We start from the raw sequence: 72089 nt of genomic DNA, 5'->3' as shown, positions 1-72089 counted from the left end.
AGCAAAGAGGGGCATCTGTGAACACCCCAAATTTTTCAAAATGTTGTAAATATCTCCTTTTGCCCTTTTCCCCCATTTTCTGGGTAATTGAGTCAGTTTCTAATCTAAATTCCATTTTTATTTCTCAAATTTTTCTGAAATTAAAATTCATTTTACATATCTGACTCAATTTCGGATCCGAATCTATATCAAAATCCAAATCTGAGCTTCATTATCCAATCAAATTCTCAAAATTATCAAAAATAACTTTTTGAAAAGCTGAGACACTTCGTCCAGAATCCGTTTGGATCCATCACGTTATATTTCTCGATTCAAGTATCAAAACTCGAATATTTTCTCAAAACCTGGGTCCAAACCCATTCTTCTGAAGAAATTTCCCTGAAATGGTATGAAATTCTCAGAAAAATACTTTTGTAAATATTTCTCAAAAAAATACAAAAAAATAGTGTTTAATCTTTGTTTTCGTGTAAAAAACTTAGATTTTGTTCCAAATATCCAAAAAAATGGAAAAATCATGCAAAAAACCAAAGAAATTAGGAAAGACTACGTGGTTTTTGAAGATTTTGCCGAAAAACTCACCTTTAACTATCTTTTTAGAAAAACTTGAAAAGGAGGCCTTTTTTTGGAAAAACTAATTTTCAAGGTTTAAGGGTCGAGTTAGGGTTTTTTTTTTTTTTTTGAAAACCCTAACTCGCCTTCCTCCCTCAGCCGCCTCTCTCCCTCTCTCGGTCTCCTTCTTCCTCTCACCGAAACCCTCCATGGCCGACCATCCCCATGTGCGTTTCCCCTCCATGAACCCTCCGATCATCTCACTTCCTCCGCCTTCGTCCATCTCCAACAAACTCGCACGCCCCTCTCCTTCACGAAGCTTCCCTGTCAGCCCCATGTGCGACCTCCATCACAGCCTCCATCTCTGCCCTCCGATCTTCTCCTTCTTCCATGGTTGAGCAACCACTCACCCTTCGATCATCCAGGTCCGTTCTCCACCTTCTCCTTCCCTCTCGCGCACTCTTCCTCTGGAAGATTCCTGATCGCACGCCCCCATCTGCCATCTTCCATCAACATCCACCCTCGATCGCCAACGGACCCTTCACTGCCATCCATCTTCAACTTCCTCCACTTCCAGACCCCTCCGCCCTTCTCTATAAGACGAATGCAAGAGGAAGGAGCAGGGGGGAGGAAAGAAAAGAAAAGAAAGGGAAAACGAGAACAATCTTTCGCGTTGATCTTCATTGGAGCTTTCAGAACTGTCCATTTTTCCCCTTTAACTTCAACCCTTGCCGGGCATCTTCACCACTAGCAGCCGGCTCTTGCCTCGCGATAGTCCCTCCTTTTGGGTTCTGAAGAAAACGCTACTGCCAAGCACCATTCCCCTCCTTCAGAGTTTTCGCAAACCCCAGCAGCAGGGGAAGCTCCCTCCTCCAAAATCCAAAGTTCTTGCAAACCCACGAGCTTCACCATCTCTACACAGTATAGGAAACATCTTTCTTCCTTCGACTGGAGCATACCAAAAAAAAAAAATCAGGCAAGAACCTCTACCCTTTCCTCTTGGTTATTTTCAAGTTTTTTTGGATTTTCGGTTTGCCCCACCAATGCATCCATAGTAGTAGCGGATTGTTCGTAACAATATCGCTTCACTTATATGCAACATCAATGGAATTGCCCATATTCCAACATTTTTTTTTCGGATTTATTGTTACCATCCATGCTTTTTTTTTTATTTATTTCTGAGTTAGTTCATTCTCGTTTTTCATCCTCAACATCTTAGTCTTCTGTTTCAGTAATTTTGTTTCAATGGTATGCCATTACTGGGCCACTCCTTGTTCGATGCCAGCATCTAGTGTTAATCTCCTTTTACATTAATGTCATCTCTTGCATTTTGTACTTTTTTTTTACCTCACGAAGACTCCCTTGTGAATAGCTCAGTTCATCCTGCATTTCTGTTTATATTATTTCTATACCTTTGTTCGTAGATTACTTCTGTTTTCCTCATATGCTTTTAATCCTTTTCATCTAGCATCATCGCATCATCCATGATTGTCAGCCACATCAATACGATTCATCATTCGACATCTCTGAGTTTGTTTGTTGCATCCCATGACATTTTAGCATTCAATCTCATTCATACAATATTCAACTAAGTCGATTCATCTTTTATGTTCATGTTCTGCACGTCTCCTCCTCTGTATTTAGTAAATCCAGCAGGGATCACAACCACAACCTATCGTTAACGTTCATTGGCTGATTGGCTATGGTGATCACCAAATTTTCAGTGAAGAATGAGACCTCACTTTGAACTGGAACTCCGAGCGTCGTGGGTTCCATGGCATTAGGATGTGGTTTGATTGGGAAGGCATCAATGCTTTCATGCCTCCCATCATGATCCATTAAACACCATAACTTTTAAAGGCCCTTCCATGATTCCCTTGGTTATGATTTTTAAGAGTTGAAGATCCCACTTGTTATTCCCAGCAGATCTCTGCAGACTGACCCGTCATTCTTTTTTTATTTATTGGGTCATATTACAAGATGCTTCCACTGTTCTGTTTCCCCTATGCTTATTATCGTCCGTGTTACTTCTCAAAGATATAGTTTGATCTCATGTTGCTGAGATGCATGCACGTAATCTGAGAAGAGGGCTAATCAGGTAAGTTTTTTTTTTCTTTTCTGAGTTATGTATTGACTAAATCCCCTACAGATAGTTGAGCATTGGGAAAGTATGCTACGAGTGTGTAAAGGGGGTAACAAAAGTGATATCTGTCAAATTTTTGATTCATATTAGTATAAATTCATGAATTTATATGTCAAAGTATAGCAAACCATGTTGTGCGTGTTATCATTCTCATTTTTTTTTTACCTGCATTTCTTTATGATACCTCTGCCTCTAACATACCTGTAAATAGCATCCATTCACTCCTTATAATAACAACCCTCCCCATTTCACAATCTTCACCCATTTTCATTTTTTTATCACTTAACTCCCGAATCTGCTACACAGATGCACATGGCACCATCATGCTCACAACTATAGTAGCTTCTTCCTACTGCTGTCACCAGCCAACTTCTGCAGCTTCCCCAGATTTATCCCAATTATTTCACCTTTTGTTACATCCACATTGCTTCACATGCCCTGTTGCACTCCACTCACAGTTACTACATAATATGTTGTAATTACAACAACAGTTATACGCATTGTCTTCCACCTGTACACTGACACAGTTCATCAGCAATGATACCCAGACCAACCAGTCACGAGCTGATCATCTAAAGGGCTGTTGCTACTAGTCCATTACAGTCGCGTCCGGCTACGACCCATGACTGATAATGATATAACCTGACTTGGAACTAATTCTTCTTCATTTTCTTTTCCTCGCAGGTACAATTTCATCGACATCCTCATCGCCTGTATATTGTCCAGCTGTCTGGGTGAATCTGATCAGCGACATTACCACTCCTTAACAAGGTATGTTCGGTAACCATATTTTCTATATCTCTGTTCAGGATCGTGATAGTCGATCATCCTATTTCTTGCTTAGAATCTACATGATCTAAATATCTCTTTAGCCATCATGGTAATTATATGCTCATCAGATCTGGTTCCGTGTTTTGATCTCTGTTCACTAACTGATATCTCCTTGTTAAATCTAATTACCTAGATCATGTCCGTTTCTCGGGTATCTGTTACAGTGTTGTAGCATCATCAGCATCGTCATAATGACCCACAATGTTGCACCCTTTTATTGCCTCATCGAGACCATACCAGCGTCACTGTCCATAGGCATCAGTTCAGTAAAAATGTCAGCCTTAGCATTTACCTGTGAATGGTAAGAGATAGAGTATGTGAATCAAGTGAACTTCCGAGATTAACTGCCCCACCTGTCAAAGAGGGAGATTCCGTGATGAATAAAATCGTCTTGGGAGTCCATGCATAGCATCATGAACAGACCTTGGTCAATAATAAAAGGGAGAAATTGATAGGGACATGACAGTTGCATCAAGAACGTGTGGTCAAGACTGATTGTATAAGCCTGGAGGCCGATGCCATAGGGATTGTGTATGTTCCCAGTAAACAGATTCTTATCCTCCGCTTTTGGGTAAGTGATGGACTGGCACTATGTTCCATACTAGCACTAACAAAACACATGTCAGGCTTTCCTGTCTATAGGATTCAAGAAAATTCTTTTATGATGTTTCATGATAATAAGCAGTCATTTTCATGTATGCTGTAAGTTCTGGTTTTTTTTTTTTTTTTTTACACAGAGCATCAGTCATACTCATTATCATCATTTATTCTTTTTGCCACCTCTGATATATATACACCTCTGTACGTTCACATCCCTCTAAAACATGCCATTACTTGTTTATCACAGTCATACATTCTGCTGTAGCCATCTTGTTAATATGTCTCTTAATGTTTGCTGAAGGTGTCTGTAAGTAGGTGTCATATAGTATATGCTCCATCATTGTATAAGAGATATGTTTCATTAACATTTCATTGTATCTGTTATGAACCACCCCCCCTTTTTTTTTTTACACAACATTCTCTGTCAAATTGTGGTGGGATCACTCAGGATTAAATTTTTTTTCTCTCTTCCCACAGTGGTTCCCAAGGAACCACTGCCTTTTTTTTATTTTTTATAATAGTTCATTTAGAAATTGTCATAATCATCATTCCTTTTCTTCTTTTCAGTGGTCCCTAGGAGACCACTGTACTTCTTTTTTTTTTTTCTTCTCTCTAGTCAGTTACGACAGTTTATCCAAAACTATCCTAACTACTTTTTTCACAGTAATCCCCAAGGAATCACTGTGACTTTTCCTTGGTTATGACAGTTCATCTAGAACCATCATAACCATCTTTCCTTCACAGTGGAACCCAAGGAACCATGGTGGCTTTCTCTTAGTCATGATAGTTATCTAGAACTATCGTAACTGCCTTTCTTTTATAGCGGTTCCCAAAAGAGCCACTGTAGTTTTTTCTTAGTTATGTTAGTTCATCTAGGATTATCATAATTGTTATTCTTTTACAGTGTTTTTCGAGGAGCCACAGAGGCTTCTCTTTGTTACAATAGTTCATCTCGAATCATCATCACTGTCATTTTTTTTCTTCCTTATAAGGGTTCGCAAGGAACCATTATGATCAGTTTTTGCTATAGTAGCTCATCAAGAACAACTATAGTCACATTCTTTTTCCTCATAGTGGTTCTTCACAATCTACTATGGCCATTATATTCCACGATGGTTCACCCTAAACCATCCTGGCCCTTGCCCTCATTCATTGCATATAGATCTTCATGTCATTGCCTATATATATATATATACATACATACATATATATATATATATATATAAATATAGGTGCACGTTTTCTAACCAAGGTAGGGTATGCTATCCTGTGTAAGAATTGGAATGGTCAGTTACATGCATATATTTTAAATTTTCCCCTTTATGCTAATTCTATTTTTGGCAGGGAACATGTGAAAACGACATTACTTGGGAATTGTATTTTCAATTTTGATTATTGTAATAAGTTAGATCTTAAATGAAAATTTACATTTCCAGTTTTAGATAGAATGAATGAGCATTATAAATATCATGAATTACTTGTTTTTCATGTATTTTTTTTTCCTTTATTTCTCAAATTTACACAATGGTGAAGCACGAATGGCACGTGCACCATTTCGTAAGAGGTAAATTAATCCTAAGTTGATGATCCACATCAATGGCCATAGTCAGGGTGTGGACAAAACTTAGGATTTTTATCTTTTACGAAATAACACTGGATCCACATTGGATCCGTTTTCAAAATTCATCATATTTACTCAAATACCTTCTTCTTTTATCAGAATTTAACTTAAAATTAATTCAAAATATATACCAATGGCCATAGTCAGGGTATATTGAGAATTAATTTCATTTTAAATTCTATAAAAGCACCAAATGTGTTTCATTCTTCACCTGAATTTAAATATAGATTATTATATAATACATTCAATGACCATAGTCAAGAATGTATTATATCTTCAATCTTATTTTGATTCATTTAAAGAAGGAAATAGCTTTTCAAAATCCAATTTCAAAAATTATTCAAATTCATTCATCATTTAGGATAGAACAACATCATATTTTCCAAAATTCCTTTTTCAAAACTCCAAGTAATGTAAATATCTTCCTCAATCTATCTTCAATAAAATCCAATTCATCCTGTCATTTTTCAAAATTCTATTTCATTTTCAATCTCAAAGTTCAATTTAACTTTGAAATTTTAAATTCATTTTTTAAAAAATTCAAATCAGATTTCAAAGTTCAATTTGACTTTGAAATTCCAAATTCATTTTATATTCAAAACTCCAATCAAACTCAAAGTTTAATTTAAACTTTGAGATTCTTGATTCATTCTTCTAAATTCTCAAAATTCAAACTTCAAGGTCTAAATTGACTTTGAAATTCATTTGTACATTCAAGATTCAATTTCTAAATTCTGGTTCTAATTTCAAAATTCAAAGTCCAAAATTGACTTTGAAATTCATTTGTATAACCAAAATTCAAATTCTAAATGAAATTTCAAAATTCAAATTAACTTTGGAATTTCTGATTCATCTTCAAATTTCAAAACCAAGTTCGTCTTCAGTCAAAGTTTGAGATTGATCTTGAAACACAAAAATTTGGCCTTTTCTAAATCTGGGTTTTCAAAACCCAGGTCCATACTTAAAAGTCTCATTATGGACTTTCACTCCAAAATTAGATCAACTTGGATCCCGTTTCCTAAATACAATTCTATCTTTGGATCTTAAAGATTCTGGATCCAAAGTCCATTTTAGGATCCAGAACCCAAGTTTACACTTGGATCTTAGACTTCAGATCCAAATCCATCTTAGGATTTAGAGTCCAATTCTACATTGGATCTCAGACTTCTGATCCAAATCCATGTTAGGATCCAGAATCCAGCTCTACATTGAATCTCAGACTTCAGATCCGAATCCATCTTAGGATCCAGAACCCAATTTTACATCGGATCTCAAATCCCAGATCTTAAATCCATTTTAAGATCCAATTCCATTCCCAAATTCTAGATTTCAAATCCAAGTCTATTTCCAGATCTCATTTGAACTCCCTAAATCCATTTCTATTCTTAAATATCATTTGATTATCTCAGATTCATTCCAAACCTAAAAATCCAAATTCAATTCCATCTCAAGTATTCATTTCCTTTCCTAAATTCAAAATTCAAATTCAAAGTCCATTTTTGACTTTGAAACTTTATTTCATTTCATTTCAAGGCTTCAAATCATTCTTTCTCATTTATTCTTCCAATCTTGATTTACTTCAAAAAACTTAGGACTCCTCTGATCTATCTCAAGTTCTAAGTTAGATTAAATCATTTCTTCACTCCTTTACCAAGTTCATCTCAGAATACTTGGAAATTTCTAAATCAAATTTTTAAAAGAGCATACATCCTTACATTGCACAAGCATGAATTCTTTGTGCATTTAGAGTTAAGATAAATTCTTAGATTATATTTAGGCAAAGCAAAAGGCATAGATTCGATCCTTGGTTCGATTACCCCTGGTAAAGGCGCCAGGAATGGTCGAACCTCGTTCCGACGAGCGAATCCCGTCTCTCCATTTTCCCGCATATTTTCAAAACGGAGGCGAGTTATTTGCTAAATATTTTCAAATTAAGGTCAAGTGAGACCGCGCAAAAGAGTTCCTCTTCTCTCTCTCTCTCTTTCTTTCTTTTCTCTTCTTTCTTTCTTTTCTTTCTTTTCTTTCTTTTATTTTTCTCCCTTCAAAAAGGAGGAAAATAGAGGTCAGAAAAGGAAAAGAGAAGGAAGAGAGAGAAACCAAAAGAGAGAATAGGAAAATTTTTGTGATGATCACTCTTTCTTGCCGAACCAAAATACGCTCTTGGTTGGCGATACTTTGACAAACACGTGATTTCCAACCTCAAAAAAAACCTCTCACCTCTTTGGATCTGCATAACTCTTCTGACGGCTCTGCGCTGTCAAAAGTCTCTTACGAATCAACTGTACTTGATCCGTATAATGCTGCAAAACTATAGGCGATTCAACAGTTTGATCACCTACCTCGCTCCAACAAACAGGGGACCTACAAGGTTGCCCGTACAATGCCTCATATGGAGCCATGCCGATACTCGAATGATAACTGTTATTGTAGGCAAACTCAGCTAACTTTAGGTGCTTACTCCAGTCACCTTTCCACTCCAATGCACACGCTCGCAACATATCCTCGAGTGTCTGAATAGTCCTCTCTGACTGACCATCCGTCTGGGGGTGAAAAGTTGTGCTAAACTTAAGCTTTGTCCCCAAAGCTTTCTGAAGTTGTCCCCAAAACTTTAACGTGAATCTAGGATCCCTGTTTGAGATAATCAAAACAGGTATCCCATGTAATCTGACAATCTCGTCGACATATAAATTTGCCAAACTCTCCAAGGTTTGACTCGCCCTGGTCGATAAGAAGTGTGCTGACTTTGTAAGGCGATTCGCAATCACCCAAATGGTGTCATACTGTTGGCGTGTCTTGGGTAGACCTACCACAAAGTCCATGGTAATGTCTTCCCACTTCCACTGCGGAATCTCAATCGACTGCATCATACCGCCTGGTCTTTGGTGCTCTATCTTGACCTGCTAGCAGATTAAGCATCTCGACACGTACTCAGCGACGTCTCTCTTCATGCCAGGCCACCAGTAATTCCTTTGAAGATCCTTATACATCTTGGTGCTCCCGGGATGTATAGTGAATCTGGTACGATGCGCCTCATACAATAACTCTTTCCTCAACTGGGGCTCTGCGGGCACCCAGAGCCTCTGGCCATACCAGATGCTTCCATCCTCCTCTAAGTGCAATGCTGACTGATCTTGCTTGCACGCTGCAATCATCTAATTGAATTCGGGATTATCCTTCTGTTGGGTGATGATCTGGTCCATGAGTTATGTCCTCAATGCTGTACTAGCGATCTGAATCTAACCTGATTCTGCTTCAAAAGACTTCCAATCTATCAGGTCTTCGAGTAATCTCCACTCACTGTTGATAAAACTCGCAAGGCTCCCAGCCTTTCTACTCAAAGCATCAGCCACTACATTGGCTTTGCCTAGATGATAAGAAATGGAGAAGTCGTAATCTTTTAGAAATTCTAACCATCGTCTTTGCCACATGTTCAAATCCTTCTATGAGAAGATATATTTGAGGCTCTTATGATCTGAGAAGACCTCAAATTGCTCAACGTACAAATAATGTTGACATACCTTAAGTGCAAAAACTACTGCAACAAGCTCCAAGTCGTGAGTGGGGTAGTTTCGCTCATGCACCTTCAGCTGACGTGATGCGTAGGCGATTACCTTGCCATGCTGCATCAAAACGCATCCCAAACCAGTATCTGATGCATCACTATAAATCACAAAGCCTCCTTGCCCAGAAGGCAATGTGAGTATAGGGGCTGTAGTAAGCCTCTTCTTCAACTCTTGAAAGCTTTCTTCGCATTGCTGAGTCCAGACAAACTTAATTCCTTTACGAAGTAGTTTCGTCATAGGTGAAGCGATCTTCGAAAAATCCTGAATGAAACAACGATAATAGCCTGCAAGCCCGAGAAAACTGCGTGTATCTGATACGCTCTTAGGCTGCCTCCAATCTATGACTGCTTTCACCTTGGCAGGGTCGACTGACACCCCATCTTTAGAGATCACGTGACCCAAGAACATAACTTGATTCAGCCAAAACTCGCACTTCGAGAACTTAGCATATAGCTGATGTTGTCAAAGTACCTCGAGGACAATCCTTAGATGCTCCTTGTGAATATCTCTTCTTCAAATTCCTATTTCAATCCTATCTCATTTCCAAACTTTGAAATCAAATTCAAAGTTTAAAATTCAACTTGATTCATTTTATAAATTCAAAATTCAAGTTCAAAGTCTAAATTGACTTTGAAATTCATTCTCGAAATCAATTTTGAAATTCCAAAAATCCAAAGTTAGATCCTAGTCTCAACTTGGACCTAGTTTTCCAAATATCAATCTCCACTCTTGGATTTCGGACTTCAGATCCAAATCCATTCTAGGATCCAGAACCCAATTCTACTTTGGATCTCAGAAGAGTTAATAAAAAATGGATGCACAATAAAATTGATAAAATTTTGATAAAGTGAATAAAACTGATAAAGATTTGATGAACCAAAAATTGATAAAAGTTTGAGAAAAAGAATTTTGTTTGATTCTGCCTGCATGTGAGATCTTATGAGAAAAATCATTTTTGGAAAGAGAATTAACCATGAGAGCTGATCTTTAAAAGAGGATCATTCACGAGAGATCATTATGAGGGTCAATTTTTGAAAGCAATGACTTGAAAACCTAACTTGTGGCAAATAAGATCAACATGAGGGTTGATTTTGTATATAATGGTTTGAAATCCATTTTTGGAAAACATGATCAACACGAGGGTTGATTTTTGAATGCAATGGTTCGAAATCAATTTTTGGAAAATGAGATCAACACGAGGGTTGATCTTTGAATGCCATGGTTCGAAATCAATTTTTAGAAAATATGGTCAACACGACGGTTGATCTTTGAATGTCATGGTTCGAAAACCAATTTTTAGAAAATATGATCAACACGAGGGTTGATTTTTGAATGCAATGGTTCGAAACTGATTTTTAGAAAGTATGATCAACACGAGGGTTGATCTTTGAATGCAATGGTTTGAAAACCAACTTTCAGAAAATATAATCAACCCGAGGGTTGATCTTTGAATACAATGGTTCGAAAACCAATTTTTAGAAAATATGATCAACACAAGGGTTGATCTTTGAATGCAATGGTTCGAAAACCAATTTTCAGAAAATATAATCAACCCGAGGGTTGATCTTTGAATGCAATGGTTCGAAAACCAATTTTTAGAAAATATGATCAACACAAGGGTTGATCTTTGAATGCAATGGTTCGAAAACCAATTTTCAGAAAATATAATCAACTCGAGGGTTGATCTTTGAATGCAATGGTTCGAAAACCAATTTTTAGAAAATATGATCAACACAAGGGTTGATCTTTGAATGCAATGGTTCAAAAACCAATTTTTAGAAAATATGATCAACACAAGGCAGATCTTTGAATATAATGGTTGAAAACCTATTCTTGAAAAAGATGATCAACACGAGGGTTGATCTTTGAAAAAGGTTGGACTAAAATATGAAAAATTTTCATGAATTTTGAAAGCCCCTCATAGGTAATATCATTTCTCTCATGAATGATGTTAGGATTGTCCTGCATTTTGAAAAGAAAAGGGATTTAATGCCCCAGTATGGCAAAAGAAGGAAGTATTGAATATCCAAGAGATAAAGAAAATCGACATTTCATTGATAAGCAAAAGTTGATAGCAAAACTGAATATTTACAAGTATTCTAAAAAAAGGTCACAAAGACTGGGCTGACTTGCCCTTATAAAGTGACTGACAGAAAGGGATGAAAGCGAACAACTTTTGGCATTCTCAATTCTCTAAGTGGTCTGGAAATGGTTCGGGTGGAACAGCAGGCTGCTCCTCTCCTTCTTCTGGGACCAAAATCTCTTTGTCAATGTAGTCTTGCACAATGTTTTTAAGGACGAAGCAGCGCTCTGTGTCATGCCCCCTCGCTCAATGAAACTTGCAAAAGCGATCTTTCCATTTCCCCTTGGTGACAGAGGGATCATCCTACTTTGGGAGTTTGATCATGTCTTTTGCAAGCAGGTATTGTAGAACTTCTTCGATTGACTGACCTAGAGGGGTAAGCTTGCGATTATAACCCCAACCCTCATGCTTTGCTTTCTTCGGCTTGCTTGACTTCTGTTGAGTGCTGACCCCTGTCTGGTAGCTGGACTGAGCTTGCATGGTTAGGAGATCTGGATGCTTTTCTTCTTCGTTTTTGACAAAGAGATTCTTATCAAGGCAGTCTTGAACGATATTCTTGAAGACAAAGCAATGCTCAATGTCATATCCTGTTGCTCGATGGTACCCACAAAATTGGTCTATATATTTTCCCATGATTGTGGGAGGGTTGGCGGCTTTTGGGAGCCCGAGTAATCCGCTAGACAACATGTATTCGAGGATTTTGTCGAGCGGCTCATCTAAAGGAGTAAAATCTCGACCCTTGCTCCAATCCTTGCACCTTGGTCTTTCCTGCTTCTTTCCCTTTTGTTGAGGACTGTATTGAAGAAGTCTATCATGGTTTTCACAACATTTCCTAATCTGGCCTTTATACTCTCCCAAGTTGTTGCCCTGGTTGCTGCCCCTGCTGGCTTCAGGATTTTTTGCATTGATATTGCTGCGTTCATTCATGGGGAAGGTTATAGGTGCCTTTCCTTCGGTGGGAGCTTTTCCGCAACTGGCTTCAGCTTGTTCGGATAATATCTCAACCATCATCTTTTTGAATAATCGATATATCGCGGGATCAATCACACTCTTGCTGTCCTGAACTCCCTCTCTGACAGACTTTTGAGAATCCATTCTTTACTTTCTGCTTGTAACTGAGATGTTAGAGCAGTGCAATCTTTGATCTTTGCCTGACTCAACTAATAATGCCAATGCTCTCTGTAGAGCAAAAATGGGGGTTTTTAGAAAAGATCTAGGAAGAAATTTTAATAAAGAAGGAAATCATAATCTGAAAATGAAAATATCCCATTACGGGGGATCGGGTTGTCACCAAAATTTGTGACAACCGCATTGTTTTTCTGTGAAGAAGGATAAATAATTAAAATATGAATAAAGATTAATTTTGAAAAGGACATATCCTGACAAAAGATATTTTATTGCAAAAGAAGGTAAGGAATATAGAGAAAAGGAATTTCAAAAGTAGATGGCAAAGATTTAAGATTTGAAGAATTTGCAGGCAGGATCAAATGAATTTGAAGAAATTAGAAAAAAGAAAAATACACCTGGGTTTTAGAAACAAAGAGAAAATTTTGAATAATATATACCCAGGGTTTTTGGGAAAATATAAGGAATATAAAATATCATACAATCACAGATGTACAAACAAGGATGCACAAACAACACACCCTAAAGCTGACTCTAAATGCAATATTTTTGAAATGGCTGATAGGACCTTAATCCTAACTCTAGGGTACAGATCATCTGATTTCAATCAAGATATGCCGATATACCCAAGCCGAAGCTCGAAGTACGTGGCATAGAAATATTTCTCTGATTCTAAGGTAATGGCTTCCTAACATCCTTGAGCACCTACCGATATACCTCGGACTATGGCCCTTAGGTACATGGTAGGGGGGCGCGAACCCAAATAAGTGGTCCAGTTGTGAGGCTCTCTCCCGAACTATGGTTCAGTGAGACAGCTGTGAACACCCCAAATTTTTCAAAGTTTTGTAAAAATGACCCTTTTGCCCCTGACTCCATCTTCTGAGAAAATCAAAGCGTTTTCAAAGCTAAATTTCAGTCATTCTTCAGATTTTCTGGACTAAAAACCATATTGATCCATTCAAAATTGATTTCGGGTCCGAACCCAGTGTTCTAAATCCAAATTTGGGTCCCGTTGTCCGATTTTCAAATTAAAATTATAAAAATACCAAAAATGGTTCTAAATGGCTTAGGCAATTCATCTGGCATTCTGTTGAATCCCCAACCTATATTTCTCAGTTCGAGGTTGTAAACCTCGGATATTTCCTAAAAATCCGGACATAAATCCACTTTCTGAAGAAATTTTCTCAAAAAAAAAATCGCCTTGAGTTCTCAGAAAAACTCTCTTTTGTAAATATTTTACAAAAACACAAAAAAATAGTTTTAATCCTCGTTTTCTCGTAAAACTTTAGGATTTTATTCTAAAAATACAAAAAAATAGAAAAATAACATAAAAACCAAAAAAAAAATAGGAAAAACTACAAGGAAAACGGATGATTTTCAAGCTTTTTGAAGCCATTTTTACCAAAAACCTCATTTTAAACCACTTTTCAAATTTTTTTCTAAAAGGGGACCTCCTTTTTGAAATGGAGAAGATTTGCAACGGCTGCAGGCTCGCTGCCTCCCTCCATCGCAGATCTTCAAACGGCCTCCTCCTCTCTCAGCCTTTGATTTCCCGCAGACCTTCTTCCAGAACCATCCACCATCGCTCAACTGTCATCCCCTTTCTCAATCATCCATCGACAACCAAATCTCCATCAGCCATTGGATCATACCCTTCATCTCTTCTCGAATCCTCCGTTCCCTCTTTAAAAGGAGACATCAACTCCATCCCAAGGGGACATCGATCATCTCCTAATTTTCTGAGGCATACATTTCTGGCAAGCACCGGTCCATCACCAAGCTTCCTCTGCAAAAAAACCCATCACCCATCTTTCTACCTTCAACCTTCCTACGGCAGCCATCCATCCATCTTCACACAGTTGGAGAAAGGTCAATCCGGCCCCGAATTTTCAAGAAGACAGCAACAGCCGATCGAATCAATCAAAAAGGAAATTCTATCGCGAATAAAAAAATAAGGAAGGATTTCCCTCAAGACCTCTGCTGTCGTTCGAAGGAAGGTAAGACCTTCATTCCCTTCCCTTCTCATTTCTTTGTAACTTCCCTCTGTGTCCATTTCTCATAAAAACCTAATACCATTATATTTTCGGTCCTACGTATCTTGGCATTAGAGCTGGGCTCGATCTGTGCATAGCAGATTCGACCCTCTCATTGCAACATTTAATAGGGATTCATCCCAACATCTCGTTCTTCCTTGTTTTATTTTATATATATATATGTTCTATGCTTTGTTCGTCATTTTTTTTCCTTACTTTGTCATTCATGTATACTGGAATCCTCTCTCTAATGTTAATATTAAGAGAATTAGGACATGACTATCGAGTTAATTTTATTTCCAATTGGAGTAGGCAATGAGATCTCGGTTTCAGAATTAACTTATTTTGAATTTTTGCTTCAGTCTCTATTCCTGCTTATTCTGATTATAGTATTCGTGTTGGTCTTACTCCCATTTGTTCTGTTTCAATTCATGCTCTTTTCTAGTTTTGATTCATTTCTGTTTTTGATTCTCAATGCTATGTTTGTTTTGTTTTTACTATCAAATTATTTTTCCTGTTCTGTCTTTTTTTTTTTTATATATATCTCAAGCATCGATTTATATCACTCTATGGCATGAAGTAATCATGCGATTGCTGATCAATCTGATTTCAGCGATCAAGTGGTTGATCGCTGGTTCTCTTTTTATGCATAATGCCCCTTTAACCATGATCTGTTTCATTCGAGCCTGCCTCGATGACAGGGACAACCTGGTTTACAAAAAAAAAAAAAAAAACCCAAGGAATTACACAAGTGATATAAATTAGTTTATTACTCAAGCTTTCTGAAGAACCGGATGTCAAGGCCTTATCCATTGGCCAAACTATTTCCTGAAACCCAAGGATATGATATCTACCAATAATCTGCTAATCGATGGGTTTGAGATGTTAACACTAGTGAGTGATACATTACATGGAATGAGATAACTTGAATATCTTCATGCCGTCCCACTGCTGCAAATTCATTTCCAAGTCCTGCAATATATCCATCAATCAATGGCAGACCCTTCGAGCCCTGGTTGGAAGAGACAACCTGGAACAGAGGGGGTTGATCATGTATTACACATTGATAAAAACCCACCAATAACCTTAGCTCAAGGCATGCTCTGGCACTTTACTTTCAGCACACCTGCTGAACTCATTTTTTTTATTTTTTTTATTTTCTGTTATGTTTCCAATATTGGCTAAACTCCACCAGTTATGTCTATTACTAATGATATTATTAGGGAATTACATCTGAGGATAAACTCAGGGTGATTTTCTCTTCCATTTGAATTGTTACTTATGGGTTTCTTTTTATAATAAGTCAGCAGGTTATGTATAGCAACGAGTCCCCTGTAAGATTGAAAGGTAGTTGGGCTCATCAGGTAATGTATAAAAGACCATTGCATATGTCATGAAGGCACTTGCGAGAGTGCATGCTATCGATTGAGGTTCCCCCTCTCTACAATCACTTATTTGAAATCGATAGGAATGGACAGTGTTTTCAAGTCTGAGGATTTTTTTTAGCTGAGATTAGAAAACTTATCTCTTTTGGATTCTAGGGATATCCAGCTACAACTTTGCTTACCCCAGCTATTACCCTGCCATCTTCCTGCTATAGTGCTCTTAGCAGTGGCAGATACATACCCTATTGCCACCCATGTGTTTCCACCCTGCCTTCTATATCTCAAATTTATCTATTCCCAACTGCAACATTTTTGGCAACATAGGAGTCGTCTCTTAAGAAATTTTTATGGTCTTGTTTTGTTACTGCTGAAGGTGGTTCGCCAGGTCGATCATTCATGGTAATTTCATTTGAAGCATCAAGGGGTCATGAATATTAGTTATGCAAAATTTTAATCTGTTGTGGCATCATAATTATTAGGATTCATACTAATGTTAATATTTCCCCTCTTTCCATCTGTGACAGGCTTTACCACACTTATCACCGCATGCACTCTTATCCCTATGTTCCATGCCTTCCCTGCAGCATCATTGCAGGTCATTTACAATATGTAATACAACACTTATAGCCCTTGTAAATATAACCTCTGCATTTACCTATTGTGGCCTCCCTCCCAGCACCCCTTTTAAGTCGTCATTTTTAATAGACCAGTCTAGTAGTCTTAGCTTCAACACTATCATAAATCCCACCCTGTACACTATTTTACATTTGCTGGAGCTTCACTACCTGTCTACATCCTCCACTATTACACACCGCCACACTGGCTGTTCATTTCCTGCAACATCTCTTCACCCATGACCCACCTGCCACTTCCTTATTGGCTACCCATTGGCATCTCAAATTATTATTCAATCGCTGTTGTGAATGTCAAAATTCAGAAAGTTGATCCATCACCTATAATCTGTGGGAATCGTCACTGCGATGTCTTGTTACAATGGTTAACAGAGTTAGTGGAAAACTCCAATCCGTCGGTCCATGGATCCACTAATCCAATAATTTGCACCTGATTTTTTTTTACCTAAATGTTTGGTATATTATATGCCTTCTATCATACAGGCATCCCCTTTGTTTAAACATCCATCTATTTTTCACCCTTTTCATTAGTTTGGCCTATTTTACATATACATCTCCTACCCAATCTTCCATCAAATCAGGATACTTGCCTATAGGCATCTTTCATGCAAAACGAATTTTGTTCTCGGTAAGAATTAGCATAATCATTTGCACTTTGTATTTTCAATCTAACTCTTTCCACTTGCTTTTATCTTTGCCTTGTGATAACCTTGTTCTGCAGGAAATATGGAAAAGATATCATTACTTGGGGTTGTACATTTGATTTTATCCATTGTAATAGTTAGATTGGAATAAGAATTTACCTTTCCTGCTTTAGGTAGAATGGATGAGCATTGTAAATATCATTGAATTACTTGTTGTTCATACATTTTTTTTTCCTTTATTTCTCAAATTCTCACAATGGTGAAACACGAATGGCACGTGCACCATTTCATAAAAGGTAAGTTAAATCTAAGTTGATGATTTACACCAACGGCCATAGTCGGGGTGTAAACAAGACTTATTATTCTTATCTTTTATGAAATAATACTGGATCCACACTGGATCCTCTTTCAAAAATCATCATATTCTTCAAAATATTTCCCCTTTTATCAGAATTTGACTTAAAATCAACTCAAAATATATACCAATGGCCATAGTCAGGGTATATTGAGAGTTAATTTCATTTTAAATTCTATAAAAGCACTAAAATGTATTTTATTCTTCACTTGAACTTAAATGTGATTATTATATAATATATCCAATGACCATAGTCAGGGATATATTATATCTTCAATCTCATTCTTAATTCATTTAAAGAATGAAATAGCTTTTCAAAATCCAATTTCAAAACTTATTCAACTTCATTCATCATATAGGATAGAATGGCATCATATTTTCAAAATTTTCTTTTTAAATTCCAAGTGATTCTTCTTCTTCATTCCTCAGATCAAATCTTGTTCAAATCCAATTCTATCTGATTTCAAGATTCAAAAATTCAATTTCAAAGTCCAATTTCACTTTGAAACTCCAAAATCACTTTATATTCAAACTTCAAATCTCCAACTCAATTCAAAATCCAATTTCAAAGTTCAATTTAACTTTGAAGTTTCTGATTCATCTTCTGATTCAAAATCAAGTTTTCTTCAAGTTTTAAATCAAAGTTGAGATTGACTCTGAATCTCAAAATCCAAACATTCCTAAGTTCAATCTGGGTTTTCAAAACCCAGATCCATCTTCAAAAGTCCCATTTGGGCTTTTTAAAACCCAAAATCCAAAGTTAATCTCAGCTTGGATCCAGATTTCCAAGTATGAATCCAACCCCATTTTGGATCTCCAATTACAGATCCAAATTCCATTTTAGGATCCAGATCCTCATTTTACCTTGGATCTCAGATTCAGATCCAAATTCCAACTCTTAGGATCCAGAATCCCATTCAACTTTGGATCTCAGACTTCAGATCCAAATCCATTCTAGGATCCAGAACCCAATTCACTTTGGATCTTAAACTTTAGATTCAAATCCGTTTTAGGATCCAGAATCCAATTCTTCTCTGGATCTCAGACTTCAGATCCAAATCCATTCTAGGATCCAGAACCCAATTCACTTTGGATCTTAAACTTTAGATTCAAATCCGTTTTAGGATCCAGAATCCAATTTTTCTTTGGATCTCAGACTTCAGATCCAAATCCATTCTAGGATCCAGAACCCAATTCACTTTGGATCTTAAACTTTAGATTCAAATCCGTTTTAGGATCCAGAATCCAATTTTTCTTTGGATCTCAGACTTCAGATCCACTTCCATCTTAGGATCCAGAGTCCAACCCCATCTCGGATCTAAGATTTCAGATCCAAATACCATCTTGGATTCCAAATCTTGAATCCAATTCCATTCAAAATTCCAAATCCAAATGCCACTTTAATTTCAATCTTAAAAACCAATTCCATTTCATTCCAGGTTTCAAATCAAGTTCCCATCCTAAATTCAAATTTCAACTTTGAATTCTATTTAGAATCCAGATCTTGGATTCAGATTTAATCTTGAAATTCCAACTTTTAAATCAATTCCATTTCTCAATTTTATTCAGATTTCCCGATTTCATCTTTTCTTCTGATTCAATTCTATTTTCATTTTTATTCTGATTCAAAGTCCAGTTATAACTTTGAAAATTTCCTTTTTTTCTTCTTTATCTCAAAACTTCAAAAATCATTTTTTTCAAATCAAGATTTATTTTCCCAAGCTCTTGATCATTCTAAAAACTTAGAACTTTAATCTTAAGTTCTAAGTTAGGAATCATTTTCTTCACTTTATCAATTTCACTTGGAAATTTTTTTCAAAACATTTTTAAAAGGAGCATACATCTTTGCATTTGCACAAGCATGATTCATTGTGCATTTAGATTTAGGATAAACACTTAGATAATTTCTTAGCAAAGCAAAAGGCATTAATTTGACCCTTGGTTCGATTACCCCTGGTAAAGGCGCCAGGAACGGTCGAACCTCGTACCGACGAGCGGATCCCGTCTCCCAGTTTTCCCGCAAATATTTCAAAAACGGAGGCGAGTTATTTCAAATATTTTCAAAAATTAAGGTCAAGTGAGACCCGCAAAAGAGTTCCTCTTCTCTTCTCTTCTTTCTTTTCTCTTCCCTCTTTCTTTCCGTTCTTTTATCTTTTCTCCCTTCAAAAAGGAGGAAAATAAGAGGCTTGAAAGGAAAAGAGAAGGAAGAGAGAGAACATTAAGAGAGGAAAAATTTTGCGATGATCACACCCAGCAACGTGAAGATCAGGACAATATAGGTAGGGATGTTTTCAAAAACATGTTCAACATGCAGAAAAACCAGAAAGCTCTAATGCAAGTCCTAAAGAGATGGAATTTAAATGAAAAGAAGCATACACTTGCATACATTGTTTACATTCAATCCCTAGAATTGAGGAGAGTTGTATTTCAGACCTAAATCTAATGTGAGCATGGAATAATTTCCCCAATATGGTCCTACCAAACCATACTTAAATCCTATATGCAATGATGTCAGCTTAGGATAGAGTCTAGGCTCCTAAGGTTTGCATGGAAATGAAGCTGACATTTGTAGAATAAAGACTTTAGATAATATCAAAGCAAAAGGAAAAGGCATTAAATTCGACCGGACGAAGACGGGTCCCATCACGATCGCCAAACCTGTGATCATCGCAAAAATTTTCCTCTCTTGATGTTTCTCTCTCTTCCTTCTCTTTTCCTTTCCAACCTCTATTTCCTCCTTTTTGAAGGAAAAAATAAAAGACAGAAAGAAAGAGAGAAGAGAAAAGAAAAGAAGAGAAGAGGAACTCTTTTGCGGGGTCTCACTTGACCTTAATTTTGAGAATTTTTAAGAAAATAACTCGCCTCTGTTTTGAAATATTTGCGGGAAAACTGGGAGACGGGATTCGCTCGTCGGTACGAGGTTCGACCATTCCTGGCGCCTTTACCAGAGGTAATCGAACCAAGGGTCGAATTCATGCCTTTTTGTTTTTCTAAAAGATTATCTAAGGATTTATTCTAAGTCTACATGCACAAAGAATCATGCTTGTGAAATGCAAGGATGTATGCTCTTTTTGAAAAAATGATTTGGAAATCTCCAAGTGTTTCTGAGATGAATCTGATAATAGAGTGAAAAAATGGTTTCTAATTTAGAATTTAAGATTTAAAGTTCTAAGTTTTTGGAATAATTAGGGTTTTGGAAAAATAAATATGGACTTTGAAAGGAATGATTTTGAAGTTGAGATAAAAGGAGAAGAAAGGAAATTTCAAAGTCATAAATGGACTTTGAATTAAAATTTTGAACCTGGATGAATGTTTGAAATGGAATTGAATTTTAGCTTTGAAGTTTGAAATCAGAATAAGATTTGAGAAATCTAAATAGAATTGAGAAGTGGAATTGGTTTTTGGATTTTTGGGAATCAAGATAAACTTGGATTTTTGAAACCTGGAATGGAAATGGAATGGGATTTGAAAGTTGGAATTGAGAATAGAATATGATTTGAAATCTAGAATTCAAGATGGAATTTGAATCCAAAATTTTGGATCCTAAATAGAATTGAGATCTAAGATGAAACTGAATTCTGGATTTGGAATCCTAAATGGGAATTGGATCTGAAATCTGAGATCCAATGATGGAATTTGGATCCTGGATCCTAAAATGGATTTTGGATCTGAAGTCAAGATGGAATTGGTGTGAACACCCTAATTTTTTCAAAATATTTTAAATATTCCTTTTTTGCCCTTGATTTTTTCTGATCAATTGAGTCACTTTTAAATCTAAATTCTAGTTCATTTCTCAAGTTTTACTGAAATTAAATTCATTTTATATATCTGACTTGATTTCGGATCCGGATCCATTGTCAAGATCCAAATCTGTGTCTCGTTGTCCAACTTTTAAATTAAAATTATAGAAAATACCAAAAAAAAGTTTTTAAATAGCTCAGACAGTCCATCCGACATCCATTTGGACCCATCACGTTGTATTTCTCGATTCGAGTTTCAAAACTCGAACATTTTCTCAAAACCTGGATCCAAACCCATTTTCTGAAGAAATTTCCCCAAGATAACCCTGATTTTTCAGAAAAACCCTTCTTTTGTAAATATTTTGAAATTTTGTAAAATTAGTTTAAATTCTTTAGTTTTTAAAATTTCAAGAAAAGAACAAAAAAATAAGAAAATCGAAAAAAGAAAACAATAAAAAAATCAAAATATTCAGAAAATATGACTCTTTTTGAAACTTGTTAAAAACTCTCTCTTAAAACCCCTTTTTGAAAATCAAATACCTCATTTAGAAAAACCTTTTAAAAGAAGCCATGTTTTTGAATTTTTTTGAAATATTGTGGACCTCCCCTGTAAAAGCGCCTAACGGCCTCCTGCTATAAAACAGGAGGCCCAGGTCCCCGATTGATCATCCACAATTCGCCTCCCCTCTCGAAGCATCTGTTACCATCCATTCCAGGCTTCTCCTCTTCTCCAATTCCCCACCACGAAGCCACGGTAAATAGCCATTCTACCTCTCCTTCTTTGCTTTTCTATAAATTTGCGATCCTTTGTTTTGATCCTATATTTCTTTATTTTAATCTTTACGATTCATCATGAAGCATAATTTGTAGCGTTGATCTGCATATAGCAGCATCAACTTACATGTTTCAACATCAAGGGGATAATCGTATCCCAACACTTTTTTCTTCTTTTTTTTGTTTTGTTGTTTTTGTATTTCTTTGGTTTTTCTCTCTACTTCTTTAATGAGATTTCTTGAAATTAGTAAGTCTCTGCAAGCATCGACCATCGCATTGTGAGTATGCCTAACTCAGTAGAATTGTATTTATGTTGTTTAGTTGCTTATTCTGCACGATAGCTTAAATTTCTTTGATATTTTGGGTATTGTTCGATGTTAGACATGACATCGTGACACACGATCTAGAATTGGCAGCAGTTGTGTTCGCTTTGAAATCATGGCGACATCACCTGTATGAGGAATCGTTTGAGGTCTTTTCAGACCACAAGAGCCTCAAGTATTTGTTCTCTCAGAAGGAGCTGAATATGAGGCAGCGACGATGGCTTGAGTTTATCAAAGACTACGATTTCACATTGTCTTACCACCCCGAGAAGGCAAACGTTGTGGCAGATGCACTTAGCCGCAAATCGAGTGGTGTTCTGGCTAGTCTGGTGTGGAGCCAGAAGCTTATTGAAGACTTTATAGCCTGGAAACCTTTTTCTGTTGGTGGTGGTTCGATCAGGTTGTCTGGTCTAACCATTCGATCCGAGTTTTTGCCAAGGATAGTAGAAGCTCAAAAGCTTGACGGTCAGTACGCCAAGTTCCTAGCCTTGACAGAGCAAGCAGACTCTTCTTTTAGAGTGTCTGAAGATGGCAGCATTCGTATGAGAGATCGCCTTTGGGTACCTAGCGACCCTGAGCTGAAGAGAGATATTCTTGACGAAGCGCATATGTCGAAGTACACGATTCATCCGGGAGGAACAAAGATGTTCAAGGACTTACAACGGAAGTATTGGTGGCAGGGTATGAAATGAGAGACAGCGACTTACGTTGCAAAGTGTTTGACTTGTCAGCAAGTCAAAGCGGAACATCAGCGTCCAGGTGGTACCTTGCAGAAGATTGAGATTCCTCAATAGAAATGGGAGGATGTTACGATGGATTTCGTGGTAGGTTTACCACTGTTTAGGCATAAACGCGATGCGATTTGGGTAGTTGTGGACAGACTCACCAAGTCTGCCCACTTCTTACCGATCAGAATCAGCCAGTCGCTTGAGAGCCTGGCCGATTTGTACGTTAGAGAGATCGTTCGGTTGCATGGTGTGCTGAGATCTATCATTTCTGATCGTGATCCCCGATTTACTTTGCGACTGTGGGGTCAGTTGCAATCTGCTCTAGGGACGAGATTGAAGTTTAGTACAGCCTTTCATCCTCAGACAGATGGGCAGTCCGAGCGGACGATCCAAACATTGGAAGATATGTTGCGAGCTTGTATGCTTGATTGGAGAGGTGAATGGGATTCACACCTATGTTTGGTAGAGTTTGCGTATAACAGTTACCACGCTAGTATTAGGATGGCCCCGTACGAAGCGTTGTATGGTAGACCTTGTCGATGGCCTTCTTTTTGGGACGACATCAGTGATAGAGCAAGCGAAGCGTCGATTGTTCTTCAGCACTACACGCAGCAAGTGCAGAAGATTCGTGAACGATTGAAGGCAGCGCAAGATAGGCAGAAGAGTTACGTCGATAAGAGACGTCGCAAATTGTCTTTTGATGTTGGAGACATGGTTTTTGTCAGAGTTTCACCGACAAAGAGTGTGTTTCATTTTGGAAAGAAAGGGAAGTTGAGTCTGAGGTATGTTGGACCATTTAAGATCGTGTCGAGGATTGGTGAAGTGGCATATCGTGTCGAGTTGCCCCCACAATATGCCCACATTCACAGTGTTTTTCACGTATCGATGCTCAGGAAGTATATTCCTTACCCATCACATGTCATTCGTTACGAAGATGTGGATGTGCAGGAAGATCTAACCTTGTCAGAATGGCCTATAGAGATTGTTGATCGACGAGATCAAGTCTTGCATACCAAGACTATTTCGTTAGTCAAGGTACGGTGGCAGCACCATGGCATCGAAGAATGCACATGGGAACCAGAAGTGAGCATGAGGGAGACTCATCCAGAACTTTTTGCAACCTCCTAAGGGAGATTTCACGGACAAAATCCTTTTTTTAGGAAGGGAGGATGTAAGATCCACGATTCTAATTTTGATTATTATGGTGTAATTATATGAAAATCGATGAATTTTTATGTTTTGGCAATTTTTGAGGACTTGCTTATTTTGAGAACTTGGTAAATCGCATAATATTATATAAATAAAGCAATTTCGGGAAATCTAGAACGGATCAACACCTGAATCCTTTAGGATAAGTTTGGAATAAAGTGGTGGTGATACACCCCGAAATTTAGACCCGAAGGACGAGGAAACCTCATCAGTGCATGTGAATTACGAGTATTGACTTAAGTTTGGACCTGAATCTTAGAACGCTTAATTTTAACGAACGAGTGGTGATTTCCTTAAGAGGCTTCAACCATTCTACGTTAATTAAGGTTATTGAGAGAATGAAACGACTTGTTGGGATTAAATTATTACTTTGTTTCATTAAATATGTGTTTTCTTATGACATACATTTTGGCGGGTTTTGGGTTTTGATCCAGAGCACTTAGTGGATCCAAGACCCATGGGTGACCCTTTTAGTGGACATCCATAGCCATGGTTGACCAGATGGTCAAGGGTGGACCAGCTGGGTGGCGTTTTTGCAAGAAGGTTGCATGATTTTAAAAAGACGGCCTCTATTGGCCATGTATCTTTTTAAAAACCTCATGATGGAGCCCAAAGCCCATCATGAGGGGCGTCTTTTCAAAAAAGAGAGCATGGGGCTGGCGCCCCATGGCAATTTTGAAACAAAACTAAAAGTTTTTAAATACCCAAAACCGGTTGGGCCTAAGGAGCGGCTAGCCTTGGGCAGCCCTTGAAATTTTTCAAAACATTAATGGCTTTTCAAAATGGTATTTTTGTAAGTCTTTCTAAAAAGTTTAAAAGCTTGACATGCATTGGCTATGGGGGGGCGTGGAGCACCCCAGCCCTCCATCTTGGAGGGGTAAATCCTAGCCGTCCAACCTAAAGAACATCCTATAAAAACTCTTAGAAAAAAAAATGGGCCCCTCTCTCTCTCTTGTTGGGCGATTTTTTTTCAAAGACTCTCTCTCTCTCTCTCTCTCTTTCCCTCTCACTTGTTTTCTCTCTCCAACCATGGGAACCTCTTAACGTGTAGCTGCAACATCACCTTCCTCTTCTTCCACTAGCTAAGGTGAAGATTCACCCTTCTTGTATACGATTTCGGTATGAAAAGGAAGCCGGTGGGGCTTTGCATCTTTGCATGGAAGTCCATACGGTGGATTAGCTCCAAGATTTTGTAGTTGCAATCTTGAATCACCATGGATTTACATTATCATTTTGTAGCATGCATTTACAATATTTGCTTTTGTTCTTCCTCTCGATTTCATTTCAGTTTTAATCACCTTCTATACTTGTTGTTGTCTTCCTTCTCAAAAAAAAAAAAAAGTTGTTACGTTTTTCTTTCCCGCTGTATTCATGGTGTGTTCACAGCTATAGCATTTTCTTCGGGTGTGCTGGACACCTGTGACTATGGGAAGGTTCAAGAATCAGTTCTGCAAATTCCATCGGGCGATGGGGCATGACATCAACCACTGCTTCGTTTTCAAAAACATCGTCCAAGACTGCATTGACAAAAAACTGCTGGTGGAAGATCAAGAAAAAGAGTAGCTACCCGTCCTGGCCTAGCTTCCCGAACCATGTTAATATTTTTCTGCTTTCTCTCTTTTTCAGTCACCTAATAGGGACAACTCAGTCCCAGTCTTTTGTGACCTTTGGTCAACAAACTTGTAAATATTTCAGTCGTTGTTATCAATATTTCCTATCAATGAAATGTCAATTTCCTTCATATCCGTTGATATCAAATACTTCTATTCTTTGCCACGATGGGGCATGTATTTTAGAAAAATTTGTATTTCTCCTATTCTTTTTAATTAAGGGACAATCCCAAAACATCATCATGAGAGAAATGATATTACCTATGAGGGATTTTCAAAATCATAAAAATCTTGAGAATTTCGGCAAAAACTTCTTCATGATCACCAAAAGTTCAATATTTTAATCTAATCTTCTTCAAAATAAACTATCACATTGATTTTACTTTTTTAAAATGGGTTTTTAAACCATCATCTTCAAAATTAACCCTCATGATGATCTCTTATGATGATTCCTTTTTAAAGGATCAGATCGCGCACTAATCATTCTTCTCGTGATTGATTTTCTTCTCAAAGCGATTTTCTTAATTGACTTTTAAAACATTCTCCTTTCAATTTAAAGATCCCACATGCAGGCAGAATCAAATAAATTTTCTTTCTTGTCTCAATCATTATCAATTTTTTTCATTTGTCAATCTTGTCAATTTTCATCCTTTATTAAATTTTATCGATTTTATTGATTTTCATCAGTTTTATTTTAGTCAAATTCTATTCTTTCATATTACCCTTTCAGGTTAAGGGATAAACCTGATGCCTCTTTCCCATGAGGTATTTCCTTTATTCTTGTTCCCTTTCAGGTTAAGGGATAAACCTGACACTCGTTGTCCGAGGTGTTCCCGTTCAGGATAAGGGATAATCCTGAAACCCCCCCGTAGGAGAAATAATGCTACCTATGAGGATTCTTTTGTAAAGACAATTTTTTAAATTTTCTCGATTTTATAAATATCTATCCATTTCTCTTTTAATTTCACCCAAAATTTCATTCTTTCACATTCCCCCTCAGGTTAAGGGATAAACTTGACCCTCGTTGTCCGAGGTGTTCCCATTCAGGATAAGGGAAAATCCTGAGACCCCTTGTAGGAGCAATAACGCTACCTATGAGGATTCTTTTGTAAATACAAGTTTTATCAATCTTTATTGATTTTCTAGATTTATATCAATTTCCCTTCACTAAATTTGTCTTTCCCATTCAGGATAAGTGATAATCCTAAAACCTCTCGTAGGGGCAATAATGTTACCTATGAGAATTCTTTTTGCAAATACAAGTTTCATCAAATTAATTTTCTAAATTTATATTAATTTCCTTAAATTTTATTCTTTCCCCTTTCAGGTTAAGGGATAAACCTGAACCTCGACATTCGAGGTATTCTTTCTTAGGATAAGAGATAATCCTGAAATCACTCATAGGAGCGACAATGCTACTTGTGAAAATTCTTTTTACAAAATAAATCAATTTCCTCAAAATTTTCTCCATCCTTATCAATATTTCACCAAATTCTATTTTCCTTCTATCTACCTAAATGTTATTCTTTTCCCCGCTCAGGATAAGGGGTTAATTCTGAAAATCGGACTGCATATAGCTAAATCTGTTGGTCCATCTAAATCATAAATCATAAATCTCATCATATTCCTTCTAAATTCAAGACCCAGGTTATAATTTCTTTTTCCCTTTCAGATTAAGGGATAAACCTGAATCATTGTTTTTCATATCCTAAATTTTCATCAAATGTCTATCAATTTCATTAAATGTCTATCAATTTGATCAATGTCTATCCTTTCAAACCTTCGGGTTACAACTTCATCAATATATATCAAGTTCAAGCCTTCGGGTTACAATTTCATCAATATCTATCCTTTTCAAGCCTTCGGGTTACAAATTCATCAATGTATATCAAAGTTCAAGCCTTCGGGTTATAATCTCATCAAATATCCATCATTCTCAAAACCTTCGGGTCACAACTCTATCAATGTCAATCATTCTTACCAATACAAATCCTGCTTTCGAGCTGGTCGGTCAATCAAAATCCTGCTTTCGAGCTGGTCGGGCAAACAAATCCTGCTTTCAAGCTGGTCGGTCAATCAAAATCCTGCTTTCGAGCTGGTCGGGCAAACAAATCTTGCTTTCGAGCTGGTCGGTCAGTCAAAAATCATGCTTTCGAGCTGGTCGGTCAAACAAAATCCTGCTTTCGAGCTGGTCGGTCAATCAAAATCCTGCTTTCGAGCTGGTCGGTCAATCAAATCCTGCTTTCGAGCTGGTCGGGCAAACAAATCCTGCTTTCGAGCTGGTCGAACAACAAATCTTGCTTTCGAGCTGGTCGGGCAAACAAATCCTGCTTTCGAGCTGGTCGGTCAAAAGAAAATTTTAAATATTCCTTCGCAAGTTTCAACTCAATGTTTCATCAAAATCTATATTGAGCAATTATTTCACAAAGGATGCTTGAAAACCTTGCCAATTTGCTAAAAATATTTGTTGATTCCAATATTCTTATTGCACAAAAGAATCACCTCTGTTTACCTCTAGTATTTCTTTCCAAAAGGGTGAAACTTTTTGCGAAAAGAGGTAAAATTCAAATCTTTTCCCTGTTGATCAACCAAAAGGATGAGAGAAATATCCTCGGTATGATTGGCGAAAGAAATATTCGATGACGTTGAAAAGCCGGAAGTGAATTGATCATAGCTATGGCGCATGTTTAAAGACGATTTTCTGGCAATTAGGCAGTGGAAATATCCTGAGCAATAAAAAGAATCCACTCATTCATGTCTCCTCATCCACTTAAAGCTGTAATCAAATATCTGTAAAAGGGATCTCTCAATTGTCGTCAAGATGAAGACGAATTATGCGAGCAGATCCCCGGGGCCAAAGAAGATCTGAATCATCTACCGAGATGAAGGAGTTTGTGAAGGATCCTTCCAGAAAAAGTTCAGATCACCGTCGAGATGAAGGCGAGTGTGATGAACCTACCGACAATCCCTAAATGATATTTGATTTCTGCTATCATCAATAGACCTTTTGAGCCAATATCATCAATAGAATCCCTAAGATAAACGAAGGATCGAAACATCTCCAAGATGAAGGAGTTTGTGATGTACCCTTCCCTGAAAAAGAGAGAAAAGTCAGGACATCTCCAAAATGAAGAATGATGTAAAAGCCCGAAAAGCCCAATGACTAAAAAAGAGTGCAAGAAGATCATCATTGAAAAACACCCAGATATCGAACTGCCAAAATTGCCAGAAGTTATCTTTTCTTATGCGAAATTCTTTTATCAATGTCTGTTCACTACTTGCTTTTATGAAATTGAGAATATTTCTTCTCTTCTCATATCAGAGAAATGGATAACTTCCTTGAAGAAAATCATCAACGCCAAAAACTTTGAATTTGACTCTTAAAACCAAGAAGTTAACCTCGTTGGAGGAAATACTCTAGGTAAAAGAGGGAATATCTTTGCACACATGTGCACATTTTCAAGTGTTGAAGTCAACTATAAATTTATCTTATTGAAAAAATTTTCTAGATATTCTAAGAATGAAATAAATATTCAATATCCATTCTTGTTGCAACCTAGCATTGTTTATATCTTCCAGAAGAGTTACCCCATTCAGTTGAAGTATCTCTCCTGTCCCATCACGGTTTCAAGAAATCTGTATGGTTGTTCCCACTCAGGTTGAGGGTCAAAACCTGTACTTCCTGCGAGAGGTCATTAAATTCAAAAGCTGATTTAGTCTCAACAATGAGACGTCCAAGTTCATCCCTTTTTTAAAGCTTTAGGGAACCCCATTTTCTTCCTCCTTTCGCAAACCCCTTTCGGATTTGTTCGTCCAAACTCCGAAGGTCCCATCATGGTCTCTTCACTCGAAGATTCTGTATGGTCGTCCCCTTCAGGGTAAGGGTTAAGCCTGAACCTCGCCCCTCCAGGTATCTTCCTTTTTCAGGTTTTGGTTAAACCTGAATCTCGTTCCAACGAGTTTCCCTCGTTTCGACGAGGTGTTTTCTTCCAAAGTCCCATCATGGCTCTTCCCATCAAGGAATCCATGCTTTGTATATCCATCCGGAATAAAATCCTACTTGAGCTTCATCTCGCAAGGCATTTTCGCAAAAATGTCCCATCAAGGTCCTCATATATCCCTTTCCCCATCCAAATTATCTTGAGATATCTTCGTCCCATCCAGGTTAAGGGCTAAACCTGAGTCATTCCAAAAAGTCGCTCTTATCTCACCCACCAGACTTGATCTAAATTCTTATCTTTTTATCACTTCGGGATCTTCACCCAAAGTCCCATCACGATTTCCTCATTTTTGTCATTCAGTCATATCATTTTCGAGGATTTCGTCTTCCCAAGCCATTCAGGATTAGGTTTTAAGCCTTTTCTTTCAAATAAATTCTTCCACACCGAATTCAAATCTGCTAACTGGGGCATTCTTCAAAATTTGGAGTGTTTCTTTGCCACTAAGCTCGGCTTTCAACCAGCTTAGTAGCAAAGAGGGGCATCTGTGAACACCCCAAATTTTTCAAATTCTTTTAAATATTCCCTTCTCGCCCCTAAATTCATTTTTAAGCAAAATGAGTCATTTTTAAATCTAAATTTCAGTTCATTTCTCAAGTTTTACTGAAATTAAATTCATTCTATATGTTTAAATTGATTTCGGATCTGGATCCATTGTCCAGATCCAAATCTGAGTCTCATTGTCCAAATTTTAAATTAAAATTATAGAAAATACCAAAAATATTTTTTAAATAGCTCGGACAGTCCATCCGACATCCGTTTGGATCCATCACGTTGTATTTCTCGATTCGAGTGTCAAAACTCGAACATTTTCTCAAAACCTGGGTCAAAACCCCTTCTTCTGAAGAAATTCTTCCGAAATGGTCTGAAATTCTTAGAAAAATATTTTTGTAAATATTTCTCAGAAAAATACAAAAAATTAGTGTTTAATTTTTGTTTCTCGTAAAATCTTAGATTTTTATTCAAAAAATACAAAAAATTGAAAATAACACCAAAAACCAAAAAAATTGGAAAAATTTCGAGAAAAGCAAATGAATTTAAACTTTTAAGGAAATCAATTTTTGCTAAAAGCCTAAAGAGCCCCCTTATTGCAAAATATCAGAAATTAGAGGGGCTCCTCCGCAAAATCCCTCTTTTAGGGTTTTCCTTCGTAAGGAAAAAGGAGAAAGCCGAAACCCTCAGCCTCCTCCATTCTCTCTTCACTCCTTCCCCCTTTCTCAACCATGGATCTGCAACAAACCTCCATCTCCTCCTCCGCAAGCCACCCATCGCCAACAGCTCCATCTCCAACCATTGATTCCCCAACCGAATCCTTCTCTTCTCCCTTTAAGAGAAACCCCCAAGGCACTTCTTCACTATCGCTTCCTCACCCCTGCACCTTCTTCCTTCTTCTCGAATCCATCTTCTGCCTCTCCACCTTCTTCTCCTTTACGATCCACCGCGTTTCACCCTCGCACCCCTCTTCTTCCAGCAGCAGATTCGTTCTCACCCCGCCACTTGCATTCTTCACTGCTTCTCTTTTCTCCTTTTCCTTCTAATCTCTTCTTTTTGATATTCTCTTTTTCCTCTCTGGTCCCCTTCTTCATGATCGGAAGGAAGCCGATCGATCACCCCCATGCCCTTTCTCTGAGTTTTAACACATCTGCCATATATCGGAGGCTTTTTTGCTCTTTCCTCAGATCGAAGCTCCATTAAATCGGGAATCGCTCAAGAAGACGATCTGCAGAATACCTCTTTCGTTTCAGCTGAGCCAAGTTTCTGATATTGACAACGATAGCAAGCCAGAACGCCACTCTTCTCCTTCTTCCTCCATAATCCCTGCAAACAAGGTAAGCGTCTCCTCTTAGTCCCTTCTTGTTATCGGTACTTTCTCCTTAGAGTTTCTTGCAGTATCCCATTGAAGCCATCGTGGTAAGGATGATCTGCTTATAGCAAATCATCCCACCTCAATGCAACATCAACGAGAATGGTCATATTCTTACATTCAATTTTTTTATTTTTTTATTTTTTTTTATTTTTTTTTGTTTTATCCAGCATTGCAAATAATAAAATATTAAGAATTAGGTCACCGTGAAACCAATTTTCGGCTGGATCTGATTTGAAATTCGGTGAGCAATTTTTTTTCTCTCCTTTCTAGTTTTAGATCATCAGATCTGTTTTCTTTCCGCATAACTCGGTTTGTGTTCAACGAATTTCAACATTCTCTCAGAAAATTAATCGATCACCTAGATCGACTCTCATTTTTTTTTGGGGTTCATCTTCCCGTTAATAGTAATTATTTATACATAATGCGTTTCTTTTATATATATATATATATATATATATATATATATATATATATATACTGGACTTATCGTTGTTATTTCTCTTGTTGAATCCATGTTGGCACACCATTTAAGCATTTTATTGATGTTTTTCCTTAGATTTCTGAGGCTTTGTTCCCGTCATCGGCATTACAGCATTATCTACAGAGTTATTTCCGTTTGTTTGCTTCTTTCACTGGGATGTTGATCGTTTGTGGTACTCTCCATGGTTTGGTTTACTCGATGTTATTTCCAGTTTTATGGTTATAACCTTATTTCTGTTTCCCTTCTGTTAAAAATATAATTCCATCAAGTTTATCCTATGTGCTATCATGTATCCCATTTCACCATGCATATCATCTTGCTGTGTTATCACGACAGGTTTGTCTCACTTGACAAGAGTAATAATCAGGTATTGGTAAAAAAAAAAAATGAAAGAACAAGGCAGCCAAGAAGATTGCTCTGTCTATTACTCCAGAAATAACGTTTTATGTTAGTGCAGAAAGTTTGTGTTGCAGAACAGAGGGAAAGGGTGTGGCTCTAAGGACACCGTGTGGAGCATTGTCCTAAAATGAGGAATTTATAGAGCAAGAAGCTCCAATTGAAGGGCTTCAGCTGGTGCCTCTGGTCATGATGAATATTACAAGAGATGGATGACCCAGATCTTCGTGACTGGGTGTGCCTATGATGGTGCTTTCTTTCAAACTCCTGTTATCGCCTTCTTTCGTTATTCTGTTAGCTACCTCAAGATTCATATATATTTCATTTTGCCTCTTTCTGAAGTTATAGAAACTAAGATTAATTGCCTCATTACTGTTATGTTGTATATATGTCTTCTACATTTGCTGGTTACCTACGATTCCCAGTTTGCACATAACTACTGGTGTCCCTTTGCTGGACATTATACATTTCCTGTTCAAATTAAGTTTATAGCATTTCTACAGCCACATCTTCCACATCATACCTTGGAAAAGGGTTGTAAGTAGTGCTGGAAACCCAACTCACAGAGACTTATCTACGGTAGATACTCAAGGTTGGTTTGCTGCTGAGAATGATTCACCGACTCACTGTGTAAAGATAAAACCAGGTGAAGAATTTGATATTTTGTATAAAGTCTGACCTGTTCATAAATATATTGTTAAATTTGCATGTCATGGCATTGCTCCTACGAGTTTTCTTAATATCCTGTGTTATACGCTCATTGTTTTGCTCTGCTAGCAGATAGTAGGAATGGGGAAGTCCATTTATCGTGACTACACAGCCCAATGAAATGATCAGATTACCCCTTTCTTGGGACTCCCTATCACTTCGCCCCTTTTGAGCTCTTGATCATGCTGCTGGGAAGAGTATCGGACTTGGTCCAGTGGACCAGACCCCTTGGCCAACCAGTTTTCGCCCTAGCTGGAGCTGGACGCCATGCGGGTAGTCCGCGCGCCTAGCACAAGCCCTCTATGAGCTTTTTCTTTTTCGGAGGTAAGTTTTGTTGTATTATTTTTCCTTTTGTTTCTTTGTCTTGGACTGTTGCCAGTCTGAACCATGGGTTCAGACCAGCACTACAGTCCATCTTGATCGGTTGGGTGCAAGTTTGGGCCCAGCCTGAGTTACCCTCTTGGCTGGGGTTGGGTGCGCACCGTTTGGGTGCTGTGCACCCATGGCTTTCGGTTAGCCCTTGGGGGGGGTGCAGGTCTGAACAGAGATTTCAGACCTAAACCTCTTGGCACCCTGGGTTAGCTGAGGCTCACCCGTGTTGGAGCAGTGTGCCAGCCACTAGGTGTTGGACACCCCGAGTTTCCCTTTTCGGCTGAGCCAATTTGGGCTCAGGTCTGAACTGAGAAGTTCAGACCCTGCCTTGTCTTAGCAATCGTTTGGTCCTAAGGACCAGACCTCCCCATGATCAGCCTTAGTGCCTCTTTTCACTAGAAAAGACATTGACCCTTGTCAGGGTTGGATTTAGCCCCAACCAAAACCATTGGCCGATCTGGCCCGAACTATGGATTGGACCAGACCCTGTCGGTATGCATGGCAGTTAGGCCGGAAAGGCCAGACCATTGTTCGGGACTGAAACTCTCTTTCCTTGACAGCAATGTGTAAACTTCCCGTTGGTACCCTGGCAGACCCGAAATCCAACTATTATGGCTGTCAAACACTTTTCATTCAAAACCAGCTTGTCTCCACGTCTAGTTGAACCATAGTAGACCCAATGTCGGATTTAGTTAACCTACACCTCCTTCACACCTCGGTTAAGCTTTGGCATAGTGTACATGCTTTGGGTTGCATCGAGTTCGATATATATATATATATATATATATATATGTATATAAGTGCGAATGTGTATATACTTACGTGTATATAAGTATAGGTACGTGGAGCTAAAAGCTCGAGCTGAAAAAGATGATACTTTCTTCCATCTGAAAGAAAATGGAAGAATATGGATGGAAGAAAGGATCTGGGTTCCAAATAACCCTGAGCTAAGAGGGGAAGCACTACAAGAAAATCGTGGATTAGCGATGACTTATATCCATCATTAATCCGTCGCTAAACTGTTTAGCGATGGATTAGCGACAGTTTAACGATGGATAGAGGCTATCACGAATTTTTGCTCGCTAATTAGCAGAAAAACTTATCTGTCGTTAATTTCGTCGCTAATTTGCGACAGATTAGCGACGAACATTATCCGTCGCTAATCTGTCGCTAAATTTAAAAAAATAAAATAAAAAAAATGATCCTTGTCGGGCGGTATTCCAGCAGCAATAAGACGCACTTATACCGCACCCGACAGGCATTGCACAGAATGATCGCTCTGTCTCATCACCGGACTTGTATTGTCCTCCGGCATCGCCGTCCTTCGTGAACCGATGCTCTCTGGCGCCGTCCTCCATGAACCGGCGCCGTCATCTTCCGTGAACCACGTCGCCATCATCTTCTGTGAACCAGCGTTGCCGTCCTCCGTGAACCGGCGTCGTCGTCCTCCATGAACCGGTGCTCTCAGGCGTTGCCATCCTCCATGAACCGACACCGTCATCTTTCGTGAACCGGCGTCGCCGTCATCCTCCGTGAACCAGCATCACCGTCCTCCGTGAACCGGCGTCGTCGTCCTCCGTGAACCGGCGTCGTCGTCCTCCGTGAACTGGCGCCGACGTCCTCCAGTGATCGCCGACCATCCTCCGGCGTCGCCGTCCTCTACTCTCCAACGCGCTCTCCGACGTCGCCGTCCTCCGAAGAAGTCGGTTTAAATCGAGCGCGATCGATTTAAATTTTGAACAGGGAGAGAGGGAAAATTTCGCGCTCGGTTTAAATCGAAAATTAGCGAGGGATTTAGTGAGGGATTTTTTCCGTCGCTAATTAGCGACAGAAAAATTCCCTCGCTAAAATGTTTTTCTTGTATTGAGAATTAGCGACGAAACAATTGTTGTCGTTAATCCGTCGCTAATTAGCGACAGATTAGCTAGAGAAAACTTTCATCGCTAATCCGTCGCTACTTAGCGACGGATTCATGAAGAAAGTTTTCTCTAGCTAATCCATCGCTAATTTGCGACGGAAAAAATCCGTCGCAAATTTCCGTCGCTAATTAACATTTTTCTTATAGTGAAGTACACCAGGAAGCTCATAGTAGCAAGTACACTATCCACCCTGGAGGTACCAAAATGTTCAGAGACTTGCAAAGAAAGTATTGGTGGAGGGGAATGAAGAGAGACGTGGCTACATTTTTCTCAAAATGTTTGATATGCCAGCAAGTCAAGATCGAACATCAACGACCTGGCAGAAAAATGCAACGGATTGAAATTTCAGAATGGAAATGAGAAGGCATTACGATGGATTTCATCGTAGGATTACCTCGATCCAAGAGACAACATGATTCAATATGGGTTATTGTGGATAGACTCACCAAGTCTGCTCACTTTTTGCCAATCAACACTCGATATTCAATCGAAAGGCTGGCAGAAATCTATGTTCGGGAAATCGTCAGACTCCACAGAGTGCCTGACCCGAAGTTCATCTCCCACTTCTGAGAGCAGCTGCAGAGATCCTTGGGGACAAAACTCAAGTTCAGTACGGCTTTCCACCCCCAAACGGATGGGCAATCTGAGCGAACCATACAGACTCTTGAAGATATGTTAAGAGCCTGTATGCTGAAATGGAAAGGTGATTGGGACTCCCATCTAGCGTTGGCTAAATTTGCTTATAATAATAGCCATCACGCTAGCATTGGGATGGCACCGTATGAAGCCCTGTATGGACGACTCTGCCGATCACCAATCCATTGGGGCGAAGTGGGTGAGCGAACCTTGGACTCGCCCATTGTCTTGCAACACTACACTTAGCAGGTCTACATGATCAGAAAGAAGCTACTGACTGCTCAAAGTCGACAAAAGAGTTACGCTGATCAACGGCATAGGGAACTCACTTTTGCGGTTGGAGACAAGGTCTTCGTCAAAGTCTCTCCAACCAAGAGTATTTTTCATTTTGGAAAGAAGGGAAAACTCAGCCCCAGGTTTGTTGGTCCCTTCAAAGTTTTGAGCCGGATCAGAGAGACCGCCTACAGAGTAGAATTGTCACTGTAGTATAGACAGATACACAACGTATTCCACATGTCAATGCTTAGAAAATACGTTCACGACCCTTCTCACGTCATCCAACATGAAGACATCGACATCTGGAAAGATATGACTATGGAAAAAACACCCATTGAGATCGTGAACCGTCGGGAGCAAGTGCTTAGGTCAAAGGTCATTCCACTTGTTAAAGTGAGATGGCAACATCATGGAGTTGATGACTGCACTTGGGAGCCCGAATCCAATATGCAGGATAAATATCCTGAGCTATTCACTTAGTACTCTTAACTGAATTTCGCAGACGAAATTCCTTTAAGGGGGTAATGATGTAAGACCCGCAATTTTTTAGTTCAAACTCTGAATAAATTCTTGAGGCATTTTCCAGTGAAAAACTATATTTTACCGTAAAGTGAATCGAACTGATTCCTGCGACCCAAATATAATTAGGATATTTGCATTTTCACGAATATATGCTCAAACACTCTAGAGGTCATAACTTCCTCCCTGATCAAAATCAAGAGATTTGTATGAGTCAACTTTCTTAGTTATGTCAATACAAAGAGAATGACCTACTCAGAATTTTTCAAAAAAAATGCTGAAAACTCGACTTTTTGTGGGACCCGCGAAAATATTTGTGGGACCCACAGAAATATTTCTCATAAAAATATTCTAGAATATTCTAGAATATTCCAAAGCCATCCAGCACCTTCCAGGGAATATTCCATAGAATATTCCTTCTGGATAAGATCAAACAGTCAGATGGATAAGATCAACCTGGATTTTTGAAGAAAGCCAAAGGGCATTTTGGTCAAAAAGGTTGCTTAGCCCCTAAGCAACCTTGGCTATAAATAGAGGAGGACCCACCTTTGAAAAAATCGTCCCCCCCTCTCTCTCTCCTCCTTTTCTAAACCTCCCTCACCTAGCCTAGCCCACTTGAGCCCACTTGACCTGGTCTGAGCCTGCCTGATCTGATCTTAGCCAGCCTAACCTGGTCCTAACCCACCTGACCTAGGTCTAAACCCACCTGACCTAGTCCAAACCCAGTTGACTTGACTTGAACCTAGTTAGGTTTGAAGTCAAAGTCAAAGTCCTTTTTCGTCCGAAGTCCAGATTTGATTCTTTTTAAAGTTGGACCTCTCAGAGGACGAATCGAAGCAACCGGAGTGATTCAAAGCCATCTCTTCTCAAAATTGAAGTAAGTTTGCTTCAATAATCCATCTCTCTCAAGTATTTGCTTGTTTGTATATATGTATACCTTCTGAAGTAGTATCTTGCTTTAGTTCTTAGTTGAGCCCTTTAGGACACTTCGGTGTTCACGCGTTCGCCTCGTAACTATCGTCAGATATATATGTTCAAATGCGCAGTATATGCGTTCTTCAAAATAGTATCTCGCCCTAGTTCTTGGTTGAGCTTTCTAGGAAACTTTGGTGTTCACTCGCTCGCCTCGTAACTATCATTGGACACAAATCTAGGTGTATATCTACTTATACTGTCGGCGCATCTTATATCACATAGGCTATGTAATTTACCTTTGCCATCACGTCGTATGATGCCAAGGCTTCCTGCTTTCTGCAATTTCCAATTTCGCACTTTCGATTATGCTTTTACTTACGCCATCGCATTGAAAGATGCCAAGGCTCCCTGCTTTTTGCAATTTCTGATTATGTCTGTCTGATTCCTGCATATACATATATATGTACTTGCTTCGGTAGGATATTTCGTTCGGTTTCCCCCAATGGACCTTATATGATGCACTACTTTACGCCGCCGCTTAATAAAACATAGGCTTCAGCTTATACTACATATATGGCACATAAATGAGTGTTTAAATTGAGATCAACTCAAAATCGCCAATGTGATTCCCTTACCGCTTCTCGTCCAAGATTCTGCTTGACGAATGAAGCCCCCATTGAAAAGGCTTCGCTTTTACGCAAAACCGCTTTTTCGTAATGACTAAGTCACTTATGTTTAGCCTAGCTTTGGCCTAAAGGTTCCAAACGAACCTCGATGGATGCAGAGTATGCACAACGGTGTGCAAATATCCTTGGGATAAAGCGCAGTGATTTCCTCGCCAAAGAGGGGAGATGCTGCAAAAGTTGTTAAAAGAAACACACACTTTCTCCATTAAAGAGAGGAAGTGTTGCTGAAATTTCTGGAATAAGCTACCAGAACCAGATAAGTGGCACAACGATGTTGTTTGTTGGAACAATGTCAGAATGACTCGTCTCCCTAATACCTGTAAAGGCACCGTACTTGTAAGAGCCGTTACGCCAAAGTAGTGGTAGCACCTTGACGAGGTATTGTGCTCGTTGCGTAAAAATACACCAAGTAGCCGATCCGTAGAGATCGAGTCATACGCATGCTTATTGAGAATTCGTACAGAACTAAGACTTGTAAGAGCTGCTGAGCTAGAGTGTGTTGTTTTCCACCTAGAAGAGGTGAGGTGCATGACAGGGCCGAAGTGCCGAGAGCAGAGTTAAACATGCATATGAATCAAACTTTGTTCCACGGTGAAAACCATGTGGTTACTGATTGGGGTCGAGTACACACTTCTCAAAGGCTGCCCTATAGGCATGCAATGTTCGTCAAGTAATTGTAAGACTGACAGTCCCCTTAAGAATTTCTCACTGAGGAAGACGGTGATGGCGCAACCTTGAGTGACATATATTTCACCTGAACCTAATAGAGTTTATTGATGGCCTCTGTCACTCAGAGGTATAAAGGTCATGGTTATCCTTAAATATCTAAGGATTGAACCCAACTACTGCAGTAGCAGGATGCATCCGACTATCTAGTAAGGATCTCTTCGGGTATGCTGTACCATCCTACTAGTAGGATGGGGTCAACAGGCCTCTGAGGTATCTAAAATACATAGAATAATCAACTCTTAGATCGTCGCATTGTTGCCCATATATGAGTCCCCTAAGCCCAGGGGGAGGTGCAATTATCGAAACAAAGTATTATCTTAGGTACAACGATACTTTGAATGTATGAGTGAATGAACGTTGTTATGTCAAGTCCTGCATACCCTTATGAAAAGGTTTCATGGTCGGTATACTACTAGACCAATTGAGAAAGAACCCAAATGATATTCGTACGACTAAGCGAAGCTCGCAGAGCTGTCTTTAGATTTGTAGGATACGGATGTGCCAAGCATAAAGGCTTGAGCTAGACATCCATTCGAGACACTGAAGAGGTCAACGCTAAGTCGTAGAGACTTGAGTATGTTATTTCAATCATATCCCTAATAAGGCTTTTGCGATATAGGTCAACGCTAAGTCATGGAGACTTGAGCGTTATTATTACGAATTGTGACCCTAAGTGGTCAACGCATTTACTTGAGTTGAATGGATGTGTGATTGCTTTCTTACCAAACCATCAGTGGTTCTGACCCCGTTTAATGAGGATTTCAGGTGTTGGACCTATGTGGCGATATGCGGAGCTAGGCGGCATCGAGTTCCAGGGTTTCTCTAGACAGAGTTGTACAACTTCCTTTTTATCGAACAAATCCTGCTTTTTTCAAGCAGTGATATTGTAATAAACAAGTGGTTTCGATAGATGGAACACTTTGGTGGTCAATGGGTTGCTTGGCCACATAGCTGCAACGTGCTCAGAGTTTTCTAAAACATACGACTCATTATTGTCAGATTCTGCTACTAAAACCTTTTCTAAGTTCCGCTACAAAGAAAAAAAAATTCATGAAAATTTTAACTTAGCTTTGTTTTAGAATTCCGAGGTGTTACATGTATCTATATGATTTTATGCAAATGAGTGTACGTGTGTGGAAGAGATGATATGGCCTGTTGTACAGAATATTGGAAATGAAACTATAAGAGAGTAAAATGCAAATGCATCGGAAGAGCAAAACCTGATTAATGCATGAATGAACCAAAATACAGAGATGCATAAGTGAAAGATCATATAAAACTATAAATGAGGGATCATAGAACCACATAAATAACAAGATTCCAGCACAAACATGGGGATGGGTAAGATGTTGCAAAAATATAACTATAACCAAGATACAAAAATGTAAATTAAGAAGATGAAGCATGACACTGGCTAAATGGGTTGCTGCTACATGACTGCTTTTTGCAGCACGGTTTCCGCAGTTACAAAGGGGGTGATGCATAAGGTGTTTTAGAAACAAAATGAAGAGTAAATCTACACCAAACGGAAGCCCTTCTTGCAGCTTGGGAGAGGATCCCATGAATTGTCAAATACCAAGAGATAAAATGCAATCAATATGAAAGACGAACTGAATGAAGTGAACCACAAATGTCATCAACACTGAAGATCAAATGCAAACAAGTAACCCGATTACATCTGGGAGTCAAAACCAGAATGAGAAAGGGAAATGGGGTTCAAAATCCTGAACTAGCAATCATTCAATTTGCTGAAACGTAAAGGAATTAAAGAAAGAAAAAAAAAAGGAAAATGGTTGGAGTCAGATCACTCCATTTCTATTGCAGATAGGCAGATCGTCGTTGCTATAGGTAACTCGATGCTATCAAGGATGCTTTGATGATAGGAGATGGGGAAAACCCCAAAAAAAACAAAGGAAAAGAGGGAACCACGCATAAATTAAACTGATAATTCTGCGTTAACAAGGATGGTCACAGGGTTTGCAAAGGAATATCATATCTAAACGACATTAATTGAGATCTACATTTACATAGATTAAAGAAATTTGATGAAATAATTTACACAACTGTAAACAAAATGTTGGGATCTCTCATCCCGTTGATATTGCATATCTGTAGATCGGTTTTGCTAATGAGCAAATCGATGTTGCAGGGATGCTTTAATGGAGATATAAGAGAAGGAAAAACCAGAGAAATGTACGTATCTAAAAAAAAATAGTAATCAATAGATAGAAGAGGGAAAAGACTTACCGTGGCTAGGATTCGATTGGGAGGAAAGGGTGTTGCTTGTGTATATACCGCAAGGCGATGCTCCTTCACTACTCAACAGGAAGAAGCAGAGGAAATGAGAAAAGAAGAGAAGGGAGAGGAGGCGATGGTGGAGGCCGATGGATACGTGATGGAGCTTGGTGAAAGATGGATGCCTGAGGGCTTCGGATGTGCCTATTTTATAGAAGGGGGAGAGGAGAAGAATCTGGAAGGTGGCAGTTGAGGATCAATGGTTGAGGCAAGTTGGATGTCGATCGATCGATCGAGAGAGAGAGAGAGAGAGAGAGAGAGAGAGATGCGTGAACGAGAGAAGGCAGAAGCCATTGAAATTTTTTCTAATTTTCAAAAAGAGGGTTCTTTCTAAAAGATTTTTCAAAAAGTGGTCTTCACTACGAACGATTCTCTGGGGCTTTTAAACCGAAATTTTTCCTATTTTCTTTTTTTTATTTTGATTTTTTCGCTCTTTTTCTTTATATTTTCTATATTTTTTTGTTATTTTTGGAATAAAATTCTAAACTTACGAGAGAACAAAGGATTTTGAAATATTTTTGTAAAAAATTGAAAATATTTACAAAAGAAGGGTTTTTCGAGAATTCAAGGCTATTCTTTTGAAAAATTCTTCAGAAAATGGGTTTGGATCCATAATTTGAGGTGATATTCGAGTTTTGGACCTCGAATCGAGAAATATAAGACAGTGGATCCAAACGGATACCAGATGAGCTGTTTGAGCCATTCAGAAAATATTTTTGATATTTTTATAATTTCAATTTGAAAATTGAATAACGAGGCTAAGATTTGGATTTTAATACTGGATCCGGATTCAAATTTGAGTCAGATATATAAAATGAATTTGATTCTAGTGAATCCGAGAAATAACTAAAATTTTGATCAAAGATGACTCAATTTATTCAGAAAATGGGGGCCAAAGGCAAAAAGGGAATATTCACAAAATTTTGAAAAATTTGGGGTGTTCACAGATGCCCCTCTTTGCTACTAAGCCGGTTGAAAGCCGAGCTTAGTGGCAAAGAAAAGACTCCAAATTTTGAAAAATACCCCAGTCAGCAGATCTGAACCGGGTGTGGAAGAAATGTCACTCTCAGGCTTAACACCTTATCTTGAATGGCTTTGGGGTGACGAAATCCTCGAAAATGATATGACTAAATAATAGAAATGAGGAAATCGTGATGGGACTCTTGGGTGAAGGTCACAAAATGGTCTAAATGGGAATTTCATCAGGCCTCATGATTGAGACAGGATGAGCTTTTTGGATCAATTAAGGTTTAGCCATTAACCTGGATGGGACAAAGATATATCAAGATGAATTTCGGGTTCTACCCTTACCTGAATGAGAAAGAAATACATGGAGACCTGATGGGACATTTTTGAGAAAATGCCTTGTGAGATGAAGCTCAAGTATAATCCTTTCTTAATGGATATACAAAGCATGGATTTCTTTGTGAGGAAAACCATGATGGGACTGGGAGGACTGCCTCGTCGAAACGAGGCTCAGGTTTTAACCCAAACCTAAATGGAAGATACCTCGGGGAGCGAGGTTCAAGCTTAACCCTTAACCTGAAAGGGACGACCATACAGAATCCTCGGATGAAGAAACCATGATGGAACCTTCAGAGTTTGGACGAAAAAATCCGAAAGGGGTTTGCGAGAAGAGAAAAATGGGGTTCCCTAAAGCTTGGAAAAGGGATGATCTTGGGCGCCTCATTGCTGAGACTAAATCTGCTTTTAAAAACAGACAACCTCTAGCAGAAGGTTTGGGTGATACCTTGAGGAGCGAGGTAACAGGTTTAATCCTTAGCCTAGATGGATACAAAATCCTTGGAGAGCAAGGAAACTGTGATGGGACCTCTAGACTGTTACGACAATGAAGTCGTACATGATACTTCAAGTACAAGGTTTTAATGATGAACAAGTAAATCAACTGCATTTCAGCTAAGGCAATGAAGAAATATGACAAACATTGAAGAATTTGATGAAGAATATTTGAAGACTAGTGTGCAAATGTAAAATTCATTAAAAGTCTTAGATTCTTGTAAGAGCCTTACTTAAAGTGCATATTTCGGTTGCATTTCTCCTAAAAATTCTTTAGAAAAACTTTTCTAAAAGAACCCTTCATGAAAATCTCTTTAGAAAACTCTTTATTTAGTTTTTCGTGTTTATTAGTCGACCAATAGACTCACCAGTCGACTAATCCTTTCGTGCCAAATTTTCTAAACAAAATGTCATTTTTGTCAAATTAGTCGACCGGAGGTTTTATCAGTCGACCAGACAGAATGTCTGTTTTCTGAAAATTTAGCAGCAGTGACTAATGAGTTTATCAATCGACCGGACAGAACATGTATTTTAAGAAAAAATTAGCAGCAGTCGACTGAAAGGTTTTTCAGTCTACTGATGATATTATCAGTCGACTAACTTTTTCTCTAGTCGACTAAGTTTCAAAACTTCAGATTTTCAAACGGCTTGATAACCATATTAGTCGACCGATGATAACTGTCAGTCTACTAATAGCTAATTATCAGTCGACTAACTATTGTTCCAGTCGACTAATTTTGTCGTTTTTCCTGAAACTTTTAAAAGGTGTGTCTTTTCATTTTTCAAACATTTTGATCGTTCAAAATAGACTGTTTGACACCTTTTCATACCCTCAACATATGAAATCTTTCAACTATAAATATGAGTGCATTCTACACTCAAAAGCAATCAATTTGAATCGAATTATATTGAATTACTCTTTGCTTTTCACTCATATTCATTTTCTCACTCACTTGATATTTTTCACTTCAGTTTTTTGCTCAAATTCTTTTGAGAGACAGTGAATTCGTGAGTAGAGTATTTCAACAACCTCAAAAGCCAATTGCATCTCATTTTCATTCATAAGAAGGGCTCATAGGTTGTTTTGTAAGTTGTTACTTATTTCTTTTTTATGTAAAAAGGACTCCTTGGTTTAAAGAAGTTGTTTGCTTTCAGTAGGTGTGTTACTGAAAGTTAGACCAGATTTGGTCTGTATGATCTTGTAGTTACACAAGGTTGATAGTGAAAATCTCAAGCGGGTTTTGCTTGGGGACTGGATGTAGGTCGGGAAAGACTGAACCAGGATAAATTATTGTGTTCTTTGTGTGATTGCTTTGCGAATTGCAAAATCCATCAAAATTTCGAAGATGATATTTAAAAGCACTATTCACCCCCCCTCTAGTGCTCATTGCCACGATCCTACTGCACTTTCATTTGGTATCAGAGCAGGTTTGCTATTATTTTGATCTGACCATCATCTAGCATGACAACAACATCATCTCAGCACAAAGAAGAATGCTCCTCTGTTCGTTCTTCTCTCTTCGACGGAACAAACTATGGATACTGGAAAGTGAGAATGACAATATTCTTACAATCCATGAATCTCGAAATTTAGAGAGTTGTTTCAGAAAAGTACCAAATGCCATCAACTGATTTCAGTCAATGGACAGATGAAGAAAAGAAGATTGCCTCACTTAATGCCAAGGCTATGAATGCATTATATTGTGTCGTTGACAAGGTAGAGTTCAATTGCATCTCTCAATGCTCTACAACAAATGAAATTTGACATACTCTTCTTGTGACTCACGAAGGTACAACAAAGGTAAAAGAATCTAAAATTGCTTCTTTAGTTCATAAATTTGAATTATTTAAAATGAAGCAAAATGAATCTATATTGGACATGGTAACAAGAATGATCGATATCACTAACACTCTAAAATCCCTTGGAAAAGAATATTCACAAGTGGATTTAGTCAGAAAAATCTTAAGGAAGTGAACAGGCTTCACTTTTGAATAGCTAGAAAATATTCAAAAGTGTTGTCCCTACAGTATCAAAACGCATCTGAATGCAAACAATGTATGCTTCTTCAAAGTTTTTAAAATCTATCTCTCTAGGATTTAGAGCCCTCTATTTCTTGCATGTGATCATTTTTTAAACCTCCATTACCTATCATTACCCGGTCTTCACGTTGCTGGGCTCTCTTCCAGAACCCTAGTTCGGGACAGAGCCTCACAACTAGGCCAATTATTTGGGTTAACGCCCCCCTACCACGTACCGCGGGCCACAGTCCGAAGTATATCGGTAGGCGCTCAAGGATGTTGGAAAACCTTACCTTAGAACCGGAGTTGAAATTTTATGCCACGTACCTCGGATTTCGGTTCGGGTATATCGGCATAACCGGATTGGACAAAGATGATCTGAACCTAGAGTTAGGATTAGGGTCCTACAACTGTTTTCAAAATAATGCATCTAGAGTCAGCCTTTTAGGGAGTGTTGTATGTGCATGAATGTTTGTGCAGGATGTGATTGATTGTATGTTATCTTTATTCCTCTCCCATTTTTCCCCAAAAAAATTTCTCCAAATATCCATATTTCTCATCTTTTCCTTTTATTTTCTCAAACCCTGGATGATTTTTCTTAAATATCCCATTTCTTTCAAAACTCCAGGTGATTTTCCATTCTCCCGTTCTACTGGATCTCGAACTTCCAGCCTTATTCCAATCCTGCCTGCAAATTTTTGAAATTTCAAATTTTGCTCATGTCTTCAAAAACTTTTTTGGTATATCTTCCAAATTTTATCCAAAATTTTGTTTGTCATTTCCTTCCAAGATTGCCTGATCCCATCATTTATTTTTCTCTCAAGATTGTTGCTTTCAAAATTCTTTTTTTCCATCATGCTAAACATCCCATGTGGTTCTGTAGAGGGCATTGGCGTGGTTGTATTATCTAGACAAGATCAAAGACCGCGCTACTTCAGCACATTAGTTACAGACAGTGAGTGAAAAATGGATTCCATAAAGTCTGTCAAAGAAGGAGCTCAGACCATCAAGGAGGAGATTGATCCCGCTATATATCGGTTGTTCAAAAGAATGATGATTGAGATATTATCCGAGCAAGTTGAAGCCAATTTCAGAAAAGTTCCTGTTAAAGAAGAGACATCTATTACCATCCCTATGTGTATCATTGGCGACCACAACAGTGCAACCAGTTCTAAACCCAACAACAACAAAAACAGAGGCAATCAAAGCAGCAATTTGGAAGAGCCTAAGGGTCGGAAGGGAAAGTATTCCAAAATCCAGAATAGACCTTTTCAATCTAGCCCTCAGCAAAAGGAAAAAAATAAAGAAAAACCAAAGCGTGGAAACTGGAGCGGCGATCGAGATTTCACTCCTATAGACAAACCACTTGACGAAGTCCTTGAATACATGTTGATCAAGGGATTAGTCCGACTCCCAAAAGCCACAGATCCTCCCACCATCATGGGAAGATTCTTGAACCAGTTTTGCAAATTCCATCGGGCAGTAGGGCATGACACTGATCCTTGTTTTGTCCTAAAAAACATTGTGCAAGACTATATTGATAAGAACCTCTTTGTTGAAGGCAGAGAAGAAGAACATCCAATAGCCCTAACCAAGCAAGTTCAGTCCAATTCTCAAAAAGAAGTCAAAGAAGTCAGCATTCAACAGAAATCCAGCAATCCGAAGAAGATAAAGCATGATGGTTGGAGTTATGATCGCGAGTTTACTCCTTTAGGTCATCCAATCGAAGAAATTCCTGGATATCTGCTCGCGAAGAATATGATCAAACTTCCAAGGATTGTGGATCCTCCCGTCACCATGGGGAAATGGAAAGATTGTTTCTGCAAGTTCCATCGGGCAATGGGGCACGATACTGAACTCTGCTTCATTCTCAAAAATACTGTACAGGACTACATCGATAAAAAGCTTTTGGTGCCGGAAGAAAGAGAGGGACGAGTTACAGTCCTGACCAAGCCTTTCCCAGATCACTCGGAAGAATGACAATGACAATGTCAATGCCAATGCCTTCTCATTTTGTCAGGACGATATAGTCCTAGTTGTTTTCCTTTTTCAAGTTGTCGTCTCTTTTAAGGCATCAATAAAATCATCAACTTTTCTCATTTAATTATGACATTCTTCTTTTGGTGGTTCTGTTTTTTTTTTTTAATATTATTCTCTCTCCCCCATTACACTGGGGCATCTTTTTGAAAATTTGTTTTCAAACATTCTGTATGCAGGCAGGATCAAATAAAATCCCTCACCATTCATTTGCACTTCATTTGCATTTCATGTGCATGTGCATTTCATTTGCACTAATTATGCACCCAGTTCACTTCCCCTTCAGGTTAAGGGATAAACCTGAATCATTTTCCATGATTTTCCAATTTCTATTCATATCCCCGTTCAAGATAAGGGGTTAATCCTGAAAATCAAACCACAAACATCTAAATATGATGGTCTTTTTCATTGCAAGTCAAAAAATCCAGTCCTCGAACTGGCCATTCTCCAAACTTTCAATCCAGTTCCCGCACTGACAATTTGCAAAATTTTGATCCCCTAACCGGGTTCTCCTCTGAAGATCTGAATTCCGATCCAAGCTCCTTTTCCTTCAAACTCCAACTTTCAAGTTGGTCCATATTTTTCTTTTGTTGATCCGAGTTCCGACTCGAGATCTCTTTATTTTATTCGAGCATTGATCCGAGCTCTTCATTTCCTTTGTTGATCCGAGTTCTGACTCAAGATCTCTTTATTTACTCGAGCCCTAACTCAAGCTTGTCATTTTCATTTGTTGATCCGGGTTCTGACTCGAGATATCTTTATCCATTCGAGCTCAGATTCGAGCTCTTCATTTTCATTTGTTGATCCGGGTTCCGACTCGAGATCTCTTTATCCATTCGAGCTCAGATTCGAGCTCTTCATTTTCATTTGTTGATCTGGGTTCTGACTCGAGATCTCTTTATTCATTCGAGCTTAGATTTGAGCTCTTCATTTTCATTTGTTGACCCGGGTTCCGACTCGAGATCTCTTTATCCATTCGAGCTCAGATTCGAGCTCTTCATTTTCATTTGTTGATCCGAGTTCCGACTCGAGATCTCTTTATCCATTCGAGCTCAGATTCGATCTCTTCATTTTCATTTGTTGATTCGGGTTCCGACTCGAGATCTCTTTATTCATTCGAGCTCAGATTCAAGCTCTTCATTTTGATTTGTTGATCCAGGTTCCGACTCGAGATCTCTTTATCCATTCGAGCTTAGATTCGAGCTCTTCATCTTCATTTGTTGATCCGGGTTCCGACTCGAGATCTCTTTATTCATTCGAGCTCAGATTTGAGCTCTTCATTTTCATTTGTTGATCTGGGTTCCGACTCGAGATCTCTTTATCCATTTGAGCTCAGATTTGAGCTCTTTATTTTTATTTGATGATCCGGGTTCCGGCTCGAGATGTTTTTATCCATTCGAGCTCAGATTCGAGCTCTTCATTTTCATTTGTTGATCCGGGTTCCGACTCGAGATCTCTTTATCCATTCGAGCTTAAATTCGATCTCTTCATTTTCATTTGTTGATCCGAGTTCCGACTCGAGATCTCTTTATTCATTCGAGCTCAGATTCGAGCTCTTTATTTTCATTTGTTGATTCGGGTTCCAACTCAAGATCTCTCTATTCATTCGAGTCCTGACTCGAGCTCTTCATTTTCTTTTGTTGAGCCGGGTTCTGACTCGTGATCTCTGTATTTTATTCGAGCTCTGACTCAAACTCAAACTCATTATTCTCCTTTGTTAATTCCAGCCATTTCAATCATCAGGGTCTGTCAATTGCTCAAATTTGATATTTTGCCCTCCAAATTCCAATTTAAATCTTCAAATCAAGCAATTCTCCAATTCCGACCTCTGGGTCACCCAATTTCCAATTCTCAATTTCAATTACCAATTTCCAATTTTCGACCTTCGAGTCAATCAATTTCCAATTTTCGACCTTCGGGTCATTCAATTTCCAATTTTCGACCTTCGGGTTATTCAATTTCCAATTTTCGACCTTTCGGGTCACTCAATTCTCAATTTCAACCTTCGGGTCACTCAACTCTCAATTTCGACCTTTTGGTCAAACCAATTCTCAATTTCGACCGTCAGGTCATCCAATTTCGACCGTCAGGTCATCCAATTTCGACCTCCGGGTCATTCAATTTCCAACAACCAATTTTCCAATTTTCAATTTCGACCTTTGGGTCAATCAATCTCAATATCCAATTTCAATCATTTTCTCTTGCAAGAGACCCTTTTTAGGGAGAGTTCGAGGGAGCTCGTTATTTTCGCATGCTATCCAATTCGTTCACTTAGCCCTTTTTCAGGGAGAGTTTGAAGGGACTCGCGTCTTTGTGAACCGTTTGCAAAAACAATTTCCAATTTCACACAAGGAACCCTTTTAAAGGGAGAGGCTCGATGGAGACTCGCTTTTCTTGTGACCCCCCAATTTCATACTAGGCCATTTTCGTCATGAAGGACCCTCTTTTTAGGGAGAGTGTGATGGACTCGTTCCTTTCATGACCCAATTTTCAGACCTCACTATTATCGCCCCCCTTTCCATAAGAGAAGCCTAATATTAGGGAGCTTTGACGAAAGTTTAATTTCTCTTCGAAAGTCTGTTTTGCAAACACCTCCTCTTCAGGGAAGAGAGGAGTATTTTCCATTTCCCATTCAGGTAAGGGCTAAGCCTGCGTCTCTCTTTTTGGGGAAAAAGAGAGGAGAATTTTCATCACAGATGTGTTGAGCCGGACCTCAAGTGCTCTCTTTCACCAAGGATTTCAAGAAAATTTTATCAATTAATTGTTGATTTCAGAATCTTTATTATACAAATCCCTATCTCAATTTACCTTCAGCATTACTTCCAAAAGAGTGAAGCTTTTGCGAAAAGAGATTCAAAATTCAAATTCTTTTTATTGGCCAACCAAAAGGATGAAGGATAAATCCTTGATATGGCCAGCAAAGAAGATTCAGTGTTATTGCAAGGTCGTAGGTGATTGATATTGATCACAGTCAATGGCACATCTTTAAAGAATATTCTTGTAAAGACAAGGCAGTGGAAATATCCTGAGCGCTAGAAAAAAAGAAAGCAGTTACCCAAGCCTTGTCTCCTTAAAATCACCTAAGCTGCAATTGAATATCCGCAAAAGGGATCTCTCAATTGTCGCCAAGATGAAGGCGAATTAAGCGAGTAGACCCCCGGGGCCAAAAAAGATTTGAAACATCTCCAAGATGACGGAGTTTGTAACAGATCCTTCCAGGGAAAGTCCAATGCACTGTCGAGATGAAGGCAGATGCGATGAACCTCCCGACAATCCCTAAAAGATATTTAATTTCAGCTATCATCCAAAGATTTCTAAACCCATGAGCCGACATCATCCAAGAAGGATCGAAACATCTCCAAGTTGAAGGAGTTTGTGGCGTATCCTTCCAAAAGAGAGAAAGAGAGGAAAAAGAAAGAGAGAAAAAGTCAGAACATCTCCAAAATGAAGGACAATGTAGCCAAAACACCAGAGAGCCAAAAAAGTGCAGAAAAATTATCATGAGAGAAGCTCCCAGGATATCAAACTGCCAAATTTATCCAGAATCTTCTTTAAATTTGTAAAATTCTATTATCAATACTCTTTTATCAATTGCTTTCATAATATTAAATTCTCACTTTCCTGTTCATATCAAGGAAACTGATAGCTTCCTTGAAGAAAGGCAATTGCAAGCAATTTGGATTTCAAGTCTCGATTCTACGAAGTGAATCTTGTTTAGAGGTAATGCTCTGGGTATAAAAGAAAGAATATCTTTGCAACAATGTGCAATATTTTCAAAATTTTTGAATCAACAGCAAAATTTTCAATATTTTGACAATATTTTCTAGCTATCCTGACGTGGAATGAGAGCTTGATATCTGTTTTTGATACATCCTGGCACCAATTTTAAATCCCTCTTAAGGACTTGATTCCTTCCCTTCTTTGAGAGCATGAGCTCTCAGATTCGCACACTTCCCGGTGTCCCCACTGTCCCACCATAGACAGTCCCATTTCGGTTCGAGGTCAAACCACCAATCATTTCCCGAAAAAGGCAATTTCAAAAGCTATTTAGTCTTGGCAATGAGACGCCCAAAATCAACCCCTTTTCAAGCTTTAGGGACCCCATTTTCCTTCCTTTTGCAAAACCCTTGTCGGATTTATTGAGCAAAATCCGAAGGTTCCATCATACTATTCCATTTTCCGCCCGATCAGGATAAGGGTATAAACCTGAGCCTCATTCAAAGAGGTATTCCATTTTCTGCCCGATCAGGATAAGGGCATAAACCTGAGCTTCCTTTGACGAGGTATTCCATTTTCCACCCGATCAGGATAAGGGCATAAACCTGCGCCTCCTTTGACGAGGTATTCCATTTTCCGCCTGATCAGGATAAGGGTATAAACCTGAGCCTCAATCAAAGAGGTATTCCATTTTCCGCCCGATCAGGATAAGGGTATAAACCTTAGCCACATTCAAAGAGGTATTCCATTTTCCGCCCGATCAGGATAAGGGCATAAACGTTAGCCGCCTTTGACGAGGTATTCCGTTTTCCGCCCGATCAGGATAAGGGTATAAACCTGAGCCTCCTTTGACGAGGTATTCCATTTTCCGCCCGATCAGGATAAGGGTATAAACCTGAGCCTCATTCAAAGAGGTATTCCATTTTCCGCCCAATCAGGATAAGGGTACAAACCTGAGTCTCAATCAAAGAGGTATTTCATCTTCTGCGCGATAAGGATAAGGGCATAAACCTGAGCCTCCTTTGACGAGGTATTCCATTTTCCGCCCGATCAGGTTAAGGGTACAAACCTGAGTCTCATTTCGATGAGATATTTCATTCCCCAATCAGGTCAAGGGTTAAAACCTGAGCTTCGTTCCAAGCGAGGTATTTCTGTCCCATCCAGGATAAGGGCAAAAACCTGAATTTCACTTTCATAAAGCAAATCTTTTCTCTTCATTCTCCATTTCATATCTACCATGTTCACCGTGCGAATTTCCCCTGATACTCAGTCAAATCCTTCTAACTAGGGCATTTTTTTTAGCCCAAATTTGGTGTGTTTTTCTTTGCCACTAAGCTCGGCCACAAGCCGGCTTAGTAGCAAAGAGGGGCATCTGTAAACACCCCAAATTTTCATTCACCTCTCCGTCATTTCCACCAAGCATCAACATCCAACCTCTGAAATCGCCGGAGGGCAAAATGGTCATTTTATGAGCCTGGACCTTGAAAAAGTCTAAATTTCATCTGCAACTCTCAAAATTTCTCTATTTTTAGCTCAGATGTGCAAAATTTTATTCCTGACAAAAGACAGGAATCTCCAAGTCTTGGTTCAAGATTATATTGCATAAGACATGGCATTACATATCATTGCATGAGCATCTCATATCACTGCACTGCATAGCATGTCATTTCGAGGTCCAGAACTCTTGATTTCAAAATTTTCAATCCAGATTAGAATTTCAACTCTTTTCAAAATCGATTTCAAAACCCTGGGTCTTCAAAATTATCAATTCTTCCCATTTTACCCCCAGGACTCCAAATTTCAAAATATTTCCTCAGTAAAATGATCTGGATAGTTTTCAATATGGATTTCAGCCACTTTGCCTCAAATTTTGCCCTTTTGTCAGCTATTTCAACTATCAGTTTTTTACAAAATCGCCCTACAGGGGCCAACTCTTCAAAATTTCTATTTTACCAATTAGTCCAGATTTTGTGAAAATTCCAAAAAGAGGTTTTGTTGTTTTGTCCTTATTTCAATAAAGAAGCAATGTGGGACCCACACTGAGGTGGTGTCACACAAGCTTTTCTTTTAAAAAACCTGAACTTTGAAAAAACCCAAAAATATAGGAGCCTTGTCCCCTGGATTGGCGCCACTTGTCTTTTCTATCTCCTCCCATTTATCTGCCAAGTGTCAGTGTGGGGCTACCTCAAGAGGCCGCCACATGTCATTGGATATCCTCTTCATTTCATGTCACGTGTCAGTGCCCACCATCTTCACCCTGTGCCATGTGGCATTCCAAAGTCACCATGAGATGCCAAGTGTCATATGTTGTCCTGTTCTGAAAAAGTGAAGTTTGTCTCCTCTGAGGTGGCGCCATTTGAAGTGTGTCTCCTGCAGAGGATACATGTCAATCTCTCATTTCCTCAGAAAAAGCAAATGACACATGTCATTTCCTGCTCTCCTCAGAAAAAGCTAGAATTCAAACATTCAAATCCTTCCTGAGGTGGCACAAATCCTGAACTTCACCTTTCTACTTTGTCTGAGATGGCGCCACATGTACTTGGCCCTCCTTCTCTTCCCTCTGCCACATGTCAATCTCTACTTCTTTCAGAAAAAGCAGGATGACACATGTCTCCCTCTACTTTTCTCAGAAAAGTAGGTGACACATGTCATTTCCAGCTTCCTTCAGAAAAAGTAGAGGACACATGTCACCCTTGGCCTTCTTCAGAAAAAGCAACCATTCAAAAAACTTCAGACAAGGCCTAGGTGGCGCAAATCCTGAATTATGCCTTTTCTACTTTGTCTATGAGGGCGCCACATGTTCCTTGCTCCCCCCCTTTCTGCCACATGGCACTGTAGGAGCCACCCTAAGGTGGCGCCACATGTCCATCCTCCATTCCTCCAAAGCCAACCCCATTTGAATTTCAAATCTCCCTCTGAGGTGGCTCCATTTGAGAAGACTCATCCTGCCAGCAGAAACTTGTCAAAAGTAGAATATCCTGAACTGCCACATGTCCAAACCTCCCTGCATCAGAAAAAAGTAGAAACAACCTTTCTCTGAGGTGGCACATTCTACTTCTTCCATTCCTCTCCTCTTGCACATGGCAGTGTGGAGCCACCCTGAGATGGTGCCACATGTCAGCCTCTGCTCTCTTCAGAAAAAGCATAAATTTGAACATTTAAACTCCTCAGAGGTGGCGCCACATGGCATGCTCCAACTGCTTCCAACTTCAAACCTCAAAATCTTTTTTGAGGTGGCGCCATTCCAGAACCCCACTTGGCTCCATTTTTGTATTTATTTTATGAAAATAGCCCTCTGAGGTGGTGCCATAGGAGGACCTTCAGAAAAATAGAAGTTTGAATTTTAAACTCCAAGAGAGCACCCCCTGAGGTGGCGCAATTTGAGAGCCTCCTGCAGAGAAAATCAAGCCACCATTTTGAAAATTTTCAAACTCCCTTGCTGAGGTGTCTCACCCACAAAATTCCCATTTTATTTTCTCAAAAAGTCAAAATAGCATGCCCTGGATTGGCGCCACATGGAGGGCTTAGATTGAGTCTGTTTGAAATTCAAAATTTTTAAAAGAAGGCTACAAATACAAGACCCCATGCCTAGCCTAGGGGAGCTCCTTTTGGACTTTGAAATTCAACCTAGATTTTCCTCAGAACACGATTTTGAACTTTGAAATTCACGTCCCCTTTGAGCTCAGTGGAGAAGGTGCAGTGAAGCACCAACCTTGTCCGTGCCGTGGCCAATTTGATCTAAGTGTGGGTCAACCTTCGTGAACCATCTGAAGCCCGGATCGAAGGACGAAAGAGGCTATTGGTAGTCGTCCATTTTGAGAGCTTCAAAGCTGCATAAAAATGCAAGGTGCACTTGCTTTACTCTTGATTTCATAATATCATGATTTGATTGGTGTTGTCGCTTGAAGAAAGAGCTCATCCGAGGGATGGATTGAGCTATTCTCACAAAACGACATATATCAAAAAAATATATATATAATTGTGCTTCCTTGATGATTTTTAGCATTCATGCATTTAGTTAAATTTAATTCGTATTTTATTTCGTTAATTTTGCATGTTTCATAAGTTAATTAGGTTTAATTTGGCATTTATTTCAATTCTGCTCAGTTTCAGTAACTCTCTGTTTTTGTCAGTCAGTCCACACGTCATTTTGTGCATTTATTTTTCATTAAAAATTCTAAACAAATCGTGGAATGCGCCCTTAAGTGTCCTTAGAAATGTGCCGAAAATTTGAAAGCATTTGAATTTGTTTACTACGGTAAACATTCAAAATGGTAAGTCGGGTTTTGTTACCCGGGATGCGTTTTAAAAACTCATTTCCCACTTGTAAAATCGAGATCTCTCTCGTGTGAGGTCCGATTTTCGATCCGAAAGCTGTTCTGAACTTGAGGTAATGTCTAGTTTTTAACATGATTTGCTGAGATTTTTCTGAATTTTTGTTTATGTCTGACAAAAATCCGAGAGTTCGGGACACGTGTTAGAGCCTGATTTGGGCCTCTGAGATCTTGGATCGACTTAAGGAGATGGGTTCTCTTTGGGTATTGCTTTAAATCCAAATCTGTAAAAAGTGAATGTCATGTTTGGGATGTCCTCTGTTTGCATCTGAAAGCTTCTGATTTTTAGAACCGTTTTAAGATCTGTTTCGGATTTTTCTTGTCAGTCCTCTGTTTTGTGGTATTCATATGTTCTGTCGCTTTAGGCATGAACAGTTATATTTTTATCTGTGTTTATGTTGATCAAATGCGAAAGTCATAAACATGAAAGTTGTTTCGGTAGGTGTTGTGAGTTACTCAGTTAAATATCAGAAATTTCTATGGTAATTGTCTATTTTTTTAGCATTTTATATTAGATTAGGTCGATTTTACCTCTGTCAGAACCAAATTCCCGATACAGAACTCACCGTAGTTCAAATCCCGGATCTGTAAAAACCAAAAATGTTCAATTTCAGGTACTTTAGCGGTCTGCAAAATATCAGAGGTTTTTATGGTGTAATGTTTGCATTATCATATTAAGCATTGTATTTCGTTCGGGTCCGTAGGCGAAATTCGTCTATTTTAGGCTTTTCTTTAAATTTTAGTATCTAAACCATGTCATTTCGTGAGTTTTAGCATTCTAGGCTGTTTGTCAAGATAGGTAGATGCTCCATACCGATATTGACAGCATTTAGAATTCATTTGAGGCTCGGTTTAGCCATAATATCAAAACAGGGCCCTGCGGGATTCGGATCCAAACGAAAAACAAGCGAAATTCGTTATTTTGGATAAATTGCAAAATGTCAAATTATGGTTTTACAGTCTTAATGTGTTTAGCAGCATGTCATCATGCCTCATACTGTGTTTCACCATCATTTGTTTCAATTCGAATTTCAAAATCTCAATTTTTACCAAAATTTCCTTCAAAAACCCTGATTTTAAAGGTGTAACCTTAATATTAGGGGTATTTTTGTCATTTTGACCACAATTTCGAATTTCAAACTATTTTCTACTGATTGTTTTTGCATTTACATCATTTCAAATATCAATGAAGCATGATTATAGGGTTTATATCCAATTAAGTCCAATAATTTCATAATATTATTGGAAAATCTTGGAAAAACCCACATATTTGAGCTAACCTCATTTCAAGTTTGGCAGGAACATTCAAAAGAAGGAGCTGAAGTCTGCAATTTCCATTTATTTCATTTATTTAGTGATGTAATAATGTAAATTTTGGAGTAAGAGATCTAATTTTCTGCTTAGACTAGGATGCATATCATATAGTTTAAATTCCTGCAATATCATGTTTAAGTGATTCATGCATTTTATTCCAAAAAGCACTATGGATGTACATGAATGACACGTGCACCAACTCTTAGGGAGTTGATGAACTCGGTGGAGTCCATATTTACGGCCCTAGTCGGAATATGGACGAGACCCAGATCCATCATCTTTCTACTAGTCACATTGAGCCTACACTCTTAGGCTATCTTAAAATGCACATCATATTTCAAACTTTTCAAAATATTGTGAATTAACTCAAATAAACTCTGAACATGTTCATGGTCACAGTCAGAATATGTGAAGGATTTATTTTGACTTAATGCACATTTTTCCAACAAATTTCTCAGAAAATCTATTCAAAGTGCATTCATACATTCATGTCATTTGCATCATGAAATCATTGATTTTCTCATGATTTTCTTAAGAAAATTTTATTCTCAAGAAATCGATTTCTCAAGAAACTTTGAGAATTTTTCAAAAAATCGGTTTTCCCAAGTCCAAGTTTTCCATGGAAAAGGTTATTTTCTCAAGATTTTCAAAAGAAGTCTCTCACCTTTCTCAAGATTAAAAATCGATTTCCAAGTGTTTCAAGGTTAAGATTCTTGGGATTTAAATTTCCCAAATTTCAATTTTCCTTCTCCACAAGGGTTTTCCAATGAATTTCAATCATTTTCAAAAGAAAATTTTCAAAAGTTGGGATTTTCCCTGACAAGTATTTCCCTTCAGATGTTCATCCTTTTCATAAGAATCACTTTCATTTTCTCAGGATTTTCATCTATTCATGATTTTCCCAAAACTTCATAAGTTTTCTCGAGATTTAAAACCCTTTTCTTCTGAGTTTCCTGAGAAATTGACTTTCCACCATTTTCCTGAGAAATGCTTTTCAACTCCAAGGATTTTCTAAGCATACATCATATTTTCCAACTGGCATTTTACAAAATTTCATAGCACATGCCTGAATTCTCTCTGCATTTAGGATAGAACATGATTTCGATGATGTAACTAAGTCAAGCACAATTTTGGTCCTTGGTTCGATTACCCCTGTTAAAGGCGGCAGGAACGATCGAACCTCGTACCGACAGGTCGAGCCCCATCCCATGGATTTTCCCGCAATTTTCAAAACAGAGGTGAGTATTTTAAAAACTATTTCCAAAATCCGGTCAAGTTTGAATCGCGAAAGCGTTTCCCTCTCTCTTCCGCAAGAAAGGGAAGATAAGAAAAATTTTGCGACGATAACACTTAGTCACAACCAGATTAGGTTGATGCTGCTGCGGTTTTGGGGCAGCAAGCGTTCGGGCCCCGCCCTTCTGCTTTTGCAGTCTTTTGCACGAGATAGCTAGTTGACTAGCCGCACTTCCCAATTGCACGACATAGTTGCCACTTTACCTTTTCACAAACAACTGTCCTTGTCGCCGCCATGATAGTGAAAATAAATAGCTAAATATGTATTTGTCACGCGTGCAATGACATGCTAAATGCATTGGAGTTAGCACTCTCCCCTATGTGTGGTTCGCCAATTGTAAAGCATACTAACTGTAAACACCCCAAATTTTCACTCACCTCCCCGACATTTCACCAAAGCATCAACATCCAGCCTCTGAAATCGCTGGAGGGCAAAATGGTCATTTTCTGAGCCCGGACCTTGCAAAAGTGTAAATTTCATCTGAAACTCTCAAAATTTCCTATTTTTAGCTCAGATGTTCAAAATCTTATTCCTGACAGGAGACAGACAGCTCCAAGTCTTGGCTCAAGATTATATTGCATAAGACATGACATTGCATATCATTGCATGAGCATTTCAAATCACTGCACTGCACAGCATGTCATTTCGAAGTCCAGAACTCTTGATTTCAAAATTTTCAATCCAGATTAGAATTTTAACTCTTTTCAAAATTGATTTCAAAACCCTGGGTCTTCAAAATTATCAATTCTTTCCATTTTACCCCCAGGACTCTGAATGTCAAAATATTTTCTCAGGAAAACAATCTGGATAGTTTTCAATATGGATTTCAGCCACTTTATCTCAGATTTTGCCATTTTGTCAACAATTTCAAATATCTTCTTTTTACAAAATCGCCCCACAAGGGCCAACTCTTTCCAAAATTCCTGTTTTGCCCATTAGTCCAGATTTTATGAAAATTCCAAAAAGAAGTTGTGGTTTTATCCTTGTTTCAATAAAGAAGCAATGTGGGACCCACACTGAGGTGGTGTCACACAAGCTTTTCTTTTGAAAAATTTGAATTTTGAAAAACCCAAAAATATAGGAGCCTTGTCCCCTGGATTGGTGCCACTTGTCTTTTCTCTCTCCTCCCATTTCCATGCCAAGTGTCAGTGTGGGGCTACCTTAAGAAGCCGCCACATGTCATCCCCTTTATCTTCCATGTGTCACCCTATCCATCCTACGCCATGTGTCATTCCAAGACTACCAGGAGATGCCAAGTGTCATAGGTTGTCCTGTCTAGAAAAAGTAGAGCTTGTCTCCTCTGAGGTGGCGCCACTTGAAGTGTGTCTCCTACAGGGGACACGTGTCAACCTCTTACTCCTTCTAGAAAAGTAGCCTGGCACATGTCTCTCCCTACTTTTCTCAGAAAAGTAGGAGACACGTGTCACCCCTAAATTCCTCCAGATAAAGTAAGCTTGTCTCCTCTGAGGTGGCGCCATCTGGAGTGTGTCTCCTGCAGAGGACACGTGGCAAGCTCTCATTTCCTCAGAAAAAGTAGACGCCATGTGTCATTTTCTGCTTTCTTCAGAAAAACTAGAATTCAAAAGTTCAAAACTCCTCATAGGTGGCGCAAATCCTGAACTTCTACCTTTTCCATGTTGTCTGAGATGGCGCCACATGGCCTGGCCCACCTTCTCTCCTCTCTGCCACATGTCATTCTCTGCTTCTTTCAGAAAAAGTAGAGGACACATGTCTTCTCCCTACTTCTTTCAGAAAAGTAGGAGACACATGTCACTTCTGGCCTTCTTCAGAAAAAGCAAACCATTCAAAATTCAAACAAGGCACTAGGTGGCGAAAATCCTGAGCTCCGATTTCCCAGATGGCCTATGAGAGCGCCACATGTCCTTTCCCTCCTTTTCTTCCCTCTTGCCACATGGCATTGTAGGAGCCACCCTGAGGTGGCGCCACATGTCCATCCTCCATTCCTCCAGGGCCAACCTCCATTTGAAATTCGAATTCTCCTCTAAGGTGGCGCCATCTGAAGAACCACTCCAGCAGGCTAACACTTGGAACCATCCTGGACTGCCACATGTCCAGATCTCCTTTCACAAGAAAAAGCAAAATTCAAATTCCTCTGAGGTGGCGCCTTCTGAGCCCACTGCTCTGTCCTTCTGACATGTGTCAAACACCTTTTGAGGTGGCGCCATTCCAGGACTCCAATTGGCTCCATTTTTTTTATTTTTATTTTATTTTTCATAAAGGTAGCCCACCATGAGGTGGCGCCACCTGAGGACTCCCTACAAAAGGTGAGTTTGAATTTCAAATTCCAAGAGAGCACCCTCTGAGGTGGCGCCTTCTGGGAGTTCCCTGCAGAGAGAATCAAGCAAACTTTTGAAAAATTCCAAATTCCCCCTGCTGAGGTGTCTCACCCACAAAATTTCCATTTTTTTTTTATTTTTCTCAAAAATCAAAATAGCCCCATGAGGTGGCGCCACCTGAGGGCTCCCTGTAAAAGCCAAATTCGAATTTCAAACCCCCAGATGGCACCCCCTGAGATGGCGCCACATGGAGGGCTCAGATTGAGCCTGTTCGAAATTCAAAATTTTTTCAGAAAATTTATAAAAACAAGGCTCCACGCCCAAGAGGGGAGGATCTTTGAGAAACCATTTTGTGAACTTGAAAATCCGACCTAGCCTCCCTAAAATCTGATTTTGAACATTGGAAATCGTGCCCCCTTTGGCTCATTGGAGAAGGTGGAGTAAAGCTCGTGTAGTGGCCAATCTGATTCAAACATAGCTCGATTTTGGTGAACCATCCGAAGCTCGGAGCAAAGGACGAAGGAAGCTCGTCATAGTCGCCCCTTTCAAGATCTCCTACGCTGCGTAACGAAACAAGGTGCACTTCTTTCCCCATTAATTTGATTCCATAATTCGAATCGGGAGTCGTTTGAAGAAAGAGCTCATCCGAGAGATGGATTGAGCTATTCTCATAAAACGACATATATAAAAACATTTAATTATGCTTCCTTAATGATTTTTAACATGCATGTAGTTAGATAGATTTAATTTGCATTTTATTTCATTCATTTAGCACATTTCATGAATTAATTAGGATTAATTTAGCATTCATTTCAATTCTGCTTATTTTCAGTAGGTCTCTGTTTTTGTCAGTCAGTCCACATGTCATTTCATGCATTTATTTTTCATTAAAAATCCCAAAAAAATCACGGAATGCGCCCTTAGGTGTCCCTGAAATTTTGTCAAAAATTCGGAGGCATTTGAATTTGTTTACTGCGGTAAACATTCAAAATGGCAAGTCAGGTTTTGTTACCCGGGATGCGTTTTGAAAATCATTTTCCAACTTGTAAAATCTAGATATCCCTCATGGGAGATCCTATTTTCGATTCTAAAAATGTTATGAACTTGGGAGAATGTCTAGTTTTTAATATGAGTTTTTCCGATTTTTTTGGTATTTTTTAAGGTCTGACAAAAATCCGATAGTTCGGGACACGTGTCAGAGCCTAATTTGGGCCTTTGAGATTTTGGATCGACTTAGGGCTGTGGTTTCTCTTTGTGTGTTACTTCAAATCCAAAACCGTAAAAAGTTAAAGTTGTTTCCGCGATGTCCTTTGTTTTCATCTAAAAGCCTGTGATTTTTAGAACAGCGTTGATACCTGCTTTGGATTTTTTTTGTCAGTCCCCTGTTTTGCTACATTTGTCTGTTCTGTTAGTTTAGGCAGGAATAGTTGTATTTTTATCTGTGTTTCCGTTGATCAAATGCCAAAGTTATAAACATAAAAGTTGTTCATATAGTTGTCGTGCATTTCTCTGATTAATTTCATAAATTTCCATGGCTGTTTTATGTTTTTTTAGTATTTTACATCAGATTAGAGTGATTTTTACCTCTGACAGGATTAAATCTCTGTTATTGAACTCACCATAGCTCAAATCCCGGGGCTGTAAAAACCAAAAATGTTTCATTTTGGGTCCTTTAACAGTCTGCAAAATATCAGAAGTTTTCATGGTGTAAATCTTTCATTATTATATTAAGCATTGCATTTGGTTCGGATCCATAGGCAAAATCCACCATTTTAGAACTTTCTTTAAATTTTAGCATTTAAATCATATCATTTCGTGATTTTTAGCATTTTAGGCTGTTTACCAGAGTAAGTAGATGCTTCATACCGAATTTGGTGCAATTTGGAATCCATTTGAGGTTCGGATTAGCCATAATACCAAAACAGGGTCCCGCAGGACCCGGATCCAAGTGAAAAAAAAGCAAAATTCGTTATTTTGGATAAATTGCAAAATGTCAAATTCTGCATTTCATCATCATTTGATTCAATTTGAATTTCGAAATCTCAATTTTACCAAGTTTTCCTTTAAAAAACCCTGATTTTAAAGGTGTAACTTTAATTTTAGGGGTATTTTGGTCATTTTGACCCCAATTCCGAATTTCAAACTGTTTTCCACTGAATTCCCTGCATTTACATCATTTCAAATATCAAGGAAGCATGAGAATAGGGTTTATATCCAATTAAGTCCAATAATTTCATAATATTATTGGAAAATCTTGGAAAAACCCACATATTCGAGCTAACTCTATTTCAAGTTTGGCAAGGACATTCAAATGAAGGAGCTGAAGTCTACAAATTTCTTTTATTTATTTAGTGATGTAATAATGTAAATTTTGAAATAAGATTTTAATTTCCTACTTAGATTAGGATGCATATCATATAGTTTAAATTTATGCAATATCCTGCTTATATGATTCATGCATTGTTATTTCAAAAGCACTAGGGATGTTCACGAATGGCACGTGCACCAACTCTTAGGGAGTTAATGGACTCGGTGGAATCCATATTTACGGCCCTAGTCGGAATATGGACGAGACCCAGATCCGTCATCTTTCTACTAGTCACATAGAGCCTACACTCTTTGGCTATATTAAAATGCACATCATATTTCCAAAGTTTTCAAAATCATGTGCATCAAATCAACTAAGTTCTGAACATATTCATGGCCACAGTCAGAATATGTGAAGGATTTATTTGGACTTAATGCACATTTTCCAACCAATTCCTCAGAAAGTCTTTTCAAAGGGCATTCATTTACTCATGTCATTTGCATCATGAAATCATTGATTTTCTCAAGATTTTCTCAAGAAAACTTCATTCTCAAGAAATCGATTTCTCAAGAAACTCTAAGGATTTTCCAAAATCGGTTTTCCAAAGACAAGTTTTTCCACAGTTTTCCCTGGAAAATGATATTTTCTTAAGAGATTCAAAAGAGTTTTCTAATCTTTCTCCAAGATCCAAAATCGATTTCCAAGTATTTCAAAAGGTAAAATTCCCAGGATTTCGATTCCCCAAGTTTTGAATTTCCTTCTCCGATGAGTTTTCCTATAAATCTTCCATCATTTTCCTAAGAAAACTCTCAAAGTCCAAGTTTTCCTAAGAAGTGTTTCCTTTTTCAAAAGGTTCATCTTTTCTCAAGAATCACTTCCATTTTCCCAGGATTTTCAACCATTCATGATTTCCCAAGTCTTTATGAACTTTCTCGGGATTTCAAAACCTTTTTTTTATCTGAGTTTCCTGAGGAATTGACTTTCATCCTTTTCCTGAGAGATTCTTTCCAACTCCAAATGTTTTCTAAACATACATCATGTTTTCCAACTTGCATTTTCCAAAATCTCATAGCATATGCCTGAATTATCTGTGCATTTAGGATAGAACATAACTTTGATAATTTCGCTAAGTCAAGCACAATTTTGGTCCTTGGTTCGATTACCCCTGTTAAAGGCGGCAGGAACGGTCGAACCTCGTACCGACAGGTCGAGCCCCATCCCATGGATTTTCCCGCAACTTTTAAAACGGAGGCGAGTATTTCAAAACAATTTCCAAAATCCGGTCAAGTTTGAATCGCGAAAGCGTTTCCCTCTCTCTCTTCCGCAAGGAAGAGAAGACGGGGGAAAAATTTCGCGACGATAACAGGTTTGGCGACCGTGATGGGACCTGTCCTTGTCTGACCTAAATTATGCTTGACTTAGTTTAATTATCAAAATTATGTTCACAAAATGTCAGCCCTTTTACTTTCAATATCATGTGAACCTAGGAGCCTAGATTCTAACCTAGCTGACATTGACTGCATATAGACTAGGCATGGTTTGGTAGGACCAGATTGAGGAGATATTTTCATGCCCACATAGACTTAGGTCTAAATACAACTCTCCTCAATTTAGGATCTGAATGCAAACAATGTATGCTTCTTCAAAGTTTTCAAATCTATCTCTCTAGGATTTAGAGCCCTCTATTTCTTGCATGTGATCATTTTTCAAAATCTCCCTTACCTATCATTACCCGGTCTTCACGTTGCTGGGCTCTCTTCCAGAACCATAGTTCGGGACAGAGCCTCACAACTGGGCCAACTATTTGGGTTAACACCCCCCTACCACGTACCGCGGGCCACAGTCCGAAGTATATCGGTAGGCGCTCAAGGATGTTGGAAAATCTTACCTTAGAACCGGAGTTGAAATTCTATGCCACGTACCTCGGATTTCGGTTCGAGTATATCGGCATAACTGGATTGGACAAAGATGATCTGAACCTAGAGTTAGGATTAGGGTCCTCCAGCTGTTTTCAAAATGATGCATCTAGAGTCAGCCTTTTAGGGAGTGCTGAATGTGCATAAATGTTTGTGCAGGATGTGATTGTATGTGTATGATTTCCTTAATTTTTTATATTTCCCAATATTTTCCAACTTATTAGGCCTTTTCCAAAGCATCCTTATTTTCCCACAAAATCTTTTTCTCAAACCCTGGACGATTTTTTTCAAATATCCCATTTCTTCCAAAACTCCAGGCGATTTTACATTCTTCCTTTCTACTGGATCTCGAATTTCTAGCTGCATTTTTATCCTGCCTGCAAAATTTTTCAAAATTTCTCACATTTTCCTAAGTCTCATTTTGAGTCTTTCTCTGTTTTCAGTTCGATGGCATCCAGTCAAGTCGATCCTATCTTTCCTGAAGGTCACATCTCCTTCGAGGTGTGACAAGGTCGTCCTGAACATCGAGCCCTTAGCACCGGAACTTTCATTCCCCGGTGGTATTATTCCTGGCTAAAGAGCTTTTCCCGAATGTTCCCGGACCATTTGAGCGAGTGCGGATTAGAGATGGCATCAGCAGTCGGAAAGCAGACCATCAATGGCAACCTAATCCATGCAATGGCAGAGCGATGGAATCCTCGGACGTGTACCTTCTGGTTCCCATGGGGAGAGATGACTATTTTAATGGATGAATTTTCAGAAATCATGGGGTTACCAGAACCAGCCGGTCAACCAGGAGACCCATTAGAGCATCAATTCCTTATCAATGTCAAGGGTTTGGACCCCCGAGACTCCTTAGCTCGTATGACAGGCCGCCGATCTTGGCCCCTGATCCAGTTGGAAGGAAATGAGTATGTTGACCTACTTGAGTTGTACCGCCAGTACGGGACCTTCGTCGAAGTCAACTCGCTATCAAGGACAGCTAAAGAAAGGATTCAAAATGCGATGGTTCTGTGCACTGTAGGATTATCCCTCTTCCCAGATGGACAAAACTGCATGGACATCAGAATAATTCAGCTCATGAGAAGATGGGGAAGTCGGCAGACTAATCGCCTCTCTATAGCCATGGCAGCGCTCGCCTTCCTTTATCGAGGTCTGACTCGATTCTCACTTGGAGAATCCATTTTAGTTAAAGAATGCATCTACGCACTTCAGTCTTGGTTTTTCCAGCACGTTCCAACCCGAGCAAGCTCTTTCAGATACAATGGTCAAGAACTTCTCCCAGTGTCGCAGTACCGGTCTATGATCAACAACATTCAAGAGGATGACGTAGTCTAGGACTATTTTGATCGGCAGCTGTCTCCTCCCCGATATACGTACGCTTATGGCAAGCGATTCAAGTTGCTGGGACCATTCTTCTGCACTTACTACCAACCGAAGAGATGTGTTCGGCAGTTCTCCAAGAGGCAGCAGTACGTTGAAGCCCGCTTGTTATCAGGAGTTATGGCAGAGTTTGATCTCACTTCCGCACAATGGCCCGGGGCATATCATTCTGCCCGCTACGGCTGGGATTCCTTTGTCTCTCTTAAAATCTTTCCAGGCCCTAGAGTGTCTGCCGACTATCGTGAATGGTGGCAAATTATTTGTCCCCCACCTCTTTGTCAAGATCAATAAAATCATATTTTCCTTATTTCAATAAAATTTTCTTTCTTTCTTTCTATTGTGGTTTGACGACCTCGCCTAGGTAACAAGGCATATTTTCGTTGTTTATTTCTTTTGCAGAAGGAATGGCAACACAATTGTCGTGATTCCCACGATGACTCAGTCCCTAGTAATGGGACATCTTTTCCAAATTGTCTACCATATTTTCAGCAAATATTTCTTCCAAAAGCTAATTCCTTCATAATCTAATCAGGTCTTTGCCCTGCAGAGAGCATCCATATCATTTGATGGTTGAAACAAGATCAGGCAAAAGAACCACGGCATCCCAGTACTCGTCAGCCTCGGAAGAAGAAATGGGTTCCCCTCGATCTGAGAAGAGTCAGGAACAGCAGCAAGAAGATGACGGCATAAACCCTCAAATGTATGCCATGTTTCGCAAGATGATGAACAAAATGATGAATGAGCAACCCGGGACCAACTCAGAAAGGAACCCATTCAGAGAAAAGTTCCATGGTCACAGGGGTAAGAAGGCTTCCAAGAAGCAAATCCAGCCAGAAGAGATTTCAGATGAATCAGATTCAACTGAAAACACAGATGAAGAATATGAGGTGCTTCCGGCATTTCAGAAGCGTGGCCAAAGTAAAAGCCGCAGATCAAAGAGCAGAGATAAAGAAGAGCCTTTGCAAGCGCAGTTTAAAGAAATGGCCCGAGTTGTCAAGGATCTGCAAGCCCACGACAAGGGCAAGAAAGTCTTCACCAGTGAGGACTTCTATGATGGCTTAGAAGGGGATGATGATCTGGAGAATCTCCCCCGTAAATTCATCAAGTTCGATGGTTCTGGCGACCCAAAAGCGCACCTCGCCACTTTCTTTGCTGAATGCTCTCGGTTCAAAAGGGATAACCGAGCATTGTTTCTATGCTTCTCCCGCAGCTTGGAAGGAGTTGCAGCCAAGTGGTATGCTGAGCATATCAACCCCATCGAGCTCAAGGAGTTCGACAAAGTTGTGAATCTTTTTATTGAACGCTTCTTGTTCAACACAGAGGCGCTTCCTACGCTAAGTCATCTCTGCAATTTAAGGCAAAACGAGAATGAAAAAGCACGGGACTTCATTCACAGATGGAGATCAGCCTGTAATAAGATGAGAGATCCTATCTCGGAAAGGCATGCCCTGTCCCTAATCCTCAATAACTTTTCGCAGCCGTTAAGAGGATTGATCTCCACAGCACCATCCAGGACCTTCATTGAGCTGACTGAACGAGTCGAATGGCTCGAGCTGAGTGTGGAAAATGGAGTCTATGAAGGCTTCACCTTTTCCAAGAACAACTCCCCTGGTGAGCAGAAGAAGAAAGCTCACTTCACTTATTCTGCTAACAACAACAACAAAGGCCGAAATCAGCACAAAGGGCAGAAGAAAGATTACTGCTACGGCACCGGCAGTTCAAACAACAAAGATCAAAAAGCAAAGCCTGCTCCTAAGTACAGCAAGCCTCCTCAGCAGGATCAAGGGCCAAAACTGCGTGAGAAAACCAAACATGAAGGATGGAGCTATGACAGAAAGTTTACTCCTCTTGACCAATCACTCGAGGATGTGCTCGAGTACATGCTATCAAAAGAGATGGTTAAGTTGCCCAGATTGGCTGATCCCCCTGTGCCCATGGGAAAATGGAAAGATCAGTTCTGCAAATTCCACAGGACAGTGGGACACAACACTGAGAACTGCTTTGTTCTCAAAAACATCGTGCAAGATCTCATTGAAAAGAATCTATTGGTAGAAGGAGAAGAAGAAGAGAAAATGGACATTCTCAATCACCCCTTCCCTTCGCACACCACAGCAGTAGTGTCTGCACAACCCTTTCTACCGCATGAACATATCAAGCCATGTTCTGCACAAGATCTCCAAGTTCAGCATCAAGTGACGGTACTACGACAAGCAGCTCCAGATTCCAAGAAGATGGACTTAATCTCAGCATTCGACAAAATGAAAGTTTCGGAAGCATCTATGAAGTCAGCCCCCAAATCAAAAGGAACTCCTGACTTCTTCAAGCAAATCGTTAGACCCAGGCTGGAGAATTCAAGTCAGAAGCCTCTGACCGCTCTATCCAATGTCTCCATCCTTGACTTGGCCAAGAATTCTAGCAAGCACCGACAAGTACTGGATGATCTGCTCAGGAAAATCAAGGTTAAACCCAGTACCACTCCTGAAGACATGGCACAGATTGTGAACTCCGCCATGACCAATGCGCCAATCACCTTCTCGGATGAGGATCTTCCAAAACCTCATTCATTTCACAATAATGCTCTTTACATCGTCGTTCGAGTCAGAGGAATGATAGTACCCCATGTGCTGGTCGATGGAGGCAGTAGCCTCAATATTTGCCCTGAAATGACCGCAAAGGCATTAGGGATCAAGGATGAAGACTATATTCCGGATCCCATCACTATCTATGGGTTTGACAATCATGGTCAAACGGCCAAGGGCAAGATATTCCTGGAGGTGTTCATCAACTATTCAGTGCATTCAGTGCTTTTTCACGTGGTTAATGTACCACCAACCTGCAACTTGCTGCTCGGAAGGACATGGATTCACAATGCTAATGCAGTGCCTTCCACCCTACATCAATGTGTGAAATGGTCAAAAGGTGGAATGATTACCACAATACTGGGAGAAGACCCAGAAGAAAGGCTCCCGCAGCCCATGATTCCCCGACCATCATTCAATGCAGATATTCCCAGCATCAGGGAAAGCGAAGAGATCAATCTCGGAGAGAATCGAGAAATACTTCAGGCACCATCAGAACTATCTCTGCACACAGTAGCCACGATCCGATGGAAAGGTCCTCAATTCTTCAAGGTTGGAGGTCGAATCGACTACAGCACCATTAAGGATCATCCCTTGTTTTCTCAATTCATGAAGTCAAGAAAGGGATTCGATTTACTCCTAAAGCATGGCTATCAACCCTTCAAGGGACTCGGCAAGAACGAAGATGGCCGCATCGAGCCAATGATCCAGAAATATCGTCCCCACAGAGCAGGACTAGGGTTCTCCGGAGGAAGCTCATCAAGGAAGACTGTTTTTGTCAAAGGAGCACAATGAAGACCATTTGTTATTTTCTTTCTATTCTTTTCCAAATAAGTGTCTCATTTTACCAATGTCATTGATCAATTCAATCAATAAAATTCCAAGTTTCTTTGTCTATCCGGATGCCATCTACTCCCTTTTTGTCTGTCTCATCATTTTATAAATTCAATGTCATTTTATGTATGGTTCTCTTCAAATGATTGCTTGTCTTACTATAGGCCAATTTGGCATGAACCAGATTTCTTCTCCAAAATTTCATAATGACTTCTCGGACAATCAAGAAGCTCGTTCTCAATCCCAAGGCCTTTCAGAAGTCTACAACAATTCACAGAATCAAAGCAAGCACCGGAAATGATAAGATTGCAAAGCAGTAAAATGATTATGCAGAATACGATCAGTCTCTTCAGGAATTATCGGAGTTCGTCGCAGTTCAGAAGCAGGACGAACCATCTCCTCTAGTACAAGATCCGACTGAAGGTGTCAATATCGGTTCAAAGGAAGATCCAAAAATTCTCCAGATCGGAACTAGTCTGAGTCTGCAAGAAAAGAAAAGGCTTACAGATTTTCTCAAGCGGCATGAAGAAGTGTTCGCATGGACGTATGAAGACATGCCGGGCTTAGACCCCAAATTAGTCGAACACCGTCTTGTCTTAAAGTCGGATGCTAAGCCAGTTAAGCAGAAGCTGAGAAAAATGGATCCCAGAATAGAACAGCAAGTCAAAGAAGGACTTGAAGATCTGCTCAAAGCAGGATTTATCCGAGCTATTGACTACCCAGATTGGTTAGCCAATATCGTCATTGTCCCAAAGAAAAGTGGCAAAGTGAGGATCTGCATAGACTTCAGAGACCTCAACAAGGCAACTCCGAAAGATGACTATCCACTTCCAAGCATCGATCTTCTAGTCGATAGCACGGCAGGACATGCCATGTTCTCTTTCATGGACGGATATTCCGACTACAATCAGATTAAGTTGGCCGCCCGCGACCAATCAAAAACTTCCTTCACTACGCCTTGGGGCACTTTCTGCTATACGGTTATGCCTTTTGGGCTCAAGAATGTTGGAGCAACGTATCAACGAGCAATGACTGTCATCTTTCACGATCAGATGCGCAAAATCATGGATGCGTATGTTGATGATATCCTCGTGAAATCTAAAGAGGAAGAAAATCACCTTGAAGCACTTGATCAAGTCTTTAAGAGACTCATTCTTTACAAGTTAAGGCTTAACCTGCAAAAATGTGTCTTCGGAGTCGAATCAGGCAAACTGTTGGGTTTTCTGGTAAGCAAAAAGGGAATTGAAGTTGACCCAGCCAAAGCAAAGGCTATCATTGATATGCCACCCCCAAAGAATCTCAAAGAACTACGTAGCCTTCAAGGACGTATGCAGTCAATCCGGCGATTCATTTCCAATTTGGCGATGAGATGTGAACCCTTTAACCACTTACTCAGAAAAGGAGTGAAGTTCGAATGGGGGCCAGAATGCCAGCAATCGTTCGATCGAATCAAGAAGTATCTTCTTAATCCTCCCATCCTGAAGCCACCAGAATTGGGAAAACCTCTTTTGCTATACATCTCAGTTAATCAAGTCGCATGCGGCGGATTCTTGGCGCAATACAAAGAAGGCAGCTTGATAGAGCACGCCATCTAGAGTAAGACTTTCATAGACTATGAAAAGAGATACTCTCAAATAGAGAAGACCTGCCTAGCTCTGGTATGGATGTGTCAGAAGCTAAGACACTACCTGCTAGCATCAGAAGTCAAAATTCTGTCTAAACTCAATCCTCTCAAGTACATCTTGGAGCAACCTTTTCTCAGCGGACGAGTCGCCAAATGGCAAGTCTTACTGATGCAGTATGACTTAGAATATGTCTCGCAGCAATCAATCAAAGGCCAAGCAATCGCAGATCAATTGGCGGATTTTCCTCTGGCCGAAGAAGAGAAAGCCGAAGATGACTTCCCTGATGAGCAAATTTGCAATATCCAGCGATACTCGATCTGGAATTTATTTTTCGATGGTTCCAAGAATATGGCGGGAATAGGCATCGGAATCCTATTAATCACTCCTGAGAATGAGATGATTCCATTTTCTCTCAAGCTAGATTTTCAATGTACTCACAATATGGCTGAATATGAAGCCCTGATTCAAGGTCTAAAGATTCTACTAGACTTCAATGTTAAGAGAGTGCATGCCTATGGCGATTCATTACTCCTTGTTAATCAAGTCCGAGCCGAATGGCAGGTCAAAGATCAGAAGCTATTTCCCTATCAGAAAATTGTTTCAGCTCTTGTCAGCAAGTTTGAAGAATTTCAGTTATTTCACATCAAAAGAGATTTCAATCAAGTGGCCGATAGCCTAGCCAGTTTAGGCTCCATTATGGCATTCAAGAATGGAGAATCTTGTCGCTCTTTTGAAATTGGCAGACTTGACCAACCTGCTTTCATTCCATCGGAGCAAGTAAACCAGGCGGAACAAAAGAAAAAGCCTTGGTATTACAATATCAAAACTTTCATAGAAACTGGTGAATTTCCTCCAGAACTCTCAAAGAAAGAGCAACGAGCGATCCAGCG

This window comes from Nuphar pumila, chromosome 1 (genome assembly GCF_984573655.1).
Source record: "Nuphar pumila chromosome 1, dmNupPumi1.hap1.1, whole genome shotgun sequence".
Lineage (NCBI taxonomy): Eukaryota > Viridiplantae > Streptophyta > Magnoliopsida > Nymphaeales > Nymphaeaceae > Nuphar > Nuphar pumila.
Note: the sequence above shows the minus strand (reverse complement) of the source record.